The 69,030-nt window shown below is 47.9% G+C and overlaps 4 protein-coding genes across 8 annotated transcripts in view; 2 read left to right on the forward strand and 2 right to left on the reverse strand.

Moving 5' to 3' along the window:
- snx9b (sorting nexin 9b) overlaps positions 1–11,148 on the forward strand; it is a 15,369-nt gene extending 4,221 nt beyond the window's left edge. For 2 of the 3 annotated variants that reach the window (XM_076049566.1, XM_076049565.1), the window contains exons 4-19: positions 703–804; positions 1,501–1,575; positions 2,683–2,845; positions 6,040–6,175; positions 7,083–7,167; positions 7,651–7,776; positions 7,857–7,974; positions 8,064–8,194; positions 8,303–8,406; positions 8,499–8,602; positions 8,730–8,807; positions 9,187–9,263; positions 10,074–10,163; positions 10,632–10,746; positions 10,838–10,929; positions 11,017–11,148. In XM_076049566.1, the coding sequence (XP_075905681.1) occupies positions 703–804; positions 1,501–1,575; positions 2,683–2,845; positions 6,040–6,175; positions 7,083–7,167; positions 7,651–7,776; positions 7,857–7,974; positions 8,064–8,194; positions 8,303–8,406; positions 8,499–8,602; positions 8,730–8,807; positions 9,187–9,263; positions 10,074–10,163; positions 10,632–10,746; positions 10,838–10,929; positions 11,017–11,064 (1,644 nt within the window). In that variant the 3' untranslated portion in view covers positions 11,065–11,148. The remainder of the gene's footprint in view (positions 1–702; positions 805–1,500; positions 1,576–2,682; positions 2,846–6,039; positions 6,176–7,082; positions 7,168–7,650; positions 7,777–7,856; positions 7,975–8,063; positions 8,195–8,302; positions 8,407–8,498; positions 8,603–8,729; positions 8,808–9,186; positions 9,264–10,073; positions 10,164–10,631; positions 10,747–10,837; positions 10,930–11,016) is intronic. The other variant, XM_076049567.1, reaches the window with a different exon arrangement.
- Positions 11,149–14,355: 3,207 nt separating this feature from the next.
- Positions 14,356–19,172, reverse strand: LOC142903766 (angiopoietin-related protein 7). The gene is made up of 9 exons (XM_076049582.1): positions 18,874–19,172; positions 18,332–18,614; positions 17,423–17,638; positions 16,080–16,196; positions 15,880–15,991; positions 15,635–15,772; positions 15,280–15,496; positions 14,924–15,119; positions 14,356–14,838 (listed from the first exon to the last, which is right to left on the reverse strand). The coding sequence occupies exons 2-9, from the start codon at positions 18,521–18,523 to the stop codon at positions 14,692–14,694; spliced, it is 1,335 nt and encodes a 444-aa protein (XP_075905697.1). The 5' UTR covers positions 18,524–18,614; positions 18,874–19,172; the 3' UTR covers positions 14,356–14,691.
- Positions 19,173–32,730: 13,558 nt separating this feature from the next.
- Positions 32,731–51,918, forward strand: LOC142903772 (potassium channel subfamily K member 2-like). 3 transcript variants are annotated; one of them, XM_076049591.1, is made up of 7 exons: positions 32,731–33,167; positions 34,806–35,131; positions 40,639–40,756; positions 44,615–44,775; positions 47,303–47,498; positions 48,085–48,227; positions 50,614–51,918. In XM_076049591.1, coding segments are annotated over exons 1-7 (1,302 nt in total). In that variant the 5' UTR covers positions 32,731–33,166; the 3' UTR covers positions 50,971–51,918. The 3 variants fall into 3 exon arrangements, with proteins under 3 accessions (XP_075905706.1, XP_075905705.1, XP_075905707.1); XM_076049590.1 differs by lacking the exon at positions 32,731–33,167 and adding an exon at positions 34,466–34,631; XM_076049592.1 differs by lacking the exon at positions 32,731–33,167 and adding an exon at positions 34,466–34,631 and having other exon boundaries at positions 48,085–48,241; positions 50,614–50,823.
- A 5,541-nt stretch (positions 51,919–57,459) lies between these two features.
- The window catches only part of LOC142903770 (uncharacterized), an 18,971-nt gene continuing 7,400 nt past the window's right edge, over positions 57,460–69,030 (reverse strand). The window contains exons 20-40 of the mRNA XM_076049586.1: positions 64,418–64,507; positions 63,883–63,945; positions 63,635–63,761; positions 63,277–63,443; positions 63,051–63,164; positions 62,866–62,971; positions 62,574–62,637; positions 62,428–62,505; positions 62,247–62,335; positions 61,771–61,836; positions 61,482–61,529; positions 61,347–61,388; positions 61,137–61,248; positions 60,368–60,504; positions 60,174–60,263; positions 59,769–59,910; positions 59,498–59,661; positions 59,131–59,247; positions 58,881–58,943; positions 58,707–58,782; positions 57,460–57,808 (exon numbers count right to left, since the gene is read on the reverse strand). Of these exons, the coding sequence (XP_075905701.1) occupies positions 57,722–57,808; positions 58,707–58,782; positions 58,881–58,943; positions 59,131–59,247; positions 59,498–59,661; positions 59,769–59,910; positions 60,174–60,263; positions 60,368–60,504; positions 61,137–61,248; positions 61,347–61,388; positions 61,482–61,529; positions 61,771–61,836; positions 62,247–62,335; positions 62,428–62,505; positions 62,574–62,637; positions 62,866–62,971; positions 63,051–63,164; positions 63,277–63,443; positions 63,635–63,761; positions 63,883–63,945; positions 64,418–64,507 (2,042 nt within the window). The 3' untranslated portion in view covers positions 57,460–57,721. The remainder of the gene's footprint in view (positions 57,809–58,706; positions 58,783–58,880; positions 58,944–59,130; positions 59,248–59,497; positions 59,662–59,768; positions 59,911–60,173; positions 60,264–60,367; positions 60,505–61,136; positions 61,249–61,346; positions 61,389–61,481; positions 61,530–61,770; positions 61,837–62,246; positions 62,336–62,427; positions 62,506–62,573; positions 62,638–62,865; positions 62,972–63,050; positions 63,165–63,276; positions 63,444–63,634; positions 63,762–63,882; positions 63,946–64,417; positions 64,508–69,030) is intronic.

The raw sequence follows: 69,030 nt of genomic DNA on the forward strand, positions 1-69,030 counted from the left end.
ATGGCGTCTGCAGGACTTTGTCAGTTGAGATTCTGAGGGAAGAGGTGGGAGAAGGGGGCATAGCTTGCAGATTGCTGGTTTTCCCTCCCTCATGACTTTATTTTATTTTCAGAACTGTAACCCAACAATACATACAAACATACACCATTCAATAGTGGTCTGAGCAAGGAGAGAAGATTCGAATAAAGTAAAAAAGTAAGGAGAAAAAAAAACAAGAGATTAATGGTCGATTAAGAATATTGATTAAATTAGTCGCAATTAATGAAACATTTTTTACACTGGTAGTTAATATCATTATAACAGTGTAGTGGCAGGAAAGAGCAATTCACCTGTAGATACTGTGATGGTCATAATATACCAAGGGGAAAAAAAGTTGCTTTTAAACAACTTCTTTTGAAGAAAAAAAAAGTTGAATTAGAAGTCAACTTAAAGTCAGAGGATAAGTGTTTGTGTTTTTACTGGGTCACATTGGACCCTCAACATTATTGAAGGGTTAAATAATGTTTGTCCTTACACATTTTTCATTGTGAAATTTCGGGTCTCGGGGAAAAAAATTGCCACTTATCAATGACTAATGAATGCATCGGTAATTTGCCTCCCTATTCCAAGCTGGTATTTCCCCTCTGTATAATTTCACCTGGATCCTCAGGCAGGTCATCTATTCGAGGTTCCCTGGTGACTTTCTGCCTCCTCACTCAACAGGTGAGCCAGTCGTTCACGGCGTTCCCTCCCGCCAGCGCCGCCGCTGCTGACCTGTCCATCTTCGATGCCTACGCTCCCCAGTCGGCTCCTGCGCAGACCCAGGTGAAGCCCGCGCTCAGAGCCGCACGTGTTTCTTTATTTGTCTCTTTACTGGCATCCAGTCACAGCGACGTGTGAACAGGAAGCCGTGAAGTCCCCGGGACCGGCGCTGAGGGGGAAAAAAAAAAAGAAAGAAAAAAAAACAGATTTCACGCTCTGCACCTGCGATGTTTCCATGCGTGCGCTCGCCACCGTCGCGGGCGCTCGTGACGGTGGCTTGCTCAGACCTTAGGAAACAAAATAGAAAAAAAAAAGCAGAAGTGCACGATGTCAGTTTTTTTTTTTTTTTTTCTGCTGTTCAAGCGCAAATGCAGAAGTGAGAGCAGCTGTTGTGAAAATATTTTCACCGTGGTCAGGCCATTTTTTTTTTTTTTTTTTAAGGGGGGAAAAATAAGAGAAAAGAAAAAGTTCCACATGTGTAACTCCTTTCAAGAGCAGTGCTGCATCAGTAGATTTTTTCTTTTGGCGTCCGCTGAGCGTTTGCATCCGTCCAGGAAATGTGTCAGCCGCTGCTGAGCTCTCGTTTCTCTCCTGATTCACCTCCCGCACTCACAGTCACTCACAGTCGCGGACAGCTAGCTAGCTAGCTAGCGCCAACGTTCACCGGCATCGCTCTAACTTGGACACGCCCACCACCCCCACATTCACCGCCGTCGTCTCTTTGTCATGATGTCACCTTCTCTTCCCACCTCCCTCAAGGTCGATGCCGGGGGCATAAGTCCCCCGCCGGACACCCCAGTCTCCCCAGTCTCCCCCCTTTCGTCCCCCGATGAGGTAACCACCCCGGCGGTGGACGAGGCCGGTGGCTCGACGCCCGCCGAGCCCTCCGTCGCCACCACCGCCGCCGCCTCAGGCCGCTGCTTTTGCTGCTCTCCCATTGGTCCGTCTGCGGACAGCATGATCATCTCCCATCTTCCCCCCCGCCCCCACTTCCCTCTCCGCTCACCAGCAACACGATGTCATGAATCAGCACCACTTCCAAAATATATCAGATGCAATGAGCGCCGCATTCCACCTCAGATCTGCCAATCACACCGCGAAATCATCGTTTTTGGTTTTCCTCCACAGACGATGGAATTACACCTTTTATTTCTGTAATGTCAGTAATTGATTGTTGTTTAAATTATGTTTTTAGATCCAGCTGAAAGTACAGATCTTTTTTTATTGCAAGTTGTTGCTGTTGTTTTACATCCACTTCATGCACATCAGTTTTCTTCTGGATTTGATTTGGTTTTGTTTTTCTGTGTGGCCGCAGTAACATTCGCATTGATTAATGACAAGGCAAGGATTGCGCAAGGATTTTGGTCTTGTGAGCATGACAAGGAGCGCCGCTGAATGATTTTGCAAAATGTGTTTTGCATGGGCACGGGTGTAAAACAAAAGTGCCAGTAATGCAGCATGTGTCTCCAGCCTGCCTGTGGATTGCACATCCAAGATAAAAGTCTGTCCCATTTAACTCCTTTGCACACTAATCAGCCCCTCTGTGATGTCACAAAGGGAAGCAATACCTCCCCCCCCCCCGGCTTATTGACGCAACACCTCCTGCCTGGTGTCGGTCCCTTGCCTTGTTTTTCGTCCTCCGTCTGCAAACATACGGCAGGTCCTGCAGAGCGCCACTTCTAGCAGGAGGCTGTAAACACGGGGCTAAATCTGCTGCTTCCTGGATCATGGATCAGCATAACAATAACATTGGTAGCTGTATTCAAACAGCATTTTCCAGGCACTGTTAAGAAGGTTAATATCGACAGATCCAGTCGCTCTGCATCGTGGCCTCTTCCCCCCCCCGTCCCCCTTCAATCAGCATGTTGTTTGAAATGAAGACTTCAGCCTCTGACTCCCAGCGGCCTCACTCTGCCTCCCCTCCTGTCCTCTCCCTGCCAGGCCAGTAACGGCAATGAGGCCTGGTCGACGTGGAACACGGACTCCTGGGGGGGCTCCAACAACAACTGGGCGTCCAACCCCGAGGGAACCCAGACGGGGAAGAGCGCAGGTGACCCCTGGGGGTCAACGGCCCAGGCTCACCCTCAGGCCTACCAGGGCCCAGGTGAGGAGCTCCGTCCTGCAGCCAGACAGTGGGCTGCCGGAACCCCCGCTTACTGTGCACTTACACAGGCTCAGTGCAGTTTGATATAGAAAGATTTCTGCATTAAGAAAAACACAGACTTGTCTTGAAGTCCCCGGCTGGGGTTGTGCAACGTGTCTGCAGGTCCTGGGAAGGTCGCAAACTCTTCTAGACTCCTGACATTTTAAACTGGAGGATAAATATTGTGCGCCCGGGCGGGGGGTTGTTTGGACAGCCGAGGCTGAACACAGCAGAGTTTATGGAGCGATCTAATTAAGCAGGCTTGTGCGGCATGGCGCCGTGCATGGCACTGTGCCGGTTGTGTTGGGTTTTTTGTTTTTTTTTATTATTTTTGTTTCTCGTGCCAGCAAAACCGGGGCTTTGTCGCTCACGCCGCAAGCCGCGTTTGGTGAAATTACAGTTGCACAAAGCCTTTTCAAGGACGTTGCCGTCATGTCGCTTATGCAACGGTGGGTCTTGCTAAATACTTCGCCACCCCTGGTCGCACTTGTGAAAGAAATAGGCTCTTGAGCGAGCACCCGAAATACTTCAACACATCACAAGCAGCGCCGCCATCAAAGGAGCTGAAACTTTTGAGTTCTCTCAGTGCAAAAGTTCCTCATAAAACAAACAAAATGTATTTATTTTCAATTTTTTTTAATGCAAGTTGTTGCATTTTCTGAATTCCTGCACTTTGCCGTCATTTTTTTCCCCCTCTCTCCTCTGAATGCACGCTTCTTGGTGATCACCTGCGGGGATGAGATTCAATTTTTCTCACTCACTGGATGGAAGTTACACGTGAAACGGCCCCAATCAATGCATCGGCGCCGAGCAGGAAATTCCAAGTGTCAGCTCAGGCCAATTTGACCCAGTATCCATTGTTTTTGCACCATTGACTTCCAGTGAAGTCACTGCAGCTCCAGCCTCTGGCTCGACCCTGCAGACAGATGCGGCGGCACGTGGCGCGATTTTGTTTTTCACCAAAACGGTGGAAAAGTTTGCCTCACACATGACTCAGACAGACAAATGACATGACCTGATTTGGGGGGTTTGGTTCTGCACTTGTTTTTTTGTTTTTTTGTAGGGATTCAAGTCGGATTAAAAGACATCAGGTGGATTTAACTAAGGTTCTTCTTTTTCCATCTCTCTCTTCTTTCCTTCTCTCCAAAGACATCTACCCCTATCCCTGCCTTATTGATTACACAGGTATCCTGAGTGTGGCTTATTTTTGTGTGTGTGTGTGTGTGTGTGTGTGTGTGTGTGTGTGTGTGTGTGTGTGTGTGTGTGTGTGTGTGTGTGTGTGTGTGTGTGTGTGTGTGTGTGTGTGTGTGCCAGCCTGCCATGGTGGATCGTGGCTCCGGGCAGTAGTTTTAGGAAATTCTCCACATTCCTAAATGCATGTGTGTAAAGCTTTTGATTCATTTCAAATTAACCCCCGGTGGTGTGGAAAAGTCAACGGGCCGTCGGGCCAAACCAAACCAAACTGGAGACATTTTGAAAGGACGCGTCTGCTGCATCTGTGAAAACACTGGCTGCCTCTGAGTCACGTTCGATTGTCACACTGACTGACTGGCTGACTTCCTGTCAGTACGGGACAGAAGTAGCTAACGACAGACCAAACTGTGCTTCAAGGTCTGTCGGCAGTCAGAGTATTTTGGTTCTTCATTTCGAGGAATTACTCTTTTGTTTCACTCTCAGTGTAGACCAGTGGCTCAGCGCGGTGTCAGCGGCTAAGCTAAGCAAGCTATCACAGCTACACTATGATCATTTTAAGAAGTCTGTGACAAATTCACTGTAGGTTAAGGTTTAGCAGTTACTTCTGATTAAAGATTTGTTTAGTTTGGGCCAGAGCTAGCTGGCTAATTTACCGGTTAGCCTTAGCTTCGTTATCGCTTGAATTGCATGCACGTCAAGCACCCAGAATCCAAGATGGCGGCCCATTCATTCTAAAGGTTTTTGACTTCCGCATTAATGAGCCCTTAGAGCAATGCGCAGTAGTGTCACTTCCCATCACGACTCTGAAACTCACATGATCTATTTGGCCAATCAGAACCATTCTGGGGATAGGTCCTCTGCAGACACGTCAGGACGCAGCCAATCAGAACGAGTTGAGACACAGCAGCAGGAACAATGTGGTGATGTCACACTGGGAATAAACTCTTTTCTGCTGATTTTCTGGACTATGTCATTTTTTTTAAACAACTAAAAGACCATGAGTGAAAAATCTACAATAGAAAGACTTGCTATGAATCGCATGTGAGGTCACAGTTGTCCTGTTAACCCTTTTTAAAGGCATTTTTTTTGTATTGCATTCTATGAGGAAAAATGCTCTCTGGGCCCATGGGATTTTTTTGCAGCGGAACCTTGAGTGGCCACTGGGAAAAATCGGCGCCGCCAAATCGCCAGTCCAGTATCCAGTTCTTATAATACATCCAGATGCACATGCACAAGAATGTCTTGCAGGATAGCTTACATTAGTCACCTGCTTCAGTTTTGACCTGATGTTTATGATGTTTTTATACACCGCTCTTTGGGCTGTTGCAACATAGCATTTGATCTGCAACACAGAGTTGGGATGAATGTAAGCGTGTGTGTGTGTGTGTGTGTGTGTGCGTGCTCGCTCTCATGTCTTCATTCATACTGTTGGTCTGCGGCCAAACAGCCGTGTCTGTTTGCTGTGAGTGAATTGAGTTTGAGAATTGCAGAAGAGGATCTTTGACTTGACTTTGGGGATGAGGATTCAGAAGTAGTTCTCCCGTTGAACCAGTTTTTGGTTTGTTTTATGCTGATTTGCTTCAAGGAACTTCTGTCACAGGTTGTTTTTTTTTTTTGCCGTTTTTTTTCCTTGCTCTTAGACGTCAATATTTACACATTTCTTTAAGCAAAGAGACCATTATTGTGCTAGCTCACTGATGTACCGCTAAGATGTTCCCTTAAATTATGAATGATCTGTCTTCTTAACTGAGGTCTGTTTTTGCTCGTCGCAGTTGCATCTTGCCCGTCACTTTCAGATGTCATGCTTTTGTTTCATTTGATTTGATGTATAATGCAAGAAAAGCTTGGGTTTGACGCTGTAACTCGTGTAACGGCATGCTTTTTTTGGCGCTCGGTTTGCTGTCGGAGAGACCAAGTGTCCGTGACAGAACTGCAATGTGTGCACCTGATCACGTGTGCAGGAGTGGAGGACGACGAGTGGGACGACGAGTGGGACGATGTCAAGTCCACCAGCGGCTACGCCGAGTCGGAGGCCGGGGATGCCGGGGCCATGCAGAGGGGCGGAGCTCACGCATCGATGAAAATCTCCCTCAACAAGTAAGACGACTGGCGTCAGAGAGAGGGAGAAGCTGCGTTACCATGACCCCTAGAATTGCGCAAAACCTAAATATCGCAATAAAAAAAAATGGTCATGGGAACAGCTGAACTTGGAAAAACATCTCAAAAAAAGGTTTTGATGCTCTCGTGAGGTGGTTATTCAAGCGTATCCATATAGAGATATATCGCAAAAGTGTCACGGAAAGACGCATTTACACATCAGCGGACGTAACGTATGGGGGTCACGTGACCAGTTCACTTCAAGTGAGAATGGCGCGTTATGTTCGGACGGAGGAGGAGACAAAATCTTTTTCACAAGTCATCAAAGAGAAAAAATATAACAACAATTCTTGACAGTAAACAAACAAAAGCAAATTCTCGTAAAATCTCATCCTGCAAGATTTTTCAAGAATCACAGCTTATGCGCTTCACACCATTCAATGGAAACACCTTCAAATCGCAATTGCACTTTGTCGAAATTTTATAAATGTCACTTTTATTTTGCGAAAAACTGCAATGGAAAAGCAGCGAGAGAGAGAGAGACAGGAGTTGTTTTTTTGATTTTTTTTTTTTTTGGCCTGTGAGGAAGTAATAACGGTTCAGAGAACTTTATTTATTTATTTATTTATTTATTTAGTCTTTTTAAACATTGAAAACATGAAGCAGTGAATAGATTAAATGTGCTTGAGTAAAGAAACTGGAGGAAGTTGCAGGCAAAAGAATGTTTGAGTGTTTAGAGTGTTTGCATAAACTCCCAACTCTGTGTTTACTTTAGGCAGTCTGCATTTCCTTCCCCTCGGGTTCTAAAGGTTGTAACGGCATTTTAGCTCTAATGTGCATCACTTCACAAAAATACATTATGCATTATTTTTCTTCTCATTACTCATTGTTCGTCCACATTGAACAGGTTTCCTGGATTCTCCAAGTCCGGCCCGGAGCTCTACCTCCTGTGCAAGCAGCCTCCCAAGGGCAAAGAAAAACTCCCAATCTATGTAGGTGATCATTGCACATTTAAAACACGGTGGACGCTGCGCTCAATAAACTGCAGCTTAATGATTGGCAGTGATGGAATTGTCAAAATTCCAACCGTATGGAATGAATTCCCGCCGTTGCCAGTTTGAGTCTTGTGTTTTGCACGGTGTGGAAGTGGTGTAGCTAGTGTACCCTGGCATAACTAGTGTACGCTGGCATAACTAGTGTACCCTGGCGTAACTAGTGTACCCTGGCATAACTAGTGTAACCTGGTGTAACGGGTGTTACCCTGGTGTAACAAGTGTTACCCTGGTGTAGCTAGTGTACCCGGGGTAACTAGTGTTACCTTGGCGTAACCAGTGTTACCCTGGTGTAACAAGTCTACCCCGCTGTAACTAGTGTTACCCCGGCGTAACTAGTGTACTATGGCGTAACTAGTGTTACCTTAGTGTAACTAGTGTTACCCTGGTATAACCAGTGTACCCTGGTGTGTTCACTCTCAGATTGGAGAAGTCGGCCCCGTCTGGTCCTACCCGGAAGCTCAGCTGGACTGCGTGGTGGCAGACCCCAAAAAAGGCTCCAAGATGTACGGCCTGAAAAGCTACATCGAATACCAAATCACACCCAGCGTGAGTAGCCAATCAGAAAAGAGCTGGAACCACACTGCAGCTCACCACCTTCAGCTAAGCCCCGCATCTACGTATTGCAGACTACAAACCGCACGGTGAACCACAGATACAAGCACTTTGACTGGCTGTACGAGAGGCTGCTGGACAAGTTCGGCTCGGGCATCCCCATCCCCTCGCTGCCGGACAAGCAGGTGACAGGTACGGCGCCTTCGCTGCTGATGCACTTGGTAGAGAAAGGAACAAAGCAAAAACTGCAGCCGGGGAAACCTGCTCTCGTCCCCCTGCAGGCCGATTTGAGGAGGAGTTCATAAAGATGCGCATGGAGCGGTTGCAGGGCTGGATGACCAGGATGTGCCGGCATCCCGTCGTTTCCAGCAGCGAGGTTTTCCAGACGTTCCTCACCTACAGGGACGAGAAGGTTTGCAACGCGTGCGGCGGCTTTCCGAGCGATGGAGTCGGTCAAAGCTTCTGCTTTTGTTTGATTGTTATTTATTTATTTATTTTACTGCACAACGTGTCGGCGCAGGACTGGAAGACGGGGAAGAGAAAAGCAGAGAAGGACGAGACGGTGGGAGTGATGATCTTCACCACGATAGAGCCCGAAGGCCCCGACCTGGACCTGTCGGAAGTGTGAGTCCCGCTGAACACAAGGCTGGAAACATACTGGGATGTTTAGCTGGCCAGGCTGACTGTGTGTGTGTGTGTGTGTGTGTGTGACGCAGGGAACGGAAGTGCGATCAGTTCAGCCACTTCTCCAAAGCCATGGACGACGGCGTGAAGGAGATCCTCACCGTGGGCCACGAGCACTGGAAGAGATGCACAGGCCGTACGTGCACGCACACAGGGCTGTCATTCATCGACTGCTTGTGTTTGCTCTGTGCCTCGTCCCCTCCTTGTTGTGTCATCACCTGAGACGGCCGCTTTCTCACGGTTTTGTCCTCACCCCCACACAGCGCTGCCAAAGGAGTACCAGAGGATCGGCAAGGCCTTCCAGAACCTCTCCTCCGTCTTCACCAGCAGCGGATACCAAGGTAGCGTCCAGCATGGCTACGCTGTAGTGAGGAAGGAGGGGGGGGGGGGGGCGGAGGTTCGGACACCATTGAAGATTTCACTCAATTGGCCCTTAAAATATTTGCCAGACAATTTAATTTTGTGTTTGAAAAGTTCTTGCTGAGAACAGAGGCGCACAAATATATGGACGTAACTGCATTAAAAGGAATAGCAACACACTGCATCACAAAGGCCAGAGGTGTCCAAAAACATCCACCCCCCCCACACACACACACACAACTGTATTTATTGCTTTAAAAGTTGTATTACACTTAAAAAAAAAAAAACAACAACAACAACATACAATTTATGAAAAGTTAAAGTTTGAGCTTTTTTCTTTTTCTTTTTTTTGTGCTGAAGGTGAATCGACTCTAACCAACGCCATGACGGCGGCGGGGAAGACGTACGAGGAGATCGCTCAGTTGGTGGCAGAGCAGGTAGGTCACACGCCCACCAACCCCCCTTTGTGACGTCACAGAGGGAACTTCAGGTCGACCTGAGATGAGTACATTGCTGTCGATGTTCTCAGCCGACTTTCTGATGCACAACAAGCTTCAACGAGCTGCTGCAGGAAACCTCCTGGCCTGTGGCACTGCCCCCCCAACCCCCAGCAATAAATTGTCCCGCTGTTTGAACATGAGGGAATATAATCTGCTGTAATTAAATCAAACTCAGGGTTTTGTTTTTTTTGTTTTTGTTTTTTTGGGGGGGAGGGGTCTCCTACAGCTTCCGAAGGGAGGATTTGTCTGGTAAGCTCGGGCAGAAAGCACTCCTATACCCTATACCCCCTCCCCCCTCCTGCCTTCCTGTAGCGGTGTTAGCTGTAGCTTAGCAGCAGCTGTGCTAGGTGGTTAAAGTCCATGGCTGCTGCTGCGCACCACATTTGTCTAAAAACAAGAAGAGCTGTTGCTTCACTTGCAGGAGGCTGCGTGTATCTCCACAATCAGAGGCTGCGGCCCGGAGGAAGTGTAGAGATAAACGGCTTCGCTTCTCATTACCCCCCCCCCCCCAAATCTGTTCTGTGGCCTGCGTTAAATTTAACCCAGTATAACTCATCGCCACCTCCCTCCCCTCCACTGTGTCATAATGTTTCCTCGTATTCTTCGGTTATCACTTTCAAATCGGCGTGGTTCTTTCCTGTTTTTTGAGATTTCACTTTGTTCCTCTTTCAGGTTAAATTTATCCCGTTTTGACCTCGTGTGTCTTTATTTTTATTTCCCAACCCCCTTCCTCCTCCTCCCTGGCAGCCCAGGAAAGACCTCCACTTCCTCATGGAGACCAACAACGAGTACAAGGGTCTTCTCGGATGCTTCCCGGACACCATCGCGGTGCACAAGGTGCGACAGGAAGTAGAGGATCTCCGTGCAGGAGCCTTCAATGGCAGATAGCATTTAGGGATTGGTTAAAAAAAAAAAAAAAAATTCAATGTTATTTTATTGTAACGAAACGTAGCAATAAATGACAGATAAACTAAAAAAAAAATCGGAAGATAAATAGAATTGAATTGAATAGATGTACTTTATTGATCCCAAATTGGGAAACTAAGCTGTTACAGCACTAAAAGAAAATTCTACTATACAGTAATCACAAGAAACAATAAAGTGAAGTACAAACAAGAAATAAAAAATGGAAAAAGGAAAAGGGAAATAAACAGAAACAAACTAACGAAGCACTTTGTCACCTGGGCAAATGTGATGAAATGAAACATGGTAAAGAAAGAAGCATTAGACTGAGTGGGAAACAAAAGCGTTTGAAGTTCCTTCACCTTCAATTGATTGATGTTTTTCTCGCTGTGCTCTTGGCAGGGCGCCATCGACAAAGTGAAGGAGGGCGACAAGCTGGTGGCGGCCGGTAAAATCACGCCGCAGGACAAGGTCACCATGGCCAAACGGGCCAGCACCATGTCCTACACCCTGCAAGGTAGGCGCACACTCTCGCCGCATTAGGGGGAGAGGCGGAGCTTGCCGCAACACCCATGACCTTTGACCCCGGCGCCTCTTGTCTCCCGCAGCCGAGATGAACCACTTCCACAGCAACCGCATCTACGACTACAACCGGGTCATGCAGCAGTACCTGGAGGAGCAAGTCAAGTTCTACGAGACGGTAAAGCTGACCTTTGACCCCTCCCCTCCCCCACCCGCTCCGGTCACATGGTCTGAGCTCTTCTGTTTTTTTTCCCCCCCTTGGCAGATTGCAGCGAAACTGAGGCAGGCGCACAGTCAGTTCACCACCATGTGAAGGCGCCGCCCTCCGCCGTCACACCGCCAAGTGACTAACACCGGCTCAGCGACGCCCCCTGTCTCACCCCTCCTCCTCCTCCTCCTCCTCCTCCTCCTCCTCCTCCTCCTCTTCCACCTCCCCCCACCCTCTCCTTGTTCATTTAACCCTTCTGCACCCTGCGATCCTCCCAATCACACCTCCCTCGCTCTCTTTCTCTCTCCGTCTATCTCTCTTTGCCCACATCATCCGTTCCCAGCGTGCCTTGCTGCCTTCCAAACAGCCAGCTCACCCTCACCTCTGACCTCTAGTGCCTCTCAAATTAACGTCACGCAATCACAGTTTGTTACAGTGCAAACATGCCATTTTTGTACAGCTGGCGGGATTCTTTTTTTTTTTTTTTTTTAAGTGAAAATTGTGGGTACAGCGGCGTTCCGGAACCAAAGCAAAGCCTTTCTCCACTCCTGCTGCCACACCAGGGTTTCCTGTTTTTGTTTGTTTTGGAAGACAACACTGACAACTGACAAGAGCTTCCCTGGCACTGCCTTGAACGTGTGTGTGTGTGTGTGTGTGTGTGTGTGTGTGTGTGTGTGTGTGTGTGTGTGTGTGTGTGTGTGCGCGCGCGCGCGCGCGTGCACGTGCACGTGCACATACACATATATATGTGCCCTCCCTGGCCACCTCTGTGCTTCATCCTGCGTTATTTCCTCCAAAAGCTAACAGGAAGCTCCACCCCCTCCCCTCCCTGCTCTCGTGCCTCTCCTGCCCCTCCCCCTCCCCCCTCCCTAGTCCTCCCCCTCCTCTCTCTTCGAGGACACTAGAAATGGTTGACTAGAGTCGCCGCCGTCGGCTTGTACCCTGAGATACTGCAGGTTTACACTTGAGGGAGGGAAGAAGGAAAAACAAATAGCTGGATAACAAAGCCTTGACTGTCTGCGGCGGCGCCAGACGTGATTTCCAGAAGATTATTTGCATTTTTTTGTTTTTTTAAAGAAAAAAAAAGACATGTTGGATACGAAGGTGTAGCGGCAGCCTGAAGTCGTGGATTATGCAGCGTATACGGTCTTGCTTTTCACCGCCCACTTTTCAATCAGCGTCTAATCCTGTTCACTCTTTTGTTTAATGTTTTTTTTCTCGGAAAAAATAAGTTTATATTAAAAAAATATATATATTATATTCTATCAGGCCTATCAGGTGGTTCTTGTCATTGACATACTTTTTTTTATGTCTAGAAGTATTTGCAATACAATGTAACTAAACGAAGGAGCAGGAATTCTGTTTGATTTATTAAACGATGATTTGTACTCATACTCGTTTCTTGTGCTTCATGCTCTGTCTGTTGTGTGACGGTGTGTGTGTGTGTGTGTGTTTTGTGTTTTCTTTCAAAAAAATAAAAAAAAGAACCCTTGTCTCTCCGCCGGCCTTGCATACAACCTAATCGACGCGGCCTGACCCTAATCACAGAAAAAGCCTTATGTGCGGCGGCGGCGGCGGCGAGCTCTCCGGCCAGCGATGGACAGGAATGAGAATGAGTGGGCGGCCTGTGCGAGGGGTCAAAGAGTGTGTTTGTGGAGGAGCTTGAAAGGGCTCTTTTTTTTTCTTTTTTTTTTTTTCCTGGCTGCCACTCGGCTGTCGGCCGCCCCAGTAAGCTGCAGCTGGATATTTAGGCTACGGGAGGATTCCAAGAGGCAAGAGGCGACATCTTATTGGCTACACTGGGAGTGTGGATGCATAGTTTTTTTGTGTGCTAGGTGCTGGGTCAGTTTAAAGGGCCAGATTATATAATAATGATGATAATGGATTCTACAGCGCTTTTCCAGGCACTCAATGGAGTGACTAAGGCTCTACCTTCTGAGCCTCAGTCAGAGGCATCTAGTGGTGAGGAAGCATTAAATGTTAGTGTGAATCCTGGTTCTGGGTACAGCAGAAGTGCAACTCGGTCGCCTCCTCACAAGTCAACCACACTCGTAAATTGTAGAGTTAAAAACCTTTTATTTTATACCGACCCGAACTGATGAAATCATGCATTTTTGTTGCGTTCCATCCAAACAAATCCCTGTTTTACATCAGAATTTAACTTAAAAAAAAAAAAGTCTGCTTTCACAATTTCGCCAACAAAACAAAACAAAAACGTTCAGACTCACTTGCAAAAACCAACAGCGCAAACATGGACCAATGGAAACGCTTGAGTGCAGTAATTTGAATGTGGAGCCACGCTGCCGGATGCCACAGATAACCAGCGGCCTGTTGTGCACAAGGCGATATGACTTATCTCACGCAGAGTCCAGTTTCTCCTTTCTTTCTTTCTTTCTTTCTTTCTACCACAGTGCTGCTGCAGAACTGAAACACTGTAAAGTCTCGCGTGTCACATGCGGTCATTAAAAAGCACCTTTTAGAATATTAGGCATATTAATAGTAAGTCATAAAATAGCTGTATTTCATCAGCCCACAAGTCAAAAAGTTTGCCCAGCCCTGGAGTACACTGAGATCAACAAGTTGCATGACTTGAATGGTATTTATTAGTGGTTGTGTCTGAACAGGGTGGAAGAATGTACATTAAAAAAAATAAATTTTATATATATATATATACATACGTATATATATGACACCGTTTATTGACTTCTAAACGAATAAATGTCACATAGCTCCTTGCAGCCAATAAAAACGGTTGATTTGCACGTTCTCCCTCAGTCCTAAAGCATACATGGTGGTGGTGGTGGTGGTGACGCCTTCGCTCCATGACAGCTGGGAGAAGCTCCAGCAGACCCCCAGGCGGATGGATGAGCGTTTGGACTAAAGCCGGTTGTTGTGCCTTGTCCACTAGGTGGCGACAACCCCCTTGAAAGTTCTTGTGTACGTCACAATTATCTCGAGCAGATTTATTTCCCGCCACTCCTCCTCCCCAGTGTTGATAACGACTCTCCGAAAGTCCTTCAGCTGGAGCCAAGCACGCGCTGCAGACAAAACGAGAAAAAGCTCGAGGACGCCACCGAGGGTTTCATGTCAGTGGCAGAGTGAGTGAACTGTTAAATGTTAATAATAACCCAAGTTGAGTCAAGTAATATATGTGGTTAAAAAAAAAAAAAAACAGGAGAAATGCACATGTAAATATTTACTTGCTGCATACACGGTAATAAATACATCAACAATTAATAATTAACAATTAATAATTGCTTTCAATGGGTTTAGTCTTCGATGAGTGGCAGGTGTTGTTGATCAAAGAACAACTCTTTGACGGTGCAGTTTATACAAAAACCAACAACAGCAACCTTAATAAAGGTTGGAGATTAATTTTCCTTTATCTTAAAAACAGTGTCCACAACTCTTGCTTATTAATTTAAGCAAGCTAACAACAGTTAGCTCTTCCTTTAATCCTAATTTCCCTTGTGACCAATGTGCCAACTTTAGAATGCTACTGCTTTCCTTTCAATAAGTTTGAAAGAAGAAGAAAAAGACAAAGTGAATCTCAAAAAACAAAAACAAGAGCACTGACAAAAAGTCGGATTACAAGAATTTCCAAGAGTTAGGATCCCCGGACGCTTGAAACAGAGTTCCAGGTTCCTTCTGTCCCCGCTCTCCACCGTCCTCTCTCCTCTACTGTCCACACAAACACAGCGCCCTCCGGCTGTTGTCGCCGGCTCCTCTCGGTCAGGGTGACAGGTGGCTCCTGAAGTTGCGCGGCCGGATCATCATGGTGACTTTGCGCAGGGAGTAGTAGTCAGAGTCCTTCCAGGAGTACCACACGATGCCGTCGGGGCCCAGCGAGCCTCGACCTTTGGGGCTGTAGCGGCCTCCCTGCAGGACCAGGAAGTAGACTGTCACAACTTGAATAGGACGCACTGCAGCTTTAGATATTATCGACATTTTATGTCAGCTGTACCCTGTAGTAGACGCCGTTCAGGTTGGCGTAGAAGCACTGGTTGTACCACCAGCCGCCGTGGGAGATCTCGGCGCAGATGTTGCCGCTGTCTGGGGTGCTGAAGCCCTGCTTGTCGTGGTACCAGCTGAAGGAGTCCTGCACGGTGCCGCTGAAGCCCGAGACGTGCAGGCGGTACTGGTGCTCCTCGTCCTCCACGCTGCACACATAGAAACACAAACAAACACTTATCAAGTCAGCTGATGATGGGTCTTATTCATGAAGTATTGTTAATGTAACAACAATCTGCCAGGGGGAAAACAACAAAACCACCAGCAGCATCAGCAACATCACTGGTGTTCTCCTGTGCGTGCAGTGACCTGAAGCTCTGGTAGAGGGCGTGCTTGTGCTTGTTGCTCCAGTCCTGCAGGTGGATGCGGAGGCTGTACTCGCCCTGGCTGCTCAGTTCGTGGATGTGGTCGTTGCCCAGCCAGAACTCGGAGTGCAGGTCGCCGAAGCCGTCCCTGTAGTCCCTCCAGCTGCGGTCGAAGCTCACCGAGCCGTCCAGGCGCCGCTGGATCACCGTCCAGCCGCCGCCTGGGAGGTTGGTGGGGGGGCAGGAGGAGCACGGAAACAGAGGAATGAATGATGCAGCGACAGCAGAAGCTGTTTAGTTTCGGTTTCCAGTCTGGTGGCTGCCAAATACCATTTTGCCCCACTGTACATGTGACTCACCGTCTGTGTCCATGTCACAGTAGACCTCAACAGGCATGGCAGCCAGGGTGGGCACCACAGTGTAGAGGCCTGATCTTCTCACCCCGTTATAGTAGATGGAAGCACAGTCAACGGGGCAATTCCTCACGTGCTGAATCTCTGACAGGGAGAATAATAATAATAATAATAATAATAATTATCATTATTATGATTATAAAAAGTGATTCTGTGGAGGAGATGAGTGTGTCTGGATGCTGAGTGCTCACCAGGGTGCAGGGCCTCCGCGTTCATCAGCGTGTTGGGACGGGCGGCGTTGCCGAGGCAGCCGGGGCTCCTTTTCACCTTGTCCATCAGGAGGGTCAGATTGTGGAGCTGGCTCTGAGCAAATACAAAATGCATTTAAGGCCAAACATACATATAGATTCATAAATAAATCCCGCGATCCATACAGCGGGTTCGTGGCTACCTGGAGGTCCAGGATCAGGGTTCCCTGCAGGTGCAGCAGGGTGGTGGCTTCAGAATAGTGAACCTCCAGCTCATGGAAGCGCTGCTCCAAGGAGACGTTGCCGTGCTTCTCCTCAGTCTGCCGTTGAGTGTCGTCAGCCAATCACATGGCAGGCAGGCAGGGACGCACGCGCACGCACGCACACACACACACACACACAGGAAAGGGCAAAAACGTGGAAATGAACCATGAATTTGTTCAATAAGAATCAAACGGCAAATAAATATTATTATCGTTCTACAAAAAGTCTCCAAATCAACTCCAGTTCATTGGCGAGTGCGACACCTACTGGCCAGGAGGTATAAATGTTAAAGCGTTCCCGAATTTCTGAAACCAACAAAAGGAGGCACTTGTTTTTAAATAAACTTGAATATATTTCAGACAGAGATAGATAGATAGAGAGATAGATAGATAGATAGATGGATAGATAGATGGATTCTCTGCTGCTAAAAGCGGACACAGCGCAACGCCTTCAACCGTCGTCAACTTTTGGCCCCTTGACTCTAGTCCGGCTGAACGTGAGGTTTGCGTGGTCCTGTTGCCTGACTGACTGACACACACACACACACACACAGACACACACACACACACACACACACACACACACACACACACGAGGAAGCACGTGGGCTGCAGAGAAGGCTAATCTTGTTAAAGGCTAAGGTCAAGGACAGGCTGCAGCAGCCAGCTGGATGACGAGGCACCAGGTTACAGTGCACAATGCAGAGCGCCATGTGTTCCCAGTGGGAGGACAACTGCAAACATAAACACAGGGAGCAGCAGCTCTGCCTTCTGGGGCCAGTTGGAGCGTGAAGAAGAAGAAGAAGAAGAAGAAGAAGAAAGAGGAGGAGAAGACAAAGAAGAAGAAGATTTCTTTGGATTTTTACAACCACACCTTGTTTACAAAACTAACTTGAAGAAGAAGAAGAAGAAGAAGAAGAAGAAGAAGTCTCCATGATCCTTGATTCCCTCTGTTTCTTAAATAATAAATCAAACAACCAGGAGTTTCAATGTTTGTGTCTTGTGCTTGAGCGTCTTGACTTTTTCTCTTGCGCAGAACGAAAGTTCCCCATGAGAACATATATACATATATATATATATATATATATATATATATATATATATATATATATATATATATATATATAAGATATAAAAGAAAAAAAACCTGAATATTTTCTTGTGAATTTCTTTTTTCACGTGTCTAAACATCCCCCTGAGGCCCCGGCTTGACCGAAGCAAACCCACAAAGCAGTTGACAGGATTGTTGACCCAGCCGCGCTAAGGCGATATGAGGGCCTCACCTGCAGCTCCAGGGCTTTGATGCGGTGCCGGTGGTTCCTCAGCTCCTCCTGCAGCAGTGAGATGGTCTCCTTCAGCGCGGCGATCTGCTCCTTGCGCTCCTCGTTCTCGTGGAGCCAGTAGGAGACCTCGTCCGTGCAGCGGAACATGTCCGGGCACTTCTGCTCGTCCAGCTGAGGCAGCGTGGCCACCAGGCGGCACATCCCGTCCTCCATCACCTGAGCGGGGCAGAGGAGGTTTGAGCTTATTAGAGGGTCTTAACAGAGAGAGAGAGAAAAATCCTGATTTAATTAACCTTAAGAAAATAAAATACAACAGACAAAGGCTAGAATTAGGTCACAAAATGGATAAGGCTGAGTGTAATTGGAACATTTGGTTGGTATACAGGCACAAAAGGCTACAAAAAGTTCCCAGTGAGGAGTTTTGGTCCCCGGTGGCAGCACTTTATGTGACACTACAGCATGAAAGAAAGGACTGACTGACACCAGACACTATTTGCCCCAAAACCCCTCATGGAAAAACAGAAAACATTATTTCCAACAAAAATAAAATCCCACTGTTTTGTTCTTAATCGCTTGAGAAACTGTCTTCAGTTCTGCTGAAACCACTGAAACTACTGAGGGTTTGCCTCACTGTCAGTTCCTGTTTGTGCTGCGTCTTCTTCTGTATGTGTGCGTGAGTGTTTTATTTTTAAAAGGCAGTTGCTTCCGTATGCATCTGTCACGACTCAAAAAAAAAAATAAAGAAACTGACGACCGAAAAGGTTTTGGATCAGACTTTGTCAAGACGAGAAGACGAGGCGAGAAAACTGAGCTTTCTGCCTTTGCAGCAGCATCGTGAGTTCAACAACCTGGTGACCCCCTCAACTTGACCCCGGTGCGTTTTTCTTTTTTTTTTTCTTTTTTTTTTACCTGGTTGCTGTAGTCTCCGCACTGGGACCCTCCGCCGTTCCGCTGCGTGGTTGCGTTGAGGATGGCGGAGGCGTCCTGCGGGAGCAGCGCCAGGAGGATGCAGAGGGCAGAGCACACGCTCCAGCCAGGAGGAGCCCTGGAGGACGAGGACGGGAGAGACATGGCCGTGGCCAGCTGGCGCCGGCGTCCCATCGCTCCGTTAGTGCCCGGTCAGTGAGAGGAGGTGTCGGGGGGCGGGACGCAGGGGCGTGTCGTCCTTCAGCGAGCACGGGACGGGAAAAACCTGCGTTTGACCCCGAGAGGAGTCAAGGTCACGAGAAGTTGTCACAAATCAGCAAGGAGTGTGTCAGTCACGTCCCCATCTGTCCTCAGGGGACTCAAACACACAGGCGTGCACGTGCACATGCACACACACACACTCAAATTCAAACTGGGCCAATCACTGAACTTAATTAGCTTGAAATCGAAGCTTCCACACATAGAAGCACAGAAAACAACACCTTAAAAATCCAGCAGGAAACTCCAGAAACAAACAAACAAACCTTCCGCCCACTCGGGCGGCGTTGGCTCCTCGACCCAGATGCAGAGCACCTTCCACGCCGTTCCTGGGCCATGTCAGGGCGAGCGAGCGCCTACACCTCCTGCAGCCTGCAGCCGTCTGCCTCCCACTGCCGCTCCTCCGCCGGCCGCTCGCTGTCGACATCTTAGTCCTGTAATCTACCGCTAAGAGGATTCCTCACCGCGTTGGGAGGGAGGGCGGCTGACGGATAGGCGATAATAAAATTATACGCGTCAGGCAAAGAAAAAAAAAAAAAAAAGATAAACAGGCTGCAGAATCAATTATTGATCTTCAAGTTGATGTGTGTGGGTTTCTTTATTTATCATTTTCAAATGTGAATCGTGGGTATTTCTTTGTAAAAATCCACTGAATTGGAGTGGAGGCCTCTGTAATTGACATATAAACACGCAGCATTCGAGCAAAACGAGCAGCGATTGACTCCGCAGCTGCAGTCGGAGAAGCCAGCAAATGAGAAATCATCCTTCACCAGAATGCTAATTGGAAACCCATCAAAGAAGAAGACGGAGAACTTTCACTGCTTGTGTATTCGACCACATGATGCATATGTGGCGAAGCATCTGCGAGCATAAGCATCAATAATCCCGCTCCAAAGCCAGCGGTAAGGAGGGCTGATGTGAGTGGGTGGGGTGCTGATCCTATTACAGGACACCGGGACTCTCTTTACACGTCTGTGCCCACGTCTGCAGCTCAGCAGAGGGAGAGAGACGAGCGCCGGCGCGCGCGCGCGCGTACACACACACACACACACACACACACACACACACACACACACACACACACACACACCATATATGTTTGTTTCTTTTCACAAAAAAGAAAAAGAAGGAAAGAATTCACACACGATGACGTCTGATTCGTGACGCCTTTTGTTCGCTGCCACATGGGGGCAGCATAGAGCGGACCAACGCACCAAGCAGGCTGAGTTCAGGAGGAGGAGGAGGAGGAGGAGGCAAGGACGCTCAGTGACGTTTGGTCGATAAATAAATCAAACGCTGAACCCTGCTCGCACGTCCACCTGTGTAGGTTAACCAATAAATGTCAAACGTGCGCGCGCGCGCGTACACACACACACACGGGTCGGAATAGGACTCCGAACGTCACGCTGACGTCAATTCGGGAACTTTCACGGTCAGTTTTATTTTTATGTTCCGCTGTGAACTCGGTGTGCAGTCACAGCCGTGAAAACAGGGGGGGGCGGGGGGGGGGGGGGGGGAAACCTCTGGAAATCAGACTGGCCTCTGGAACTGCAGCGACCACGAAACAAAGGTGGAGGTGAGAGGGGTCAGCGAGTGGACACAGGTGAAGCTCATCAAGGCTCGAGCGGCGGCGGCGCACCAGGTGATTGGGAGCGTCTAATCAAGCATCTAATCAAGGAGATGGTCACCAGGTGTGTGGTTGTCGCGCTCGCCCTGCCTGAAAAAAAAAAAATTAATGAAAATTAATGAATAAATTAAATTAAGTCGTTGACCAGGAGGGACAAACAACAATTAGGATCAAATAATGCAGAAAAAAAAAAAAAGAATTTAAGTGCAACATTTCTATCTATGTATATATTCATGTCAACAAAACAAAGTTTTGAAGCAAATTTGCCTCTTTCATTAAACCCGACTAAAACTTTCATACCAATTGCATTTGCTGTGATTTTAAAGCAGTGCTGTGCTGTATGGAAGCCAGCAGCTTTACTCCACCGCTTTCCCAGAATTCTTTTCCCTTTAGTCGGGACAAATTTACCGAGTACTTAAAGTAAGAAAATTATGACGTTCTCAAGTCGACCCCCGTTGGTTTAGTTTAGCAACGTCGGCAACTGGATATAAGGGATAAATTCAACCTCATTCGTTTCTAGGAAGATCCGGTTTGAAGAATTACCATTTAAATTGACTTTCTGTCTCCGAATACTGACTTGTGCTTTTCTAGTCCAATTTCAACAGAGCTGCCTCACAAAAAAAAAAACGAGAGAAAAGTGGTAGGAACTTAAATTTAAAAAAAAAAAATGAAAAGTTTCCAACTTGAGCAGGTGCCTGTGACAAACTAAAACTCAGTCATCCAGCTGAATTGTTCATCGTTGAAAAGGTCGACAAGAACGAGAAGAATGACATTTCAGTGAAAGATCGGTGTGACATGGCAGGAGTAAGCGAGGAGTGTAGCTCGCCTTCAGACGTGTTGATCTCATTAAATATATTCAGTGTCGTTCCTCAAAAAAAAAAAAAATCCCTCATCATCTGTGACAGTAGCACAATTGCTGATTAATGTTGTCTACTGTCACCTCCACATGCTGCCAACTGGGGGCGCCGCTAGCAATTCTGGGCCCCATGACTAAACATTAGTCCACCCGTGAGCCCCCCAGCGTGTTAAACATACATGGTTTAAAAAATAAAGCCTCCTTGGAGGAGGGTGTGGAGCAATATGACTGCCCCCTGCTGCCTTGGAGCTTCACCTGCTTGTTGCACATGTTACATGCTGTCGGTGAGAAATCCATGCGGCGGCAGCAGCAGGAACCTCGGTGTGATATCAGTCGGCAGCGTCATACATCTCTGAAGCACATCACACGCCAGGCACTCGCTCACGATGATGTGATGCAACACACACACACACACACACACACACACACACACACACAAATGCTGGTCAGTTGAAGGATGATGATCATGTCTTCGGCTGCTCTGTGTGAGGAGAAGGTTGAGCGTGCAGCTGCAGCTTCCTCTGGAGAGACAGCTGGAGGAGACGAAGGCAGCGAGGAAGAGAAGGAAGGAGCTGCTCCGCTTGGTGTCAGCTGAAGCTTTATGATTTTCTTTTATTCCTTTTTTTCAGATGAAACTTGTGGCTTTTCAAGTCTTTGTCGCAAGTCATTTTTATAGGATTGCATATATATATATATGCAGATAGATAGACTTCTGCTGCATCCTGTCTACCTCATTATCTGAATGCACCTCAGGGACTCGGCGTCCGAGTGAATGAGAGGAACCGAAAGGCAGAAAAAAAAAACCCACAAGAGAGCAAACAAGAAATTCCGACTACAAAGACGACGGCCGTCTTTGATGTTTCAGACGCGAGTGCTCTCGTTTGAGGAGTTCCAAGTATCCAGGGATGCTGGAAGCAGTACGAGGCGAGAGGTAGCGCCACCTGCTGCCAGGGGTCTGGAAGCTATTTCATTTATACTGTTGAGCAACTGGCTCTTTTTTTTAAAACTTTGATTTAAGTTCCTTTTCATTTAAATGTTACATCTTCGACCAAAATAAACAACAAGACTCTTTGCAAACGTTGCAGTGACACACCTGCAAAGCAGCTGCGCTTCACTTTTAATGGTTTTAACCCGACAATTTACACGTCCCTCACAGAAATAAGAGCTCTGCAGCGTTCATCCAAGGGGACAGAAGGAGGACACAGGTGAGGCTCATCAAGGCGCTAACGATGGCACACCAGGTGAACTGAAGCCTGACATCCAATCAAGGAGATCAACACCAGGTGTTGTCGTCTTCAACCTGCCTGAAAGATTCCCCCCCAAAAAAACATCATCCTGGTGGATCAACAACCAAAGATTAGATTATCAGCTAATACAACACGTACAAGTAGAAAAAGTGCCCTCATTTTCTAGATCTAATATTTTTGAAACTCGTATTTAAATCAACTAACCTGAATCCTGCCGGATGTGTTTCTACTTCAGGGGTTTTCTGAAATATTAAGCACCCTGGAATCCATCCAACCATTCATAAATCCATCCATTCTCTTTCACTACTAATCCTGCTACACATTAAAAAGGTGAGTGTGTTTCTAACCCCTCCACTTTTTTTTCTTACCTCCCTATCCAGATATATATAATCACTTCAGTTATTTTTACCTTTCCCCTGCCTGTAAATATGTACAGAAACAAATATCGGCCTGATTACAAAGATGTTTTTGTTTTTTTCACTGTAAAATAACAGTAAGTGAAATTTGCCTTGAGTGCAGACTCTGCAGACTATCTATGATAATTGACGCAATCACAGCCAATCCCTGAGGCTTCAACCGCACAAAATTAGCCGTGAACTCCTGCAACCTGTTGATTCTCAGAAAAAAAAGCGTTATTTTTAACCTCAGCCTATGGACAAACAAAGCCTGCAGATCGAATATCCCGCGACATTTCTCCTCTTTCGATGTGCCGGGGTTCACCTGGCCTCAGGGCGTAACGAGTCAAAAGAAGAAAAAACAATGGAAAAGAACAATAACGACAAAAAAAGGAAACCTTCACCTGCGTCTGAAAAATACAAAAAGACCTGCACAAACTACATCAAACTCTGTGGTTTTGCATGAATATTTCCAAAGCTTCTGCTCTAAGCCTGCTCGCAGGAACACGACGTGTGGCTACTTTTCCAGTTCCGTGAAGTGGTGGATGAATGTTTAATAGGTTCCTCCTCCCCCGTCCCCTCCTTCCACCCTACACGCTCTCATACCTGGAAACCAGGGCCAGAGCCTGCTTTTCCATCGATTGCATTACCCACGCCGGCTGTTCCACCACCTCCGTCATCCGAGACGCCCCCCGCCCAACTCCATGCACTCGCTGACTCTTCTGTGAGCGAAGCCCCGGTTCGCCCTAATGCGTGACTTCAACCTGAAAGCCTTGCATTTGCAAACGTGCCCCGAATGCAGCCTGGGCTTGGCAGCCGGCTGTTTTTTTGGGGGTGTTTTTGGCACATTCAGCAGGGAGACAGGCCTTGGTGTTCCTGTGCAAGATGTTCAACTCATTTGTTCATGTTTTGTTTCCTAATAAAATATATTAATAGGATGATTTGTTGGAAAATCTGAGATAATTGCACCAAAATTTGACAATAAAATTAACTTTGATCTGTTATGGGTTGTTCAAAATTCCATTTCAAAAACTCTAATTTGCCAACTTTCCGAATTCTGTCCAATGTTTCAAATCCCGGACCTTTCTTTGGGTCTGTGGGTCGTGACAGGCCAAGCCAATCGCATTTAGGAACCATCACAAACTCGATTGTCGAGTTCCCTTTTGTAGCCACCTGACACAAAAGAGGCCCCAACGTGCTCTATTGAGGTTTCGCAACCTGCCGTCGTCGTGTGCGTCTGTGTTTTTTTTCACTCTGACTCAGATCCCGGCGTCAGCAGCAGCGTGGCTCCGGGGCCTCGCAGTCCGTTTCCTCTTACTCATCCCGCTAATTGCCGTGACATTTAAGACAGGTGAAGAGCTGTTCTCAGGAGACGATAGAGACGCACCTATGTCCTCCTCAGATGTTCCGAAGCTCAAATGTCCCAAAGAACCTGGTTAACGGCGCCACCGCCAGGCGATTCCCGGCAGCTCAGGCAATTTCAAGTGTCGTGGGAGCGATAAACGCGACAAATAACAGCAACAATATCAGACGATCATAATGGCCATGGCGGTTTAGATTGCTGAGGCTGTCAGACCTCAGAACAATAATCACCTTGATGCTTGCTCCTCGGAGTGTTTGTGAACTCTTTGATCCAGGAGCCCATAAAGTTACAAAATTGTTCATATTTTCAATTGTTTGTTGTTGTTTTTTTTATTTCGATCGCTCTCCGTTTTGCTTCTGCAGACTCATATTATGCAATATGACTTTTTTTTTCCCCCTTCTCGTATATTCCCATATGTGAGATGCCAAAATTGATTTGTTATGTTGTGGCTGAGTGCATTGGAGTAATGAAAGAGCTCTCAGCCAAAAGGGGGCGAAGACACAGAAAAGCGTATGGTAATTACACTGAGAGAGAGAGAGAGAGAGAGAGAGCGGTTTGGGGGGGGCTGTCAGCGCTACCAGGCAGCGGCAACACGTGCACTCCGACACAAATCACATTTCGCCCTGACACGAACCTGTAACCATGGGAACAGGGTGGTGTTACTGGTGGACGGACGGTGGCCCCCCTGACCGAGACCGAGGTTCAAGGAAAACAAACAAGGTGTACACACGACCAAGTCGCTGAATATTTACCTCATAAAACCTGATGGATGGAATAATTCCCACAATCCCCCTCTGGGCTCTGCGTCAAAGCCGAGACTCCATCCATCCTCCCACTCCAGCGCCGCCCACGCCGCTGCGTGCTAACCGCGGCGCGGGGACTCCTCTCCTCTGTCGCATTTGCATAATGTTAATGACAAGCTAAATACGGCAGACGTGGATGTGCCGGCACCTTACTGCCCACTGCTGCCGCGTAATTGCGAGCGCACCGTCGCCACCACCGCCACCGCTGACCTCGAGGTCGACTACACACTGCGGCTTCATTCGTAGTTTTCCTCAGTGGTGGCCTCGGGGGACCACACAGGCATTAAAGTGACTCAGCGTGGTGTTTGTTTAATTACAAACGTAAAGCTTTTCCCTCACTTTTGGCACCACTGGCGATTAGTGGCTCATCATTTGCATCTGTGTGGCGTACGTCTTGCACATGGCGGCGAGGTTGTGCAGCAGCTGTGTGAGGACCAGGGTGGAGCAGTGATGGACGGGCAGGAAGACAAGGTCAGGCTGGAATCTCCACGGACGTCTTGCGGATGTTTGCAGATGACACTGTGGTCTGCTGCGAGAGCAGGAAAACAGGAAGAGCGAAGTGAAGGTGAACAAGAGGCTGAAAGAAGAGAAAGAGGAGGTCGGGGCTGATAATTGGCGTTGGAGGAAGTATAGAAATTAAATATCATGAGCAGATCTGCTGAATAAACTGACACTAGCTGCGTTTCCATGACAGCTTTTTGCAAAATAAAAGTGATATTTCTAAAATTCAACAAAGTAAAATTGCAATTGTCAGGTGTTTCCACTCAATGGTGTGAAGCGCATAAGCCGCAATTCATGTAAAATCTCGGTACTACTGTCCTGATGCAACCCAGTGGCTGCAACCTGTGAAAAATCAATAAAAGAGGATAAATGTCGAACTCATGGCTCAGTCGACGAAGCCTGAGATTCCTGGGGAGCGGCGGGCCGATCTCCGAGGCAGCGGCGGTTGCCACAGAGCTGCAGACAACTTCCCGACGGCGATGCGAGAGGGAAGGTGGGAAGTGTGATGTTTTAGCACCTCATGGTCTCACGGGTGGCCGCAGGGACCGAGAGCAAAATGTCTCCTGTGAGTGCAGCTGAGCGGCGACGTCTGTTGCTGAGGCCATCTGGCCGTCGAGGTCAGCTTCCAAAGCTGCTGCATCCTTAATGCTCAGCAGAGCTCCGGCTCAGGTTCGGGAGGCAGAACGCGAATGCTACGAGCACAACCTGATGCATAACGCGCTAAATAAAAACACCAGCAAACCTGACCTTCCAGCGCCAGTTTGCGCAGCTGAATGCGACAGAACACGGATCCATAACGCCAACTGATCTTTGAGATGCACTTCTCGGCTGAATATTTTAAAAACATTATTTTGGATGAGTTTATATACGCCGATCTAGGTTTCTAGGTTTCTGCTTTCTAGGCGTCGGTGTGGCCGAACGTCGCCGTTGGACGACCTCCTCCTTCATCCTCCTGTGTCACATCGATTTTTGGAGGTTCTGTTGGAGAACAGAGATCCTCCAGTTGTCAAGGGGCCCGTTGGCGAGTCTGCAGCGGAGCCCAGCGCTCAGATTGAGTGCGCTGGAGAGGCTCCGCACTCTGTGTTTCACCTGCGTCGCCTCGTCCGAAAATAAATCCCAGCCAGTGGAACACGACCCACTTGACTGAGGGAGGAAGTGAGGAAGGAAAACTCGTCTGCTCGTCTGCTTGGATCTCTGGGCCACTTGGGGTGACTTGACTTGACTCAAGATTCAAGATTGAAGATCTTATTGTCATTAAGCAAACGTAGTGAATTTTTAAGGTTGTACGTTTTGTGGCTGCAGAATTTCCTACTTTCACAACATGTTTTTTTCCCCGCTTCAGTTTTGTCGGCACTTTGTTACGGCCTTGTAAAAAAAGCGCAGCATAAATAAATTGCTTTATCTGTTAAATATTTCATCTTTTGTTGCACCACCTCCCATCCTTCGACCGAGCGCTAAGTGGCTACGTGCTCTTCTCCTCCTGGGAAAGTCCTACTTTGAGTCAAGCAGGAAGAGAAGCGGAAAAGAACTTATTGCAGTTTTTTTCTGATGGTGTGGCCGCTTGTGTTGTGTGTGTGTGTGTGTGACTGGAGGAAAAAATTGCACAAATAGGTCAATCCAGGTTGAAATCATCCCTCAGATAAAAGGAAAAGAACCCTCCCAAGACCACTCACTCCTTTTACAACAACAGCGTTATTACTTGGATTGCGTTGCTGAATTAATCAGAATCCAGTTGTGCGTCGTGACGGGAGCTGCGTTCACCTCTAAGCTCCGCAGCTGATGGGTTTTATTTCACTGTCTTGTTCAACAATTTCGGCTTTGGAGTGGTTTTTTATTTTTGCATCAGGACGGGGGCCTGGTTTGGATTTGACGAATCGTTAGAACGAGGTGGCTTCAATCTCGCCGCCACGGCGACACGCAATCTGAGGTTCGGCAGCACAGCCGGGAGGAGTCGACAAGACGCAGCAATTATTCAGGAGTGGGTAGAAAATAGAAAAGGATGCCCTGGAGGAAAATGATGAGGCTCGAGGAGGGACGGTGGTGGTGGAGGTGGTGGCGGTGATGGTGGGGGTTTGGAACGGAGGCACGGATGTTGATATCTCTCTCTGCCTTTTGAGGAAGAGGCAGCGATGACAGCAGCAGCTGAGGGCCTGAAACCAATCACTGATCCGAAACACACTCAGCTCAGGCTTTGATTGTCCCGGTGTCATTTCCCTCCCGATCCGTCCTGCTCACTCAACACGCTCACCAGCCGGCCACTGAATTAGGCCAAATGTTCAATCGCCCGTTGGAGAATCAGCCAGTCACATGGCAGCAAGTCAATGAATCAAAAATGTTTGACAGGGTTCCATTCCCCTCTAAAGGAAACATTTTCCTGTTTGTACCGCAGGGGGCCTGTAGGGGGTCACAGTTTCACATCATCCCATTTGTGAAGTCAGGGATGTCCGCAGGTGGCGAACAACATCAGGCTTGTGTTGAAAACCTCCAGATTTCCTCACGCTAAATGGATTACTTATTGTTTGTTTGTTTGTTTGTTTGTTTTTTAAAAAAAGGCTTTTAGTAAATTGAAGACATTTAAAAAAATAATCAGATTTGCTCTTTAGTTTTCTACAGTCTTGTTGTTCTGCTGATTTGATTACGCCGCTATGTGAGCCCAAGAGGCAGCGAGAGATAAAGGAGCTCAATTCACCCCATCCAGCCCCGCAGACGCAAATTGATTGGTCCGTCAGTGTCTCTGACTGAGTTGCGGTGGGCGTGTGTATCCACGGGTGTGATTTTGCATATTGAGCACGTTTTGTGTTTTGTTTTTTTTCCACCCATTTTTTTTTGTAACTGATGAAAAAAAAACAGCAATATTTTCGTAAAACAGACAAATGCAATAGCGAAATCTGACCTGTTGTGCAACAGTCGTGTGTGTATGTGGTGTGGGAGTTTGTTTTGTGTGCAGCGGTAGTAGTTGTATTTGCTTCACTACGGACCTCAGTGTTTCTGACATTAAGCTTGTAGTCAATATGTGAGCAGCCGCGAGGAATTCTCTCTCATCTGTTCACCTGGTTTAAAGAATTCTCTTTCATCCTTCAAGCTCATTCTTTCCCCCGTTCGATAAAAAAACTTTTTTTTCCCCCATCCGAACTTTAATCAGCATCACATCAATTCAGACGTCTCCACACTCTCTCAATGCAGAGGATTCAGTTTTTAACTTTAGCTATTTGAGGAGGAAGTGAAAACAAACGAGGAAAATGAGAGCAAAATATGTTTGACCTTAATCACTTAACTTTGTCAGTTACATTCCAGAAACCAACCATGGCCTGCCAGCTCAATCCTTTTATTTCTGCTCGCTTGAGAGCAGCATACAAAACGCTTATAATCAGCTCTCACCGCAATCAGAGAACACGCCCCCTGCTGGCGACGGTCCCCCCGCTGCGTGAAGGTTGGGTGCTGAGCATCCCGCTGCGTTTGACTCTGTGAACGACGGCTGAGGTGTTTGGCCTCTTTCTTGCACGAGGACGTAAAAACGCAAAATCATCATGCATCACCATTTTTCTCTCTCTCTCTCCGTGGCAGACAGAGGTCACATTGATCCGCTTTACACTCTGCAATGATTTGTGGAAATTCTGCAGCATGTTTCAGTCGTACTCGAGACTGCCAGACCGCCACCAGATCCTTTTAATCTCTCTGCCTCAACACTCTTTGGTCCTGGTCCCAAGGGGGTTTCTGTTCTTCAAATGCCACCAATCAGATGCATTTATTATAAAAGCATGTTACAGGGTGTTTTTATTCCCATCGGTTTGCCCCATTATGACTCTTTTATTCTGCAGAGTCATCCAAGTGGTAACGTCTTGACTGGGCCCTGGTCTTGGTCCTGGTCTCATTCCTGGTCTCAGTCCTGGTCTCGATTCCGGTCTCGATTCTGGTCTCAGTCCTGGTCTTGATATAGTCTTGGTCCTGGTCTCAGTCCTGGTCTTGATTCCAGTTTTGGTCTCGGTCTGGTCTTGGTCTCATTCCTAGTCTTGGTCTTTGTCTCAGTCCTGGTCTCGATTCTGGTCTCGGTCCTTGTCTTGTTCTTCGGTCTGGTCTCATTCCTGGTCTTGGTCTCATTCCTGGTTTCAGTCCTGGTCTTGGTCTGAGTCCTGATCTCGATTTTGGTCTTGGTCTTGGTCTTATTCCTGGTCTCAGTCTTGGTCTTGGTCTTAGTCCTGGTCTCAGTCCTTGTTTCAGTCCTTGTTTCAGTCCTAATGTCAGTCCTGGTCTTGGTCTCATTCCTGGTCATTCCTGGTGTTAGCATATGTCATGCATGCGCAGATAAAATGAACGAGATGAACTGTGTCACAGAACACTACGTACCAAGGTGTGGCATCCTGAGGTCAGAGGCAAAATCTATTACGGTCTGCCGTGCCTGTGTCTCAGCATCTTTATGCGGCATTAGGAGAGATTAGCAGATGGAGACGTTGTTGTTTTTTTTTTCCCAATGCAACAATGTCACCCGTAACCAGATTAGCGTCCCCCGGGAGAGGTCCCTGCCGAAGGTGACGCCCAGATTGGAAAGGAAACGGTCAGAGGAATTAGTGTGAGAGAAGCTGAGCCACGAGACAATGAGGAGGTTTCTAATGAGATGACTGAGACGATATGTGCGTTCATTAAGAGCCTCTCTGCTGAAGCTCTCTGAATTGTATTAATAGCAGCGCTGAGAATGTCCGAGACGCTGCCCGGTGACTGTGAATTCCCAGAATTAATTTGGGTCTTTGGTCAGAACTCATTCCTCAGTTCTTCCGCCCACCAACGTCGCATTACATTAGAGTTACAGCTGCCACGCGGTCAGTGAATACACGACCGTTTAACTGCGTAACCTTGCACGCCCTTTCCAAGAGCCTGCGGAAAGCACTTTCAGACGAGGTCAAGCTTAAAGGGGCATTCAGCGATTTTCATCACTGTCACATGTACGGAAATAGAAATATTGGTGTATGAAGCTCCCTCGTTGTTGGTGTTATTTATTCTGGTGTAGCACAAACAGATGAATGCTAGCATTAGCTTGTCCTGCTTCTTCACTCCACATTCACACGTTAATATCGTTAACTTGTTTTATCCTCCATCATATACTTACACCAGAAGCGAGTGAGCATTTTCTTTGCCCGACAATGTTTGGTTTGGATTGGTTTTGAATGCACTGCTCAGCTGCGCTCTCTAGTGGTGGTGGTGGGGGAATCGCCTGTAGCCATTAATTGGACCAATCAAAGCTGCTTTTCCTCCTCGTTTAGCCTTGTTGCTGCAGTTTCCTGAATGTCACGATTATTTTGGCCGCGCTGCATCAAATTTAGGGAATGACTACAAGTATAAGTGTATTAATAATAAGTGTATTAATTCACTTTGATGAAGTCATGAACAAAAATAAAAACTTCTGGAGATAAGATTAATGATGCAATTCAACTATAGCCGAGCTGCAACCATGACGAATGCACACGTTACACCCTGTCGCAGTTGACAAAGGTCACCTCAGAGGACCATCAGTCGCCTGACTGTTGCCTCAGAGACAAATCCAAGGCCCCGTGTTGCTCAGGGGCCCATTTTTCTTCTGGCTCCCCACCTGTCACCACTGCTCGGGGCGGCGATAGCTGTGCGCCTCGTTAGAGAGACTCGCCGTTGTTTATTAACGCAGAAGAACTCCTGGGTCCCTGTGTTCCGTCTGGCTTATTAGCCGTCTCGGCCGCGAAATCGATAATGATACGATATATTGAATTTCACGCCATCCTGCTGTCTCTAAGAGCTTTGCCCTGGAACTGGAAGGATCAAAATTACACGCCAGCATCCCCTCGGCCCGGCAATCGGCATCGTAACCATGGCAACCTAAGCAAATCTTATACTGGTAAGTCATTAATAATCTATCACGGTCTCAGTCTTGGGGATAAAACGTGAGGCTGACCAGGGTCTTAAAGTCATGATGCAGGGGTTGAGTGTGAAACAGCAGTTCAAATGAAAAGCAGTAGCGAGATATCTCCCCTGCTATCTATCTTTCTTTTTTTTTTTAAATAAATATATATGTATTTATAGAAGGCAGCTGCAACCAGGAAGAACAAGGACTTGCGAGGTCTCGACACCAACAGCAAAGGTAATTTAGCATTGTTGTGTAACCGGTGCCACCCACAGCTGCAGAAGCCACACGGATGTGCAGAAGAAAACAGATTCCGTCACGACTGGAGGAGACACTCACCAGCTCACTGCTTCCAGGAGCTGGAGCAGATTGACGGGAGTGCGCAGTGTGAATTCTGGGAAAATTAAACTGCAGCTTCCGAAGTAGGGGGAGGAGTGGATGTGGATTAATCAAAGAAAGAAAGAAAAGAAAAGAAAAGAAGGATTGAGCAATAAAGGGACAATGTAAACAGGCAGCAACCAGGTGCCAAATTGGTTTTGTAGTCGATCCTGATTTGTTTTTTTTGTTTTGTTTTTTTTTTGTCGGCTGAACTTTATCAAAGGCAGCAATAATGAACAGATCAGGAGAGAAACGTGGCTTTTTTCCCCCCCACCTACTGCAGCACAGAAAGAGGAGCCTGCATCATCAACCTGTGTGTCACAGCTGTGTGAGTCCCTCCACAATTCAATTAGCTACAGTGGACAAATGCAAGTCAATATAACATGCACACACTCACATGCACGTGCACGCACACATGAACACATGAACCCTTGATACCACGATCCAGTCTTGAGAAAGTTTACCCGCAACCACATCTGCACCTTCTGAGGGTGTCGACCAGGTGAGATTCAGCCAATCTGGACACGTTGCTGCTGTAAGCTGACGTCAAAGTGGCCGCAACGGATGTTGTGACCTGGCAGGCAGAACATCGTCCACATCTGTTGCTTTTACTGCGCACATGCATCTGGGAAAAATGGACCAACGAATGTGCTCTGTGTGTCACTGAGCTGAACCCCCCCCCCCCCCCAAAAAAAAAAAAAAAATTTTGCACATTGGGATCCAGCACACACTCCCTCAATGTGTGGATCATAAAGCATGCGGAGAGCTCACGGTTGCTTCTTGGTAGTTCCTCTGTTGCTGCGTCCTGCTGTCATCACAATTATGAAAAACCAGCCAATCAGATACTTTCCCCCAATTTTAGATTGGAGTCTGTCTAACTGGCAACAACAATGTTCAGAAGATTAGTCAAATGTGACTGTTGAGGTTTTTATTCTCCTTCTTCCTTCCTCCTCCTCCTCCTCTTCTTCTTTTTGCGCAAAGCAGGTGGGGAGAGCGCCCCCCCCAGCTTCCCTCCCTCCCTCCAAGCTTCCCTCCCTGTGATTTGCCAGACTCGCTCTTGAGCCGGGCACTCGCACTCAGAGAGGTGTCGGCGCGCACGGACGGCGCAGAGAAGAAGGGGACAGACGCTCTGTTCGTCGCGCACTTTTGCTGCTTGCGCGCCACACAGACGGCTCGCCGCCGCCGCCGCTGCCGCTGCTGCTGCTCCAGAGCTCGGTTCGGTTCTCCTCGGTTCGGCGCAGCACCGGAGACAAACAGACAGCCTCTTCCCGTCTGCGTTCCTCGGGCGCGCCACGGACTACCCGATGGAGGCGGCTCGCTGCGCCCGGGCCACCCCGCCTCCGCCCCGGCGCGTCTGGTGACGGGAACGCCGCGTACCGCCGCGCACCGCCGCGCACCGTACCGCCGCGTGTTCCCTCGGCAGGTTGGCAGCCGCCGCAGGAGCCATGTGGGCAGCGTCGCCCGGCCAGGAGAGCCGCGCCGGCGGCATCCGTCCGTGAGGAGGAGAGGCGAGACTGCAGAGGAGTGAGTGCCATCACTTCTTCTTCTCTCTTTTCTTCTCTCTTTGGTTAACAGAGGAAGAGGAAGAGAGGCTCTCAGAGTCACACGGTCGCAGCTCAAGCGTGCATGGGCAGATTCTCATCGCATCTTCTTGCGTCTCCTCAACCCCCCCCCCCCCCCCTCGTTGCCTCATCAGATCAATGTGTTTATTTGGCAGGAGCATCTGTTACAGCATGAGGTCGATTTCCAGGGAATTTGAGGATTCTGGTTTTTACCACAAGTAGTTCTGCTCAAATGTACAAGTGTGAAAGCTTTTTGAAGAAGCTCGTGGGGGTGATTATGTAATTGTGTCTATAGTAGAAGCTGTGAGTACAGTGTGTGTGTGTGTGTGTGTGTGTGTGTGTGTGTGTGTGTGTGTGTGTGTGTGTGTGTGTGGGAAGGGGGTTGGAGGGTGGCTGCTGAGATTGCTGAGTTGAGGCAACAAGCATTTAATTTTTAATAAGCTTCCACTCACATGTGGGACGCAGCAGCAGAAGCGTCTCAGAAATGTCAGAAGTGGGTTTTTGGTGCCACGAATCCGGCTGAATCGAGCTCTATCAAATTCCAAGAGGAAGTCACGATCCCACTCCTTACCCGTCCCCCACCCCACACACACACACACACACACACACACACACACACACACACACACACACACACAGACACACACACTTTTAATGTCGCTGCAGCGGTTTTTGCAGCAGAGTCAGTGGGATGGAAGATTGAGGAGATTGACAGTATAGACAGTCCAGAGCTGAGGGGGCATTCAGTGACCTGCAAGCAGGTCTTCAGCCGGTGAAGTGGCTCAGGGGCTGAAGGTTGAACACACACACACTCACACATGCACGCAAGGTGCTGAGAGCTCGGCTCAATTGTTTTCTCTTCAGAATAGATGTGAAGTGGAGAACATCTCCTGCAGGGAGACTCAGAGACTCGGAGCCATTATCATGACTGTCTGGATTCCAAAGATCCTTGTACATGAGCATTTCAAAAAAAAAAATCATCCCTCTCATTTATTCATAGCTACCACCCGGTTCATGCATGGCTGCGACTTTGTTGAGTGGAATTACGCCTCTTCAGGATGGATTCAAACTTTTTTTTTTTTTTTCCCAGGCTGAATGCTCAATGTTGTTTCTTTGGTTTTGGGTTTTGTTTTTGCAAAATGAAATGTCCGCTCTGCATGGTTGTTTCACACGGAACAGCAGTGATTCATCAAACCGATCATTAAACATCTGTAGAAAACATGACACTTAGCCCTCTGTTTACAGCCTCCTGTCCCCGCCCCCCCCACCAAAAAAAAAACCCACAAAAAACGCTGCACTCTTAGCCTCCTGCTAAAGCCGATGCTTTGTCGGAGCTTCCAAATGTTTGGAAGGAGGCAAAAACGAAGCGGAAGCGGCCGCAGCGGAGGAATGAGCGGCTGGCTGGGCAGGTTGTCACAGAGGAAAGGTGAGTGCCATTTGTGACATCACAAGGGGGGCAGTTGGGATTTCCAGAACTGCAGACTTTTAGCACATCAGTTTTAGGATTGTGGAGCAAGATCTAAATAGATGGATGGATAGATAGATAGATAGATAGATAGCTGTGATTTCTGACTGATGGACAGCTGGTTGTTCTCCCCAGTGGCTGCCCCTGACCTCCTGGACCCCAAGTCGGCCGCCGACAGCTCCAGGCCCCACCTCTCGATCTTGACCACGCCTCCCGGCGCCATGGACCCGCCCAGGCGGGAGGGGAGGAGCGAGGACGTGCGCAAGACGGTGATGCGGGGGAAGACGGTGCTGACCATCTTCTTCCTGGTGGTCCTCTACCTCATCATCGGGGCGACGGTGTTCAGCGCGCTGGAGCAGCCACACGAGAGCTCGCAGAAGTTGGCCATCGTGGCCGAGAAACTGGACTTCCTGGCCAAGCACGCCTGCGTCAACTCCTCCGAGCTGGAGGCCCTGGTCAAAGTGAGCACCATCAATTATTCAGCTTCAGTTTTCAGCTCCGCCGTCGGCGCTCGACGGGGAATTTTCTGACAATCCCGATGTTTATACATAAACACTTTGACTGTGAGTAGCAAAAAAATTAAAAGCCGGGGGGTGTTATTGTTTTCCTCACTCGTTGTTTGAATAAACAGTTAGATCTTTTTTTTGCCCATGGAAGGAAGCACGCTGTTGCATATTTCAACAGGACGGGCGATCGGTGTCTCCAAGCTCAGCGGCTTTCCGCTCGTTCCCCGGTTTCATCCACCTGTTTAGCATTAAAGGAGGGCTCGCAACCTTGTGGGTCAATGATGGAGTGCGAGACATTAGCTGCGTTTCCATGACCCCCAGAACTGCGCAAAACTGAAGTATCGCAATAAAAACTGACAATGGAAAACCCTCTCATACATGGCTAAAAGGTTTTGACAGGTGGAGGAGGAGGTGGTGGTGGAGGAGCCGCAGCAGCGTAAAGGGTTCAAAGGGCCGTGTGAAAGTTGTGCGAGTGCAGCTGCGGGAACAGGAAGCGGCTCGGTCACCTTCAGTTTTTCCGAACAACGGATGGAGGGACAGTCGGTAACGACATCTTCCTGCAGATGTGCAGCGGCTGCTGCTGCTGCTGCTGCTGCTGCGTGTCAGGGGTCAGGAGGTCAGTTATACAAGGAGGATGCTGCCCCACCCACCCCCAATCCCCTCCCGCACCATAGGCTTCACACTCGGTCCTGTGTGTGTGATGTGTCGCAGTTTGAACAGTTGCCTGGTGGGTTTTTTTATCTCCTGGTTTAACCAGTTTAACCAGTGAAGAGGAGACGAGTTTAGTCAAGTTTAGTCAAGCTTGGTTTTTGTTTTTGACGTCAGTCAGTTTTCTCTTCAGTGGCTCAGTGGCAGAGCGTCGAGAAGCCTCTGGAATCTGATTTAGCGCTTTACAAATAAAGATTGATTAATTGATTGATTGATTGATTGATTGATTGATTGATTGATTGATTGATTGATTGGTTGCTTAAATGGTTGGACGGACCAAAATAGACCAAGTGCACCAATCGAACCAGGACGAGCTGAAACCGCGCACTATTGCTATTACTACTCTGGCTTTCTGGCAAATCCCCAGCCAATAGAATGGACTGGATTTTTGACACTGTGGTTTCGCTGTTCAACAGACGGGTGGTGCTGGCCCAGTCTGTGGTAGTCGCTGCTGTTTCTGCAGATATGGCTGCAAAGGAACTGCAGTCTCTGAAATAAAATACATATATATATATATATATATATATATATATATATATATATATGCATATTTTATCTACCAGAAGGCACAAAAAGCCTTATTGAGGCTCCAACTGCTGTTTAAGTCTCACTGGCGGCCAGACAACGTCTCTGTCTGCCTCCGAGTGCAGATTATTGGCTAAATGAAGTAATAAAGCTGCACTTTAATCTCGCGTTGCCGTCATTTTGCGGCGTTTTGCGGCCATCTGGTCGCCGGACGCCGCTGTTTATTTCATTCACACCAAGGCGGACGCACGCGTCACCGCGTTAATTCACCGCCATTGCTCGCCACTGTTGATATTTCACCCAGGGAAGATTGTCCTGGCGCTGCACCGACACCTGTTGCACACCTGCTGGGTCAAATGGAGCTCAGGCAGATAGAGAACTTTACATTGAACTTCACGTCATGGTTGGTATTCGAGATGCAAAGCACATCGCAGCCACTATCTATCAAGTGGACACTTGTCTGCAGCTCGACCCTCTGATTAAATAAAAGCAATATTCAGTTCGAAGGTGCAAAGTTCATTGAAAGAAGAAAGAATTGGTGCAGCTTATGCCGAATAACCTCTTATACAAATGACCCCAATTGCAGTTTTGATTAAAATGCTAATTCACTATTTAAAGCGACGCCACTTGTCCTAATTTCTTTTTATTCAGGATGAATCCGAGCCCGGGAATCTGATGAGCTCATCCGGCTCCATGAAGTATCCCGCATGGAAGCCTACCCTCTCCATTTCTATCTTCATAGTCATGCAGATCACTGCACATCCTCAGACAATTTCAACTCATCTCCTCCTGTAAACTCGCAGACTAACAATCTTGTCTGAGCTCCCACCTGAGGCATTTTAAATCCATGCTTCCTTTGAGAAGGAGCTAAAAAGCCAACAACTATTAGTTTGAACAAAACAAGGAAACTGCTGTAAGTTTTAAACTGGCAGCTTTGCTCTTACCAAATTGCTGAAGTCGGCGTTTTCTACGGGCTCTCCGTCCTGCCGGATGTGTGCTGCTGTGTGTGATCTGGCGGTTTCGGGAAACCGCCCCCCCCCCCGCCTTCTCTGAGGCTTGTCCACAGGCCGACGATACAGTGCAGTAACTGCAGTGAAACATCTCAAACGCCCGGCCAAGTGTCTCCGCCCATCAGTTGGACAGGCAGCAGCATCAGCAGCCTCAGCAGCCTGCTGAGTGGAAGCGACCTTCGGGTGCGTGAACACGTCCACGCTGCAGCAGCAGCAGCAGCAGCAGCAGCAGCAGCGCTGGCACAGCAGCACTCACCTTTGTAGAGCTCCTGCTGATCAAAAGCCTGTCGGGGTGGAGGGGGGGGGGCGGGGTTGGAGGAGAGGAGCTCTCAAAGGGAGTAATTAAAAAAAAAAAGGAAAGAAGCGAGTGCTGTCAAAAAATAAATAAATAAATAAATAAATAAATAAATAAAAAGCTCCTCACTCAGCCTCTCTCAGCCCAGTGGAATCCGGTGTGGTCCTCGCGCTGCGCCCGTCTTATCGCCGTCCCGCCGGTCCTGCAGCCGCTGTGCAGCCACTGCCAGCGCCAAGTCAGTGAATTAATCAGGCGGCTCTGGCTGGGAAACAAAGGGACGGGAGGAGAGCCGAGTGGAGCCGAGTCTGTGTGTGTGTGTAAGTTGCAAAGTAATCTTCACTTTTTTTCTTTCTTTTTGTTTAATCTTCAAATGGGCTCCTTTGTTGTTTCAAATAAAAAGCCACCGTGTTCACCCTGCTTTGTTCGCCATTATACACCGGAGATTGTTTTTTTTTTTTTTTTTTGTCCAAACAAGGCTCTGCGAATAAAAGTGCATTTTTGCCTAAACGTCAGATCTTGAGGAGTGAAGGCTGACAATGGGTGGCATGCAGCTACTGTACAAGCTCGCAGGAACTTGATGACTGCAGGTTTGTCTGTTTGCAAAATCGAAACTTGCGGATGTTGCGTAAAAACCCCCAAACTGCTCCTCCTCGACTTCAGAGGTCAGAGGTCACGGCAGCTCTGCATAGAAATTAACTAAATATGCAGATTTTTAAAAAAATAAAAACCAAAGTTTCTCCTCAATAAATAGCAGCAACCTTGTTGGCTTTTCTCGATTATTTGCTGCGCTATTGGTAGTTGGAAAAATAGAAGAGGGCTAAAGTCCCACACAGATGAGCTCCTGAGAACAAACAACACCAGCTTCAGACCAGTCGTCTTATCAGGGAAAGAAAATCTTCTCAGTGGAGTCGAGCCGCAGCGATGATCGGAACTGATCATCTCGGGCTCGTTTTTCCACGTAAATATCACCACTTCATTTTCAAGCAGCCCGAAATACACTTGAAGCGACGCAGCCGTGAAAAAGAATATTGGAATATTGAAAATGGTCCAGTGCGATTCTGCCATCGCACCTCATCTGCAAAGCCTGCAGTGAAATGAAAGGCTGCACAGTAATGCTTCTCTGGCTTTTTCCTCTTGGCTGCTGATGGATTTTTTTGTGTTGTGTGCACATTTCTGTGTGTGTGTGTGTGTGTGTGTGTGTGCGCGGCTTCCATTATCCAGCCACTGGCCTCTTGGGTGATCACTGCAGCAGATTTTCAGAGTCGCTTTGTGGAAAATATCATTTTTTCTTTCAGGCTGGTGGGTCATTAGGAGAAAAAAAATAGTTTGAGGCGATGGTGTTTTTTTTTTTGTTGTTGTTTTTTTTGTTGTTTTTTTCCCCATCACTTCATTTCTTTCGCTCTCCTTGCAAGAGCAAAATAACACCGTCGTGCCATCAGTTGTCTGACTGGAGCTCGCGAGCGCTCGGGAGGATTTTTGTTGTTGAAGCCGACCCGCCGTCTGACATTAGCGTCGCTGCCGTTACATAAACGCTCGGCCTCCGATCCCATTATCGTCCACTTGAGCTCCGACACACTTGAACTTTTGCCGCCCAATTATAGCAAAACAGTCGGGACGGGACGGGGGGGGGCGACTTTTTACTTATTTTTTTTCTTTATGCGACAGTGGCGGTCCTGTCGCGATGCCTCCAATTGACCATGCGCCCTGGCTACTTGGCCAAAGGGAGGTCCCTTTGGCCGAATGGTTAAGCGTGCATGGCATTTACCCTGGAGTCTGGCCCTCTTGCACCTTGCCACATTTAGTTTTAGTTCTTTCCTTTAGTTTGAAACATCACTTTACTGCTATGGTTCAGAAATGCTGGCTGGAGCGCGCTGGAGGCCCTCTGCTTCATCGTCATCACGCCCGCCACCACTGGCTTCGTCTTCGTCGCCGGCGAAAAGCGCAAGAGTTGGACTTTGGATGCATTCATCATTCATTCATTCATTCATCTTCTATACCCGCTTATTCCTATTCAGGGTGACGGGGGTCTGCTGGAGCCTCTCCCAGCTGTCTCAGGGCGAAGGCAGGGTGACACCCTGGACAAGTCGCCAGTTCATCGCAGGGCAGACATAGAGACAAACAACCATTCACACTCACATGCACACCCACGGACAATTTAGAGTGTATTTGATTTTCTACGGAAAAATATTGATGGTTGAATAGAGAAAACAGAGGGCACTGTAAAGTGTCTCCGTGTGTGTGTGTGTGTGTGTGTGTCCGGACTCGTGAAGAAGCAGAGAACCCTGCCGGACGCCGTGAGTCCTGTGTGTCAATCGGGAAGGAAAGGCTTCGTTCCGGAAGAGTCGCTCGTTTATTCACATCGACTGGGCCGCCGCTCCCCAGAGGGTCTTAGAGCGTTTGTCTTTCATTTTGTCGGCATTAATGAATCTCTGTCTCCAGGAGCCTCTCGTGAAGTGGCAGTCGGAGGGGGAGTGAAAGATAGATTTTGTTCTAACAAGGAATAGAGGCCAGAGGAGGCTGATTTTCAAAAGCCACCTGGTCTCTCAGTATAATAGTTGGATGGAAGGGTGAATGGATGGAAGGATGGGTGAAAGGATGGATGGATGGGTGGATGGATGGATGGATGGGTGAATGGATGGATGGATGGGTGAATGGATGGATGGATGGATGGATGGGTGAATGAATGGATGGATGGGTGAATGGATGAATGGATGGATGATAGATGGAAGGATGATGAATGGATGAATGGCGATATCCAGTGTCAGTATTGTTATAACATTAGATTATTTGTAATACCATGTCCGGATATTATAGATATATTTTTTAAATGTATTTATACGTAAACTTTCCACAGGCCAAAACGCTTACGTCACTTTAAAGCTGTTTCTTCTTCTGTTCTTTTGCCTTCCGACGTTCCGCTCCAGCAAGTGGTCTCAGCCGTGCGCGCAGGCGTGAGCCCATCAGAAAACTCATTCAATCACACGAGCCTCTGGGACATCAGCTCATCCTTCTTCTTCGCCGGCACCGTCATCACCACTATCGGTAAGTGCTTCCTCACTCGCCTCGCACGTCCACTAACATTCCCGTTCAAATTGTTCCAGGCTTTCGGAATTGCTCAGAAAATGTGTGTGTGTGTGTGTGTGTGTGTGTGTGTGTGTGTGTGTGTGTGTGCGTGTCATTTTTTTTGTCTTGTTTAGAAAACAAGAATTTGTCGTGCACATCAGTTCTGTAACCAAAGGAGCGTTTTCTTTTTGTTGTTGTTTTTTTCTCAGCAATAATCAGCCTGAGACGATCAGCAGGACAATTTACTAGTCTTCAGTTGTGACAAATTACTTTCTAACCAAAGGAGAGCAAAGCAAAACAGCGCCTTCCAGACTGAGATTTTATTTTTATTTTTTTCCTCGAGGTCCTCGATCGGCGGCTTATTATCGTCTATTTAAAGACCCTTGAAACAGTCTCGTTTTGTTTTTTTTGGGTTTGTTTTGCACAATTGCGTTAAAATGACTCAGTCTCGCTCCATCTTTTGCACCAACGTCATATTTACTGTCTTCCTGACACGCTTTCAAGACGGGTTTTTCTGTATTTTCCGACATGTAGTGGCTTTTGTCGAACAGGAAGTGGCGAGGAGATCAAACACACGGAAACGCTAAAGATTTTGCTCGGGCCGCCGCGCCGCTCGGGCTAACGTCATCAAGGAGCCGCTCGTCGTGGCCGTGAAGGCCGATTCATCCTCAGAGCTCCGGGCGGCCGCACGCTTCTCATTTCCATCATGATTTTTACATGACGCTCCGTGTCACCTCCAGCTGTAGCAGCTCGCTGACTAATCAGGCAAATGGAGCCGCACCCCCTTTTTTCCACACACACACACACACACACACACACACACACACACACACACACACACACACACACACACACACTCACGCACCTGAAAAATGAGCCGCCCATGCATGTCTGGTGCACAGCGAGTCCTTCTGGGTCTGTGGACGGGAGTCAGTGGCAGGCTGCACCGAGGCTGTGACAGAATGCAATGGCTCACGACGACAGCAGCCCGTCTGCTCCGCCAGCTCTCCGGGTTCTGTCACGCAACCGTAGTCCTCCAGGGAGGAGGGGGAGGGGCGTGGAAAAATGTCTGGGCTGGTTGTGTTGTCATTATTAATAGGGACAAGCATGTACTGTCTGTATATGTCGTAATAATGGTTTTTCTTTCTTTTTTTCGTTATCTCAGCATTATGTTGGACGATGTCGGCCACTGTAGCGTTCCTTTTCTGCGTTTTTTTAATACAAATTATTTTTTTGTTTTATTTTGCCAAAACCACAAAGAAAGAAACAGCGTCTCCCTGCAGAGACATCACACACACACACGTCTGTTCCGCCGTGTCTTCAGACACCTTCAGCCGCCCCTGGTGGATTGTTGCCTCCGCCACCATTGTTGTTTGTGGTTGTTGCTCCAGTGTCTCTGGAGTGTCGCTCCACAGATTCACTGATGTCTGTCTGGAAACTGCCGGCGCGGCGTGGGGGCACAAGATGGTTTGATATGAAGTTTTGCTGCTCTTGACAGCGGCTGTCATCACCTCGCTGGGGTATTTTTATCACGTTTATGTGTCAGTGGCTGAAACGGTGCAGTTGTTGTGGCAGCGGAGGTGGAGGAGAGGGAGGAGGCGGAGCTGCAGGAAGTGAAGGAGGAGGAGGAGGTGGCAGATGTTGTGGAGGAGGAGATGGAGAAGATGGTGGAGGAGGAGGCGGAGAAGGTGGAGGAGGACATAGAGGAGGAGATGGAGGAGGAGGAGGAGGAGGAGGTGGAGCTCGTTACAGTTTAGCAGACTCCAGAGTTGACGCCGAGGTCGTTGCCACGGCGACGCCTGTCTTATACGTTGATGAATCTTGATTGTTGATTCTTCTTATTTCCTTTTGCAGTTGTGAAAATCGAGCCCGTTGTGATGTCACAAAGCGTTGGGTTTTTGTTTGGGTTTTTTTAGCAGGAGGCTGTCAACAGAGGGCTAAATGTGCTGTTTTTCTGGACATGTGTTGTGGATTTTGGATGACTAAGGAGCTGCTGAATCTCATCAAAGTTTTGGACCTCCTGAAGGGTTTGAGGGTTTTTGCAGACTAGAAGTACTCGTCCAGGTCTTTCACTCCTCCTTGAAGATAGGTTAATGTTACGCTTTCATTGGACCGCAGGAGAGAGACGAGGCCGAGAACTTGAAGGTAAGCAGATGGTTGGAATTGATCCGGTTAATTCAGCTAAGGGGGATGAATGTGTCCTTTTATTCCGCCGACTCCTTTGCGGACGTCTTAATGGGCGCTCAGTCACAGGCCGTCCCGTCCTCCTCTGCCGGCGTCGCTCGGCCAGGTCGGCAGGTTGGGAGGAAGTCATTAAGGCGTTTTAGTGTCCAGGAGATGGCGCCGATAATGACGCGTCGGCCAGATGAGGCCCTTTATGTAACCTCGGTGGTAACCTTACCTCCCTGTTTTGAAAGATCGTCCTCCTTCTTTTCAAACCTCTACTTAAACTTCTGGCTCATCTTATTCCAGGGCCTCCCGCGTTCTTTATGGAGATCGCTAAAGCTAAAAGCTAGACATCGCGACAGCATCTGAAGAGGTCAGGGGAGGAGAGGCGATCTAATCTGGCATCTGGTCCCACGTTGAAGCAATCAATTGAACTGATTGACTCTTTCCCTCTCTGTCACCTTTAGCTTCTAATTGGACGTCCGTGTGGAGCTGCTGGAGAGAACCGGTGACTCTGGTTCCTTCTCTCGGAATGCTGACTGGTCAAAGTTGTCAATCTGTGCGCAGGAACCTTGGTCACCATTCACTTTTCTTCTTCTGGTCGTTTATGAGTGCATGCTGCAGATGTCTGCCTGTGACAATGTTACAACACTGAGGCCTTTAGATGTTCCTGTCACACTGACAGGCGACGTAAAGGCAACATTTATGGAAACTGGAACACAGTGAACTCTTGCTGCACTGGCACAGAGACACTTGTTAGATATTTTCAATTGGATCGTGTTTTTTTTTTTTCCCCCCAAAGTAACAAACAAAAAAAAAAGAGTCCTAACAAGAATCCAAAAATCTGAGAACATTTTTGGGAAAACAGATCGATGCTCCTGCCGCCGCCTGCTTCAGTGTGAATCCTGTCGCGGGATCATGGCAGCGTTCATTCAGCGTCTCTTCTTGTGGTTGAGGAGCAAAACGCTCAATACACTTTGGCCTCCTTCACCAAAGACTGATTGTGTTTTCTTCATTAGTGTGTCTCTCCCGGATCACTCCTGCTGGTGTGTGGCCAGCAGGCTCCTCAGAGAAGATTGGCCACACAAAGTGTCGACAGACTTAATGGTCAATTACATAAAAAGCCGTTTATTACTTCTGAGTTATGCTCAGGTGCTATGGTGGTGCGGAAAAAAGGTTAGAAATAATTAAAAGGTGCTGCTACATCAATAAAATACCAGAGGTGAAGAGCGGAGGGAAGGTGGAGAACTGAAGGAAACTGACAGATGGGGGCTGCTGGCGCCTGGCAAGCTGTGCGGCCCAGCTGAGGGGCTGCAGAGGCTTGTAAGGCAGCAGATATGGGCAGGAAGCACAGGCTGCCAATCAACAGGCGCAAACACCGTGTGACCCACTGAGCCCCCCCACCCCATCTCCCCCAACCGCTCCCCAGCTTGTCAGAGTCCTTCCTCTGGAGACTGAGAACAGTCGCAGTGGGACGCCGAGTCTTTGTGATGAAAGACATTTACAGCGCTGCTGGTTCTGTGTCGGAGGAAAGGAAGGAAGGAAAAAAAATGCAGCTGCAGCTTCTTTGTGAAACATTAAACCACCTCCTGATGTAATCCCTCCTCCCTCCTCCCTCCTCTTCCTCCTCCTTCCTCCTCATCCCCCTCCTCCCTCCTTCTCCTCCATCAGGATTTGGGAACACCTCTCCTCACACGGAAGGTGGGCGGATCTTCTGTATGATTTATGCCCTGCTGGGGATTCCTCTGTTTGGATTCCTATTGGCCGGCGTCGGCGACCAGTTGGGGACCATCTTTGGGAAGAGCATCAGCAAAGTGGAGAAAATGATTGAGGTGAGCACCTCATCTGTCAGCTGTGTGCATTTATTATCATCTTTTTTTTCCACCTTTTTTTTCTTCGTCCATGAAGACGACGTGCAGAATGAAAAAAAAAAAAATCTCACCTACCACCGCAGCACCGCAGTCCGACCCGACCTGTCGGACTGGACCGTTAGTTCCCCCCCCTCCCCACTCATCACAAAGAACCATCACAGCTTTCACAGTTGCAGCTGCAGCACTGTGGGGCGTTCGCTGCACGCGCGAGGCCTGCGCATCAAATGGAACTGATTGCAGTCAAATCATGATTTTCAGAGATAATACGTTTGTACTCGACAGACGATGACCTTCATCCTGTGACCTGTTCAGCGTTTTAGTGATTGCAAAAAGGGGGTGAAACTGGAATGGGGCGGGGAAAAGGTTGCTGTTGGTTTTGGTCTGCAAGAAGGCAGTCGCAGATACTCGCACTGATACGCATCTTTTTGTCTTCTTTATTGGACTGTGAAGAATCACTGGGGGGAGAGGAAAAGCCCTGCAGTCCATGTTACTGGAGAGTCAGATGTAGTGTGATTCTGCAGTCGGCTGCACAGTGTTACAGCGCGCATTGTATCTGCGTGACCTGAATGTGATCCGACCGCTGGTTTCCTGCGGCCGCTTGAAAAGGTGCAGCGGCGGCATTATGCAAATTTGACTTTCCCTCGAAAGAAAAAAAAAAAAAAAAAATCAATAAAAACACAACAATATTTGCCTCTGGCCATTCATTAAAAAAGATTCCTTCCTCAACTTCTTTTGCTTGCAGTGGTGGAAGTGACTGGAATACTGCAAATATGCAGTTCTCTGGAGATGTTTAGTGGGTTTTTGGAGATAATTAAGGAGCCGTGCCACTGAATCTTTCTTAATTCATTTACTTTTATTAATTTACTTAAATTAATTATGGCAGTCATCTGAGTCTGTAAAAAATTCATGGTTCTGAAAATGTTTGGAATACGGGAGATGTGATTCTTTGCTTCCACCGGGAGGCACATTGGTTCGTTCCTCTCAGGGAATCAAAACAAACCCCAAGCCCGCAGTTCCACTGTTATCTCAGCCCCTCAGTGTTGACACGTCATGTATGTTTCTCTGTGATGTATTTCACAGCCTCGGTGCTGTAAAGCTCCCCCTGCTTTTTCTGCTGCATCCAACAGGGAGAGCTGATAAACACGACTCGCAGGGAACATAAAGCAGTTTTGAGCGGCGCCGTAAACACACTTTACGAAAACAGAGCGTTGGTATGACTTTGTTTGTAGAAATGTGTTTAGAATATCACCACGGGCCATTTATCTCATTGGATTAGACCTTTTAGTTATTTCAATAAAATAGCTTTAAGAAAGACTGAAGATTGACTGACAACACAAGTGGACCTTGTGACATCACTGGCGAGAACAGCGTGGCATGCTGGGTCACGAAGGCCACAGTACTCAAAGGAAAGAGGACAGAGAATGACATCATTATTCTAATTTTTTCTTATTATTATTCTCTTTATTCGACTCTTTTTCTACATAGTCCTTGGAAACGTCGCCGCGCGGCTCATTCTTCTGGGAAACTATGGGTAATTCTGCCCTAATCAGATCACCGGGCTGCTAATACCGGCTCATATTAGCGCATCATTGATGTGAATGCGCTGGGAATTTTTATCCCCCATCAAAGGAAATATACTGCAGAAATATTCTGTACGACAGCGGGGAAGCAGAGTCACCGGCCGGCCAATCCCTCTTGCTTAATTACAATAAATTAGCATTAGGATACGATGTTGTGTAGCATTAGCATGATGTTAGACAGTATTACAGTTTTGCTGGCTTAATTTGGTTTTGCCTGCAAAACAGCATTATTTCTCAGACTGGAATTACACTGGCTTTCATTTTTCCTGGAGAAATGAACTCCGGCAGGCAGCTTTATTTTCATCAACAGGTTGATTACAGCTCTGCACTGTCCTCTGCTGTGGAGACACCTGATCCCAAATAAAACCTCCTTGTTGCTACGAGCTTACTAGACTTTAGACCCTGGTGTTGCGATGCCCTTCCTGCCTCCCTGCTGGGGCTTCAGCCTTACATAAGCGGACAAGGGGAAAGGGGCTCCGTCCCCTGGGATCCAGCAGGAAGTAACCATGGCAGAAGCAAAGAGAAGGAGGGGGGGGAAATGCAGTAGAAGCACACAAATCATGCTTCTTACCACCTTCCCGCCGTTTGACCGCGTTAGCCGTGACATGGCTCCCAACGCTTCCAGGCGTGGTCCTCGCTGCGGAAGCAATTTCACGGCGCAGTCGTGCATGTGACGTGTGTCCCTCCTCCAAAAGAGGCTCCGGGAAGTGACTCACCTCACATGTGCGCTTGTGACACTCACCACGATTAGCCTCTGTAGCTACTCCAGAGCACAAACTCTCCTCCGGCACCGTGTTGGTTTGATCCAAGTTCCATTTCTCTCCTCCTCCTCCTCCTCCTCTTCCTCCTTTCTCATTCTCGTTCCGCTCGTTCTGAGAAGGATATCATTTTCTCTCTCTCGCCAACAGAGGTGGGAGGTCAGCCAGACCAAGGTGCGCGTCTTCTCCACGGTGCTCTTCACCCTGTTTGGCTGCCTCATCTTCGTGGCGCTGCCCGCCGTCATCTTCAAGCACATTGAGGGCTGGAGCGCGCTGGAGGCCATCTACTTCGTCGTCATCACGCTCACCACCATTGGCTTCGGGGACTTTGTCGCCGGCGAAAAGCGTAAGAGTTGAGACTTTGGATGCTTAAATCTAAATTTATAAAAAAAATGTTGTTTTGTCCAGTCCAGTTATAACTGAAACAACCATTAGCATAGCTTTGAGAGGAGATACAGTCATTTGTTTCTCTATTTTTTGCCAAATAGTCAAGTAATAACATTGAATCTAGTGCATCTTACTGCAACACACTCAAATGAAAACACATGCATGAAGAACTAAAAATATAGACGGTTGAATAGAGAAAGCAGAGGGTGCTGTAAAGTGTGTGTGTTTGTGTGTGTGTGTGTGAGCAGGTGTCATTACCTTGATGTGACCTGTGTGATTGAGGGTTGAGACGGATGAGGGAACAACAGAAGTAGAAGAGAGAAATCACAAACACTTGAAAGCTGCTTGATTAAATTTTCTTTTCCAGAGCAGACAGGATGATTGTGTTCAATCAAATTCACTGCCTGTGCCTGTGCTTAGAGCGAGCCAATCAGCTGAGGACGCAATGATCTATCTATCTCTGTCTCTATCTATCCATCTATCTATCTCTCTATCTATCTCGTCAAACTATTATCTATCTCGTATGTTTTTCCTTGGTTCTGCAGGTGTGTCCGACGGTCCGGACTACCTGGACTTCTACAAGCCGGCCGTGTGTTTCTGGATCATGGTGGGACTGGCCTACTTTGCCGCCGTGCTGAGTCTGATTGGAGATTGGTTCCGCGCCATCTCCAAGAAAACCAAAGAGGAGGTACTGAGTGCTGAGTGAGTGTGTCATGTGCCGAGCGATGTCCCGTCCAAGGCGATGCAACTTTTAGGGGAGGGGAAAATAAGAACTATTTTATTTAAAGTTTTACATTGTTCTTTAGTTTAGACCCTTTTGGAAATGATGTATCATGTATTTTGACAACAAAGTAAACATCCATCCACGGGGACAGGACTTTTGGATGAGTTGAACACAAGTAATTCAGGGGTCTTTTGTAATTTTATATCCATGGCTGCAATAGTAGGAGCAATTCTCTCAGCGTCAGTAAGTGGGTGAAACTTGTATTTGGGATGAAATTAAAGATAAAAAGGGGTGCAAACTTGAGATTCATTTCCAACGCCGTGTGCCCAACAGAGCTCGGTGATGCATCTTGGTTGATATTTATACACTTTGGCAACTGAGTGTACCAAAAACCCACTTGTGCAAAAAGGAGCTGTGAAGCTGTGAGACTTTTTGAGCAACAACACACAGTTGTTGGAGCGTCCTGTAGAGGGAGCACTCGGGCTCACTGGTTTGCATTATGCATGTACCGCTGTGTCTTCTATGTGTTTAAGATGATGTATTTGAGGATTTATTCTGAAGTTTACTCCACTGAGTCGTCTGCATACAGCGTAAGGTCCCGACACCTCTGTATTAAACTCCTGCAGTCAGTTGGTGGGTAGTTTTGGTCACATGGGTCGTCCAACATCAAGTCGGACTAGTTTTTAGCCATTTCGGTAGCCCCTCCTGCAGCCTGCAGCTCTGCAGCCTCTCATTTCAATTCTCATCTCGTGTCTCGGAGAAAATAACTTGTTGCCTTGAGTGTCTGCCCTGCTGTGGCTGAGTAATAAGACTCCTCTCCGCTCCGGCGCTCCCATTATTCACTTGATAGAAATCGAAGGGTTCGCTGAGAGCGCACGTGCGCTTACCTGCTAATAACGCCTGCGCATCCACATCTTGCTTTTTATTTTTCTTGCTCTCCATATTATGGGCTGCTGCAGGAGTCCGTGCACAGACCCGATAACCCATGGAGCCGCGGCGGCTGTGAGCTCAGAAGTTAAATGCATCAAAGAAAGTGAAGGATGCTGAGGGGGAGGGAGGGGAGGGAGGGACCGGGGAGAGTTGAAAATATAATGGGTGATCGAGATCAAGCGAAGAAGGTGAGAAAAAGGGAGGGTGGCGGGGAGATAGCGGCAAAGCATCTCGAGGGCTTTAGGTTGTATCTAATGGACGTGTCTGAAATCTGAAGTTAAGAGCGGAGCGGTCGACCGCACACCTCCGAGACTCATAAATAAGCAAACACCCGGGGGGGCGGCGGCTTAATGGCTTGTGAAGGCGGCGTGGACGAGCTGCACGTGGATCTGCGGCACGTCGGTTCCCCTCCACGCAGGCGCCGCAAACATGTTGGCAGAGAGAGAGCGAGAGAAAAAGAGGTGGAGCATTGATCTCTGGAGATCCTTTGACTGTGGAATTACACAGAGCTCACAGGAGGCGGTTGACGGTGCAGAGCTGGACCGCAAACACCAATCAACGCGTCTCATTTGAAACTGCTGCAGGTGTTGTTTATCAGCATTTTTAATTGACGTTTGATTGATTGTATTTTACTTCTTACTGATTACATTTTTTTGCAATGGCATTGTCGCCAGTTTGACCTTAAAATATAAAAGACGCATTGGAGGAGGGGGGGTGGAGGGATGGATTCAGGAGCCTCGAGAGCCGAGTGGAAACCTCAGCAATGAGTTTTGGCAGTGGATATTTTCTCTTCCTTTGGTGGCAGGTGGCAGCGGGTTGAGGCAGCCGGGGGCCGACCCTCGGATGTCACCGAAGCATCAGGGGGATGTTTGTTTACCATCTGGCACCGGCCGGCGAAGTTAAAGCCGGGACGTCAGTGGTTTTTCCGCAGACGCAAAAGCAAATGGAAAATAAGGAAGTCAGGAACGCTGGGAAGGGAAATATTTCCATCACGTTCTGCCACGAATCCCACTGCTCTCCTGTGGTTTTAACAAATCTGCAGGTGCGAATATCAGGCGTCACATCGGGTGTGAATGTGGCGCGTTGACTGCACGAAAAGATGGACGGCGCTTCAGATTTTGAAAAGGGAGGTATGAAAAACCCGCAGGAACCAAAGTCGGTCGCAAAAAAGACTCTCTGTGGGCACAACGTTGTGGGTATTGGGGAGTGGTCCAAGAAAATGACGTGAAACCAAACCTCTGGGCATCCAATTTCACCCCCCAAAAAAATAATGGTGACATTACGACGACTCCACCCATCTTTATATTCAGTCAACGATGCGGCCTCAAGTCTTTGAAGAATTTCTGGACTCAAAGGTTTTGGGTGCAAAAAGCCTTTGGGTGGTTTCACACCACCTTGTGTTCCGTTGTATCTCCCGCAGGTGGGCGAGTTCCGGGTGCACGCGGCCGAGTGGACGGCCAACGTGTCGGCGGAGTTCAAGGAGACGCGGCGGCGGCTGAGCGTGGACATCTACGACAAGTTCCAGCGCGCCGCCTCCATCAAGCGCAAGCTGTCGTCCGAGCTGGGCATCAACGCCACGCTCAGCCAGGAGATGACCCCCGGCAAGAGGACGCTGTCGGCCAACTTCTACGAGGACCGAGACGTCTCGGCCAACGTGACCCTGTCGCTCAGCCCGGCCAGCGCCGCCCCCTCCAGGAAGAGCAGCCTCTACCTGAACGGCCTCAGCCCGGACTACGCCGACCGCCGGGAGGTCGCCGTCATCGAGAACCTCAAGTGAGGAGCGGCCAAGGAGGTGGCGGGGAGGGGAAAAAAAAACAAACAGACAAACAAACACACAAACGTCCAGTATTGAGCGAGCGCCGCTGCACCTTGTGCAACATTGATGAAGCCAATCGCGCGGCGAGCATTGATTGCCAGAGTGCGACTGGTGGCGCAGCTCCGTGCTTTCACGCGTCCAGGGGCGAACAAGTCTGGATCGCGCTGAGGGACGCGCGTTCGCTTCGGGAGATTCCGCTGCGACGGTGCGAGCGCTGAAGCAGGAAGTCTGCGTGCGGGAAAGGCGGAGGACCAGGTCGACGTAGCAACGCAAACAAGACACGACACGACACGACTCGGAAACAGTCGCCCGACCCAGGCAAAAGCAATAGATGCACAAGTGTTCGTCGTCTCCGGTGCGTTTGTTGCATCAGAGGACGAGGATCCTTTCACTCTGCTTGAAAGAGGAGCAGCGTATTCCGCGGCGACAGACGCAACTTGTTCTTTGTTTTTTGTTTTTTTTGTTTTTTGTTTTTTTTCTCAAATCTACAACTTTCCCACGCCTTTGGTTCACACTTTACCGTCACTGCAGCCGGATGCGTTTCCTTCTCGTCCGCCGCGATCTACCGTCACCTTTTCAACCCTGGATGGATGGAATAACCCGTTTGTGCCTTACCGACAGAGGAGAGAACGCCAGAGGATGTTTGACGCTTTGTTTGTTTACCGGCCGCGGCGCCTCTTACGCAAGAGCGCGCCGGCGATGGATACGTGGAGGCTGCGTGGGACAGCAGTGAGTGTTGGAGGCGATGATGGACGATGGAAGGACGTTTTTACTGACTTTGTCCGATGAATGCATGACAAGCGAATGGCCAAACTGACTGCCTATGTAATGTACTTAGCCATTTCCTGCCAGTCTCAAAGTGCTGAGATAGTTCCATAAACCGCACAGTGCCAAGCCAGCCGCTCAGTCCACGGGGTTTCCTTCTGGTTTTTTTTTTTTTTTGGGGGGGGGGGTTTCCCCCAATTTATATCTATGTCTATACCAAAGTCAGGATCCGGTTTTTCTGAGAGCTCTCCAGTCTGGTCAATGCGTCTGGAGTGGGAAAAGATTTAACCCACCGCAGCACCGTGTCGGGTTTGGCCTTTTCTTTTGTTCTTTTTCGGTTTGTCAACCTTCAGAAACGGCCGTGGGAATTACACACACTGGGTTATTTTTTGATTCCCCCTCTTGCACGCAAAGGTACAAGCTGAGCGCATTCGCTACCTTTCAGCTTCCCGCTGCTCTCCTCTCGCAGTGTTCAAACTTAAGTGTTTCGTCATCTGGTAGAACCTCAGCCGGACCGAATGTACAGCCTTTCAAAGAACCTCCTCATGTTTCAACCCTCCGGGGCAGTCGTCGACTGCGAGAGAGGCCGTTATATCACCGCGCCGCTGAACGCTGCGGCGCCTATTAGCATAAATGCCTCTTGGCGGCTGATTTGGATCACGATTGAGGACAATCAAACCAGAGTGGATGGTGATGCATTTGATGTCTCGCTTAGATTTTCCTAGATCTTGAATATACACTTTCATTATCATTATCATTATCATTATTATTATTATTACTTTTATATTTTATATATCCAGCATGTTTCCACACTGACGAGACTGTCGCGTTCTGATTAAAATACGGTTTTGTTTTCTTATCTCCCTCGGCTGTGATCACACACACCGCAGTGCTGCTCGGACCCCCGCATCGATGCACAATAGAACACTTTGGCTCAGAAGGACAGGAGGCCATTCACAGTGTGGGGGGAAAAAACACGTTGATATGTCTGCCGTAAAAACTGTCTTGCTTTTTGTGTTGCCGTTTCACGATTAGAATCAGATGAAAAGAGGACCAGAGCAACAAATCTGTCCAAAAGCAACCTCTGAATTGGCTGCACGGTCTGTGGGTAAGATCCAGAGACTTCATCATCACCACACCCCCCACCCCCACCCTCAGAGGACCTCCCACACTCATACAGAATCGAGATAGGAAGAAGTAGCGGCTAGTATTTATTATAGGATCAGCAATTATTATTGGCAATATTGAGGAGGTCAGCAGCACGTCTGACAAAGTGCAACGACTGGCCGCCGGTGGAGTGTAACATAGAGATAATGATGCTGGAATTGAGATGCGTGATGCAGATGTTGAAATGCATATCCATAAGGTCTTTTGAAGGTAAGCCATTGATTTGATTTGATTTATCGATTTTTAATGGTATGACTCAGCTCTTTAAAAAAAAAAACATTAATCAATTCATTCTAGCTAGCACAACCTAAGCTAGGTACAGATAATAGCTGATGATAGATTTTGACCTTTCGAGGCAGCCGGGTAGCCCAAGTCTGAATAACGTCTCGTCCGAATTGTTTTTCGACTGGTCCAAATGTGACCTAACCAATGGGCATCCTTTGAGGAGGAAGGGGTGGGGCTCCGTCCCCGTCAACAGGAAGTGATGTGCAGTCACCCCTTTTTTTTTTTTAAATTGCTGATGGTTCCCGTTTCCTGATGTCACATCCTGCTGACTCAGAAAACGTTATGTTGAAGTGGAGAAGGCGGACGCTCGTGTGCTGCCTGAGGGAAACCAACAGGGGGCGACGGTCGCCACTTTCACCCGACCGTCTGGTTGACAGACTTGACCCGCAGAGCCGCAGGCTCGCTGGCGGGGGCGGAGTTACGTAACAGTTGGTTGTGAGCGGTGAAGTCGAGGCTCCGCTTCGCTAAATCTCATTTCATTGAGCGCCCACACGGGCATTTTTTAATTATTTCTTCATTACGGCGCCCTCAGCAGCAGCCCGTTTTTAATCAGGCCCGCAGCCGTTTCCAAACTCCCCCGGAGCGTTTCTGAATGTACCCGTCGGCTCGCGCCGACACGACGAGTCTCTTTATGAATGTAAGCGCACATTTTGCCATTTTAGCTCGAGGCTAATTAGCTCAGCAGGGGACGTCACACGGCGCCCTTTCATTTGAAACCCCAAACACATGATTGTTGTTAATTAGAGTGCCATTATTCGGCTCTGTTCAGTATTGGTCGAAAAAAAAACAAAAAAACAAAAACGCTCCGACAGCTCCAGAAGGGGAAAACTGCATTTTGCGTCAAAGCGATTTTTGAAAGAGAGGACCGTCGTCGTTGCCACATCACGGCTAGTTTTGTTCATTAGTACCGCTTCTGACTTTTTGAAATTGCCGACTCACCTGTACAGACTCTCCAGCATACATGTGCACACATACGTGTGTTCACGGCACATTTTGTTGCATGCTGTGTTCAGTGTTGCTTCCACACATCACGTCTGTCTGTCTGTAAAATACCTCGATTCTAAACGGTTTGTTTGATTGTTTCTTTGTTTTCTCTCCGACAGTTGAATATGTCGGTGTGGGTTTGTCACCTCACCTCATGGCAGAAGATTTCAAATAAAAAAAAACAAACATTTTACACGCAAACACAAAATCACCCAAAATTGTGGGGGTTTTTTATTGCTCGAGTCTTGCCTCATCGCGCGGCAGTGTGTATTTAAATACTCCACACGAACATCCACCAAATCAGGATATTTGTCCTTGACACAGGGGGAGAAAGACAACATTAGATCAGGATTAGATAAGATTAGATATTTATTGATTAGAATAATACACAGATTCAATTAGAAGAAATTAGAATTGTGGGGGAAAACAGGCGGTGATCAGAATAATTGGCAGCCGACGCTGTTTTGCCAAACACTGACGCTCGTTTATTTCAAGTTCCTCCTCTCTGGAGATGTGAACTGTGCGTTGCCAAGCACATTTATTCTTTCTCCGTTCGCCGACGGCCTTCTCAGCTTTGCACACAGTACCTGGCACGGTCGCGTCGAAGCGCAACGTTTCAAAAGTTTCGCTTTTTATGTTGTGGTTTTTTTTTTAACTTTTTTAGCAGCTTGGTCAGAAAACAGTTGGTAAGTAGTTCACCAACCTGATTGATTGTTTCAACTGCTGCGTGGGAGGCGGGGATTGGAAAAACCCAACGGCGAAACGTCACGGCCAGGTTGCGCGACCCCTAACGTGAACTGACAGGTTACTTACCGGCTCGGCTCTAACGATGGCGTGCCAGCGGGTGCCGTGTGTCGCCCTCGCAGCCTTCACTCTGTCGCCCCATTAGCTCGTCCCCAGGCGCTGCAGCACTGCTGTGTGAGCATGCAACACAGGGCTGTGTGACCTTCGCATGAGCTGATGAGCTGTGGTGTGTGACTCACTGCTGAGAAGGTAGCAGGTCGCCTTTATGCAGACTTAAAGACAGAAAGTCGGTGGGTATAGTGTGGCGTTTGTGTGTGTGTGTGTGTGTGTTTGTGTGCAAGAAAATACTTTGTTTGTTGTAGTAAATGTCGCTCCGACAGCTGTGCAGGACAGAGCTGGCAGATGTGAAGTGTTTCCCCGCAGACGGCAGCCAGCCTGGTTCGGCTTCATTAGCCATTCTGTCTGCTGCGACTTCAGAGGAGAGCTGCCATCGACCCTAGCTGGGTCTGTGTGTGTGTCTGTGTGTGTGTGTGTGTGTGTGTGTGTTCCCGTTACATGGTATTTCAAGGAAGGAATACGGAGCCGCCACTTCTTTTGAAGTGACGACATTTTTTGCTGGTCACAAATTCATCGTCACATCCTGAGGTGATGAGGAAGCTCCGACGACCTGCAGCTGAAATTGCAGTTTGTTTCATCAGGAACCGTCTGTCGCTGCGTCTCCATCGCAGTTTTTTCACAAAATAAAAGCAATATTTCTAAAAGAATTAGAAGTACAATTGCGATTTGTATGTTTTCTATTGAATGGTTCTATTTTTCTTTGATTACTCGTAAAAAAAATATATATATTCCGTCTCCTCCTCCTCCACCGTCCAAACATAACGCGCCGTTGTCACTTGACGGGTCAGGTGACCCCCTAAATGTCACGTCTGCTGACGTGTAAATGCGAAAAGTGTTTGGTTTTGTGGCTCTCTGTCTTGTGTTTGCTGCCATTACTTTTGTCATTACCTGCTGGGGTGGCAGCGGGCGACAATTAGCAGTTTTGCTAACTGCAGTGCGTTTTCATTTTTGTGTTTGTTGGCACCAACGTCCATCAACATGCAGTGTTCCTTTTAACACTGAACGAGGGCAGTAGTTCATTCAGGTCGGAGGCCTGCAGTGGTGAGTTGATGCCAGTCCAGCCCAGCTTGCCCCCCCCCCCGGTGAAACCGTTTTGTCCGATGGAGCCGCTCCCACTCATAAAAAAAGAGGTCACTTTAATGCTGAGGAATTTCCCCCCCGTCAGAAGAAAAAAAACGATATCGTCTCCCCGCCATCTTTCATGCGGGGGGGGGGGGGCGCCGTCTGTCGGCTGACCTTTCGTATCATCTAATCATAAAAGTTAAATCTGACAAACGTCGCTCCGATCCGCGGGGGCGGGGGGTGGATGAACTTTGACCTTTTCCCCGAGTCTCACATCACTTTTCCCTCGCGTACGCCGGCCGTCGCAGAGAGGAAGAGTGGCTCACGCCGAGAGGATGAATGACATCCTGCCCTTTACCGCTGCGGAGCTCCCCCGGCGGTGTGAGCGCGCAGCGGGAGGAGGCGTCCTTGAAAAGAAATGATGATGACACCGACCCCAAAAATTACAGTGTCTGACACGCTGGGATTATTATTTAGCAAGCCCACGACATGTTATCTAACAACCATATATATATATATATATGTATATATGTACATATATGTGTGTGTGTGTGTGTTCACATTCTCTCTCTCCCTCTCTCTCTCTCTCTCTATCTCTCACTCTCACCCGCACCACGTCTGTGTAGCAATCTCTGCTCTGGAGATATGATCTCTTTCATCTCAGCAATTTTTCTTTTCTTTTCATCTGCTCTGATGTGGGGGAAAAGAAAAAAAAAAAAAATCACTCTCAGTTGGCCGGAAACCAGCATTATCTATGTGAAACACAACAAACCCTTCAACCTGAGTCCGAGCCTGCCCTCCTGCTGCGTGAGTCGCCTGCATGCAGTGCGAAGTGCATCACATAAAAAGGTGTAAAATGCACACTTGAGCGGGCGGAGATGGAGAAGGGAAGACAGTGGCCAGCTGGAGCCTTGAGAGCTTCTTTTATTCATTCAACCAAAGTGGCGCGCCAATCAAGGTGCATCTGCAATTTGCATAAAAAGGCTGCAGATTATTCAAAAGCATAACAAAAGTGACAGTTTGTCATATTTATATATATATATATATATATGTATATTTTTTTAAAAAAAGCTCTAATGTGTTTGATGGTATTTGCACGAGAACAGAGGCCGTTCTAATCTCAAAGGTCTACATTACAAAAAAATAATGCACATCAGTGTGGATTTAATTCCTAAAATGTTCTTGGTAGCAAACATGTAAGGCGACAAATCAAGTGCATCGTGGGACCGTTTATCTTCTTAATAAGCAAAGTGTGATAATGAGACGTTAAGAGTCCTTCAGCAGACGTGGAAACATCTCCGAACATCTCCTCACTTTTCTTTTCTCTTTTTCTTTCTTTTGGTTTTGTTTTTGGCTGCCAACATGTTTTTTTTTTTTCCTTTCCATGGCAACAGAGAAGCTTTCATGAATATTTCTCACTCTCTCTCTCTCTCTCTCTCTCTCTCTCTCTCTGCTGTACCACTAGACTGATGCAGATAATAGGCGACAATTTCACTTGACAGTTTTCACGCCTCTGTTTTGCCAAAAACAAAAAAAAAAGAATCCAGTCAACAGGATTGGGCTCGGGGGCGGCGGTTGGCAAATCTTCTCAGAACTCCCGATCCCAGCCTGAGAACTCCTCCTCCGCCTTGGTGAGGTCTGCAGGGAATCGGTCAAAGTTGACGTAGCTGGGGCCCTGAGAGAAGAAAAAACATTTTTTTTCAAAAAAATGGCAGCAGCAGCAAACTACCCCAGCTTTTCAAAAAAAAAAAAAAGGACTGGAGATCATTCAATTTGTTTTAAAATCATTTCATGCTTTACACCTAATGCGCTCCGTCCCATAACCTCAACTGAACCATAACTCTGAGGACCAGAGAGAACGAGCCATCAGTAGGGTTCCACTACGTTTAATTAATTAATTCAGTGGTAATTCTCATATTGATTATGTGCCATGAGGGGTGAATGGATGTTCCAAGCTTTTCCCCATATTCTGAGGTCGTGCTAGGCAATAACTAATGGAGCGATGTAAAAGTATTGATCTCTTATAGAATACTTGGATTGATTCCGACAGTCATCTGAAATCCATCTTTCCAAATTGAGATTTCATTCATTCATTCATTAATTTTAACACGCTAGTGCAACCTTGTGTTCATTGTGTGCCACTGTCCTCCTTCATTAGCTCTCTCATCGGTCTCACCTGCCTCCCAATCAAGTTTCCATCCACCTGGCTTTGATTGGCCCTTCCCCTACATAAGCCTCAGCTTTCCTGCCGCGTGCTGACTAAAATGTCACTTGCAGGAGCAGAGACCTCGGTGTTCTTCCCTCTTTTTGAAATTAAAATTTAACATCAAGTTTTCCTGATGGATATTTCATTGTCAAAATATGCAAATATTTTCAAAAGCCACAACAGAACTATAGTAAAAAATAAATAAATAAATAAAAACCTGCAAGGAACGTGGGTTGTTGCTAGCTAGAATGTAGTACAGATGGAGTAGTATTATTTTTTTCCCTCTCTCTTTTTTCTAAAACCTCATTTTCTGGCACAGTTGCCGCTTCCTCACATGACTCCAACCAGCCGGTTCCCTCCGACTTGCCTTGCGTATGAGTCGCACTGTGGGGGCGTCGAGCTGACCTACACGCAGTTTGTGCCAGTTCATGCTGCTGAACCACCTGAGGGAAGACATCAAACAGTGCAGCAGTGCATCAAAAGGGCAGCAGGTGACTCTTGGCTGTGCAGCTGAGACGCAATAAACAGCGCCGGCGGTTACCTGTGCTGCCGGACGTCTTTGATTCCGTTCTTGGTGTTTCCTAACCTCTGACCTGGTCGGGGTCTGAAAACACACACGCATAGAATTCTGATTTATTTATTTTAAATCAGAACAAATATACAAGCAAATGCTAAAAAAAAAAAAAACAAAAAAAAACAACAACATTCAAAAGCATATGTTAACACAGAGCCAAGTCAAGCTATTAGCTTTAGTGCATGATCTGAAGGTTTTATGATTTTGTTTTTCCAACCTGCACAGTTTGCTGATGATGGATTTGGACGCTTCGCTCAAGTACGGCGGATACTTCAGCGCTCCGTCCAGAATTTTGGCGTAAATCTTCTGAGGCTCTGAGCTGGAAAAAGGAGGACTTGGGGGCGGGGGGGGGGGGGGGGGGGGGAGAAAAGAAGAAGAGACTTGACTTCTTCAACACAACAACTCTCATTCAGTTAGTCAGTTAATCCCATAGTCCCGGAGAGATCCAGGAGTCGATCCCACTGTTTGTGACCAGCCGTGCTGCTGCCACCTGCTGGCCAGGATTGAAACGCTGACGGCTGCTCTTTCTGCTGCTCATTCATCGTTCATCAGTCATTGACTCAGAGGGCTCGCGGTGTTGTTACCTTCCCACCAGCAGCTCGTACATCAGAATCCCCAGCGACCAAAAGTCGACGGCAAAGTCGTGGCCCTGGTTCTTGATGATCTCGGGCGCCATGTACTCGGGGGTGCCCACGAACGAGTAGGTCTTCTCGCCGCGCACCAGCTCCTTGGCAAAACCGAAGTCCACCTGATGACAATGAAAAAGGCAAACAAACGCACAAAAAATGAAAAACCTCAAGGCTGCTTGTCTTTTGTGGGCACACTTTGCAGAGGAAAACCCCCCCCCCCCCTCACCAGTTTGACGTAGCCCTTCACGTCCAGCATCAGGTTCTCGGGCTTCAGGTCTCTGTACATGATGTTCTTCTTGTGGAGGTAAACGTAGGCCTCCACCACGCAGGCCGAGCAGAAGACGGCGATGTGCTCGTCAAAACGTCCCCTGCAAATCACATCAGCAATTAAAAAAAATAAATATTAGCGCTTTGTTCCCTTAAAAAAAAAATTCTTACGACTCACTACAGAGATACAGAGAGTTGCTCTGTATAAAAGCAGCTACTGAACCTTTTGGATATCGGTAACTATAAAAAAAAAAAAAAACACTGGAAAAATTCAGGCAATCCAGATTTTTTTTTTTTCCTTCTTTGTTTTTCCCAGGACTCAGACTCAAAACATCAAACATCTCATCCGCCTGCGTTCTCTCACACTTCTTTGAGTTTGGTCCAGAGCTCCCCGCCGCTGCAGTACTCCATCACCATGTAGATGTATCGCGTGTCCTTGAACGCAGCGTGCAGCCTGCAGAGCGGAGAGGACACAACCCCCGGCAGTATTTAAACGCCGTCCGCACCCGAGTCACAGGAACCGACGTTTGGTTTGATGACGTGAGCGACGGCGGAGACCTGACGATGAAGTCGCACTGGATGGCCTTCAGGATCTTCTTCTCAAACAGCATGTGCTCCTCCTGTCTCTTGGCAACTATGTGCATCTTGCTGACGCGCTTCATGGCGTAATACGTCCCGTGATTCACTGTGGTCATCTTAGGAGAGGGAGGGGGAAGAACCAAAAAAAATTTTGGTTATTGGTCGCTCAAGTCCACTGAAATGTCGAGTATTATTTATGTTTTTAGTCAAAGACCGAACATCAAACGCGTGAGAAAAATTATAGAAGAGGACCGTCAAATTTGTTTGAGCTTTTTTGTATAAGTTTGTTTTTTTTAATCAAAGACAAAGTCGTTTTGTGTGCACTTGTGCTTTTTGTGGCTTTCTGTAAAAGAAAGAAACAAACAAGAAAAGCTGAAATTATTCCTCGAGGCTTTTTGTCATCGCTCAGCGCTGGTGGATCTAATTTTATTATGAAGGAATTGCCAGATAAAAAAAAAAAAAGAAAAAAAAGAAAAAAAAACGGCACTGCCATAAAATAAATGTGGGCACATTACAGCTAACGATCCGACGGAGGAAAGCTTAAATAATTTACGCCAGTGTCACGCTGCTCCATAAAAATGAAATGATGCACAAAGTCACCGCAGAGCCCAGGAACTTTTCTGCAGCCTCATTCATCAGCCGCTGCCATGTGTTGCTCTCTCTTTTCATTTTTCCTTCTTTTTTTTTTTTAAACGTGCAAAACTTTTCTGCTCTTTGTCAAAAGACGACAAGACTCGCACACACGCACCAGCTGGACGCGGCCAAAGCCCCCCACTCCCAGCGTGACGGGGTCTCCCTGTTGGCGGCCGTCCTGGTACAGCACGGGCACCAGGTCCTTGAACCTCAGGATGGAAGTGGGGCTGACGGACACACACACACACACACACATTCATTGAGTTCATTTCCCCGAGGAGACAACCAGTGCACCTTCCGCTGTGACGTCTGCCGGGTTACTGACCTCGCCTTCGCCTGCGGCGTGGCCTCCTGCATCACCTTGGAGCTGGAAGACACACAGACGGAGAGTGGAGAGCTCAGAATGCAGCAGGAGTCAGAGGATTACTGTCAAAGGCGGCAGTGTTTCCATTGTACGTACTCGTCGAAAAGCTCCAGGTGCTCTATGGGAATGGTCTCTTCAAACACTCTGAAAAGAAAGTGAACTGCGTTGAGCACAATTATAATGATAAAGGGAGCAGGTAGTGACACAAAGAAGAAGCAAGCAAGCAGAGCGATGCTGCTGCCGCTGCCGCTGCCGCTGCTGCTGCTGCTGCTGCTGCTGCTGCCGCTGCTGCTGCTGCTGCTGCTGCCGCTGCCGCTGCCGCTGCTGCTGCTGCTGCTGCCGCTGCTGTTTTCAGGGGAGTTAATGAGGAAACGAGTGGACTCACTCCTTGTCAATGGAGAAGCAGGTGACGGGGCCGTCGGCGCTGCAGGTGGCCGTTCTCAACACCTCCCTGCGGGGAGGAGAAACACGTATCGACTGTCAGCCGAGCGGAGTCGCGCTTCATTGTGACGCACAACAGGAGGCGCCGTCCAATAAATAACAAACAGCCTGGTTTGATTCCTTTGTTTCCCGTTTTTGTTCCAGTACAATTTCTGCGGATCGATAAAATTGCAAGACACTGCAAACATCGTTTCGTTTTCCCTCTCACCCACTGAAACCAGTGAGGTTTCACATTTTAATTTGCCGGTGAAATAATAGTTTGTGTTTCCTCAAAGTCTCTGATTCCTGGCAGCTGGAATGGCAGGAGATGCTGCAGGAGAAGCTGCAGGAGAAGCTGCAGGAGATGCTGCAGGAGAAGCTGCAGGAGATGCTGCAGGAGAAATGGTACCTGTTTGGCGTGTGTTGCGTTGCCGTGGTTACCGTATGAGGGCCTGTTCCCCGAAATGCTCCCCCTTCCCCATCCGCCGAATCGGCTTCTGGTGCCCGTTGACGTTCTTCGTCACCAGGACCTGAGGGGGAGAAGAAGAGCAAAGGAGGAAGGAAGGATGAGAGTGGGTTTCAGGGGAATTCTAATGCGTTTAAGAAGTGGGCGGAGTCTCACCTCTCCTTTGAGGATGATGTAGAAGGTGTCTGCCTCTGCACCTTCACGCACTATAATGTCCTTGTCCTGGTACTTGACCTGCAAGAAGAGTCTCGCTCAGGTCTGTGTTGATTTTTTGCAAAAGCTTTGTTCAAAAGAGTGCGAACCTCCTCCATCGAGTCAATGATCTTTGACAGCTGCACGTCATTCAGGTCCTTGAGGGTTCGTGACCTGCAGAAAAAACATGATTTCGGGGATGCAAATATCTTCTATGTGGTTGAAAGTCACTTTCAAAACTCCCGAGGTGCTCTTGGTAGTTTCTCTTCTAATGTGCAGTTTGCAGGTCAGCAGGTAAAGAACTGGGATGGTTCAAGTTCTCCCAGTTCTACAGAAGAGGAGCTGGACGCGCTTGTTGTGACATCAGCTCCAGTCTGATGAAAAAAAACAGAAACAACTCACGTCTTGAGGAAGCCCAACAGCTGCTCGCGCTTCCTCTTGGACTTGTTGGTGATGATGGTCCTGTAGGTCTGTCGCTCCATGCACCACAGCCGCACGGCCGTCCTCGCTGCCACGACAGCAGAGATCAACTTCATTTCAGTATGGGCTCCAGGGAGGCAGTGGGGGAGGAGGGATAGGGGTCTGACCTTGAACCGTGGCCGTCCGCTTGCAGTTGTACAGGATGGCCAGCTCGCCAAACACGTCCCCGGTGGTCAGGGTTCGAAGTTCGCGACCCGCCTGGGTGACACGCAGCTCACCGCCTGGAGAAGCAGCAGAAAACAAGACAAAGAAACGATATCAAAATCTATCGAGAATTTTTCTTTTTTTTTTTTTTTTAAAGGCTCTCAGCCACCCCGGCTTCTTGCCGCCCACCTGCCACGATGTACATGCAGTCGCCCTCGGAGCCCTCTTTGATGACGCCCTCGCCCGGCTTGAAGCTGGACACCACCAGCAGCTCCACCATCATCGCCGTCTGCTCCTCGTCCAGCCGCCGCAGGAAGTCGTTCTTCTGGATGGCATCCACGATCATGGTCTTCTCACTGGCGGTGGGCGTGGTGGTGGTGGTGGTGGTGGTGGTGGGGTTGAAAAAAGATGGTTGTCTTGGTTAGTATGGTTCAAGGAACCAGAACCACTCCCAATCAATTGTTTTTTAGCGCGCAGAAGAAGAAGAAGAAGAAGACAGTCGGATTGAATCCGTGTTATTCCAGAATGTTCCTCTCCTCCCTCTCACCTGGTGCTCTTCTTGACCTTGTTGCGTGTGATCTCGGCCATCTCGGGGATCGGCTCCGGGGCGATGACGGCGGCGCGGCTCGTCCTGACCACTGGCTCGACCTCATTGCCGCCCTGGGAGGGAAAGTCTGAGACGGACAAACAGCAGAGGGTCAAATAATTAGCAAATTAGCATCAGTATGTATCAGAGGGGCACCTTGACATGTGTGTGTGTGTGTGTGTGTGTGTGTGTGTGTGTGTGTGCCTTACGCAGATCGTGATATTGACTCTGCAGATCTTGCAGAAGCTTTTCTTTCTCCTGCAGTCGCCGCTCTGTGATCACACAGGAAGATAATAATACGGAGATTAGCAGAAAAAAAAATAATCCAACCTCCACGGCGCCGGTCGTACTTTCTGTTCAAAGCAAAAAAATAAATAAAAACAGAGCTACTCGCCGAGCGCAGGCAGCCGGGATGCTCGACAGTTGAAGTTACATAATGGTTTAATTTAACTGCCCTCAGCTGGGCCACCAGTGCTGCACTGACAAATTGCAGTTGTTATTTTCTAGACGTCTCCAGTCAGTTGTTCCCAAGTGGGCACTCGGGGGCTCGTTGGCAAAAAAAAATCTTCAAAGATTCCCTGAGTTAAGTCAGCTTATTGCCTGCAGTACAGGTACTTTCACTTCTGAATCTGCGGAGGATTTACGGTTTGCAACGGCCAAATAATGGCCGTGCCTTGTAACGTTCGGCTCGCAAGAGAGTTTTTATATCAATGCCGCACTCCACGCCGCCTCGCTGGCACTCACCCAGGTCCTTGTTCTGCCTCTGCAGCTCCTTGTTGATGACACACTGCTTCTCCAGCTGTTGCTTCAGCTCCTCTATTTGCTTCTCCATGGCTACAGTGGAAGAGGAGGAAGTAAAAGAAGAAACAAATGATTTGAAAGAAGGACATTAGAGAAGGGAACAGACGGACTGCGGAGCGGTAGCTGTCGGTTGGGGCCAACTTGGATCGTGGCCATAAAGGTGCTTTTATGTGGGACGCATTAAAAACACAGGAGGTGCCACACTGGGAACTGGGAGCGTGAACCTCAGCTGCTCCTGCAGCAAGGGGCCCGCTGAATAATGCACACTAATGATGGATGGCCAACGGCGGGGGTGCAGGGGTGGAGGGGTGGGTGGGGTCGGGGTGGAGAGGTGGAGATCTATGGGTGTGCTGATAATAGATCTAAAAAAAAAAAAAAAACCTGTCAGAATAAAGGAGCTCAAATGAAAGTTTCTGCCCAAGTGTGAGTGTTTAAAGCGCTGTGTCTCCTCCATCTGATAATAATGATAAAAATAATAGTAATAATAACCATAATAAATATCCTTTCATTCGATTTAAAAGCTCCAATTCCAATTTTTCTGTCACTCTCGCAGACATTTCCAGAGGAACCTGATAATAAGGATTCTGTTGACTGGCCAAACTGCGCTATCACTGCAAACACAACAGCATATAACCCTGACACACGCATGCACACACTCACTTCCACCCCTGGTGACATCACATGACCTCGCCGGCCTGCAGCCTCACCCTGAACATTGGAACAGCTCACTGATTAGACGCCATGTTAAAAGAGGCTCATAAAGTTGCAGAGCAGTAGCAGCAGAAGGAAAATGGGAGGGTGTGTTTTGTATTTACACTTCACTTTATATTTGTGACTAAGCCATAAGAGGCAACAATGAAAATAAATTCACGTCACACGTCAAAAAATTCAGCAATCATTCACATGTTGCAGTAAAAAAAAAAAAAAAAAAAAAAAAAAACGTGACCTTTGCAGCGAAGTGCGACGCCAAATCTGTGCAAAACGCAAAGCTATTGGCTTTCTAGGAAGTGGCAGCCATAAAGACAGAGAGGGGCGGGCAGATGGAGTCGATAACCTTTGATGACTGCTGGTCAACATTTAATAAAGGAGGGCAGGCAGGAAAACATTGTTAGCTCGGGCTCGCAGCCCCCCGGGGGGCAACTGGAGTTCAGGCAGCAACCGCAGAGGAAGCAGGAAGCTGCAGGCCGACCGCCGGGCGCTGTGTGAAAATTTTAAAGTTGCACAGCGAAACTTTTTTTGTGTGTAACCTCAATACAAAATACCTTCTTTTTTTTTTTAGTATTGATTCACGGACACAGAGGCCTGATGTGAGGACGCGGAGGCCCTGGTTGCCTGCCCAGCAACTTAACTCAACATCAACGCAGCTTCTTCTGTATTCCTCTCATTTTGGCCTCTGGCTACATCGTCTCCTCGCTGCCTCCTCCGTTACAGACAGACACAGAAACTGTTGAGCTCCCGGGATGACATGTTGGTTGTGGGTCTTTGAAGTGCTGCTTTCAAGTGAGCGCTTCTTATTCTCACGAGATGGTGCCGGGCAGGCGACCGAAGCGACGCAGCCTCTTGCAGCAGCAGCAGCAGCAGCAGCAGTCTGGCTGTGCTCCACTGCTTACCAGTCAGCCAATCAGAGGAACAAACGTGGTTTTTATTATCTTGAATGTATTGGAGAAAAAAAAACTGTGTGGCGCTGCTTTAAGCTGGAAACGTATTCCATACCAGCCAGGCAGCCAGAAGGGCGAGTGCACCTGTGTTGTTTGAAGCCGTCGCACTCTCATTCTCTCAGTCTCATTACTAATTCATGGGCGAGTGTAACTCGGGCTGAATTCTTACAACATGCTCGGCAACAGCAACACACCACATCTCAGCTCGGCTCTGCTGGGTCTGTCGTCCGAGCCAAAGCCACTTCTTTGTTTCTTTTTTTCTTTTTGCACTTTTGAATCAACTGATGACACAACTTAGTGGGAGGCACATGTTTGCCAGAGCACAAAACTACACACATGTATAATATGGCTACGCAAGTGTAGGCGGAGTGGCACTCACCTGCACAGCAGCGGCAGCAGTGGTGGCGTTTGGATCAGGAGAGAAGGTCCGACTACGTGTCCAGCCTATGAAGGCCGCATGGATCGCGGGAGACGGATTTTGAGTGGGATGCGGCCGCAGGGTCCAGGCTGAGAATCACAGACTGAAGCCCCCCAGACTTCCAAACACGCTGGACACACCTGAGCAAATGGGAACATGTAGAACTCCAACTTCTCTGGCATTACTTCTTCTGCTGCTGCTGCTGCTGCTGCTGCTGCCTCCACCACCACTCCTAGTCCTGCTACCACTACACACTTTCCCAGCTCAACATGGCAGCTTTTCCCCTCTTCTGTTTCTTCTCCTTCTCCTTCTTCTACTTCTCTGGGGCTATCTCTCACTCCCAGTCATTCCACCCTCTCTGTTTCTCTATCTGTCAATCTCAGCAGCCATGGTGTTGAATCATTAACAGCCCGACCCGAGGCTCCTCCCTTCGCACCAGGTGGAGGAAGATGGCAGGAGAGAGGAAGGGGCGGATGGAGCGGCGGGAGAGGAGAGCTGCACTCTCACATCTGTGGGATTTGTTTAACTGCATCCTCTCAGAATTGTGGAATTTCACCCGAAGGGCAATTAAATGGGATTTTAATTCAGATTTGTTCAACTCTGCAATTGTTTTCCTCCAGGAAATTAAATTTTCATTAAATTTTCGATTACGTAAGGTGACATTTAACAGCGGTTTAATATTCTATTCTTACACACACAGATGACAAAGCGATCACGAGGTGGAGGAGGAAGTGAGTGAAGGTGAAAGTGACAACAATAAGAGGAATTTTCTCGCATGCTTTCATGTTGGTTTTTCCTTCCCCCTTGAAGTCACACTCTGGTTACTGGCAGGAACGATCTGGACAATCAAAGGGCAACGAGGAGCGGCTGGAGATTGTTTCTGACTCACTCATGAGTTGGTCCATCCATTAGGCTGCTATTCATTTTAATTTTTACGCCCCCCCGAGCCCCGACATGCCGGTGGACAACTCGGACATCCAGGCTGCTGTGTCACGACATGAGCCTGGATGAGGCCCTGAAGTGTCACCACTGTGCGCGACTCCGCTGTTGCCAGTTAATTATTGAAGCCCAGGTCAATGAGTGACGTTAATGACCGCTGCCACGCAAGATAAAAAAAAAAAGAGTTTAGCTTCGGGCCATTTTCTGTGCCAGGGGCCGCGCACGTGTTATGACATTTCTTCTTTCCACGACGAGGCAACAGGTGAGCTTCAGCTACTGAAGAGCTCATGATTTGTTAGTTGATTGACCTTAACCATCGATTAACGATTAATTGATAAGCTGCGATTGTTCCTGAGAACCTAAATTTCACAATGAAATTTTTTTTTTAGATTAGGGAACCGTAAAGACAACCTAAACATTTATCCTCTGACTTTGAATTGACTTCTAATGAGTCACATTTCAACTTAAAAAAAAATTAAAAATTAAAAATTAACACCACGCCATTTAACAAAAAAAAAAACAGTGTACGCAAATTTCAATTAATTGCGACTAGTTTAACTTAATTTCATTTCATTTAATCGATTAAATTCTTAATCGACAATTAATCGAGAATCGATTGTTAACATCCCGAGCAGGAAGTTAAAAAAAAAAGTGGACAAGTTGGGAGACGATGACTTGAGACTGTGTCGCAGTTTAATAAAGTCAGGTGCACTTAACAGAGATGGACGTCACACAGTTCCAAGAGATTATATAAAGAGATTATAAAAGATACAGAGCTGCGATGGAATGGCTGGAAAGCACTGCGTCGGTAGGAAAACAACAACTGAGTCACTCCAGACATTTTCAGGCGGCAGGCCGTCATCTCGACGTTTTCTGACTCGGGTCTGGAAAGAAGCAGCTCCTGATGAAGACGGAATAATAAATAACGCTGTGATACCTTCATACTGACGCGTGTCGTGTGTCTTCACACTCATCTGTGCACTTCAGGTGATGGGCGTTTTCAAGTATGCAATTACTGACAGTCAGCGGACACACACACACACACACACGCGCGCGCATGTGGATGTGACCGTGACGGATAATACTACATTTGTCACCAGCAAAAGAAAAAAAAAAAAGCAGCTGCAACAAAGTTTAAGTGATTTTCAACGTCAGGTGCTGAAGAAAAGAATGACAAATAAAAAGAAGGAGAAGAAGAAAGAAAGAGAGAATATCATTCAGTGATAGATTCTTTGAGCAGAGCAAACACGTGTGTGGATGCTGTCGGGCTCCTGTTGTGTAGATTAAATTCTTCGCCCGACATGCAAAAACCACGTACAGCACACAGTGAAGCCACCAGTGAAAGACAGTGCACGACATAATTCATAACTACTCACTTCATTCTAAAATAATCAAATAAATCAAATAAATAAATATTACTTGTACAGGAATTGTTTTCTTTTTTTTTTTTCGTGACGGCGCCCCCTTGTGAGATCTGGACGGAATAGCATTCGCGGAAACTATTAAAACACAATCTGTGTCTCTTGATCAAAGGCTGCGAG

The sequence above is a fragment of the Nelusetta ayraudi genome, unplaced genomic scaffold (genome assembly GCF_046127955.1).
Source record: "Nelusetta ayraudi isolate G7.1 ecotype Tasmania unplaced genomic scaffold, CSIRO-AGI_Nayr_v1 ptg000118l, whole genome shotgun sequence".
NCBI lineage: Eukaryota > Metazoa > Chordata > Actinopteri > Tetraodontiformes > Monacanthidae > Nelusetta > Nelusetta ayraudi.

Excerpts from the sequence above, each read along its gene's own strand:
- LOC142903766 (XM_076049582.1), bottom strand. The coding sequence starts at position 18,523 with ATGGGACGCCGGCGCCAGCTGGCCACGGCCATGTCTCTCCCGTCCTCG. Across the intron at positions 15,497-15,634 it reads CTGTGACATGGACACAGACG|GCGGCGGCTGGACGGTGATC; the intron begins GTGAGTCACATG and ends CCAACCTCCCAG. Across the intron at positions 14,839-14,923 it reads TGAACGGCGTCTACTACAGG|GGAGGCCGCTACAGCCCCAA; the intron begins GTACAGCTGACA and ends CTGGTCCTGCAG.
- LOC142903772 (XM_076049590.1), top strand. The coding sequence starts at position 34,526 with ATGCTTTGTCGGAGCTTCCAAATGTTTGGAAGGAGGCAAAAACGAAGC. Across the intron at positions 44,776-47,302 it reads AAGTGGAGAAAATGATTGAG|AGGTGGGAGGTCAGCCAGAC; the intron begins GTGAGCACCTCA and ends TCTCGCCAACAG. Across the intron at positions 48,228-50,613 it reads CCAAGAAAACCAAAGAGGAG|GTGGGCGAGTTCCGGGTGCA; the intron begins GTACTGAGTGCT and ends TATCTCCCGCAG.